This window comes from Dipodomys merriami, unplaced genomic scaffold (assembly GCF_024711535.1).
Source record: "Dipodomys merriami isolate MVZ:Mamm:240054 unplaced genomic scaffold, mDipMer1.0.p SCAF_6, whole genome shotgun sequence".
NCBI lineage: Eukaryota > Metazoa > Chordata > Mammalia > Rodentia > Heteromyidae > Dipodomys > Dipodomys merriami.
Window position 1 is genome coordinate 9,490,260 of NW_027206179.1, and position 60,948 is coordinate 9,551,207.

The 60,948-nt window shown below is 38.5% G+C and overlaps 2 protein-coding genes and 2 pseudogenes across 2 annotated transcripts; 3 read left to right on the forward strand and 1 right to left on the reverse strand.

Annotated features, from left to right (window-relative positions):
- The first annotated feature begins 10,466 nt into the window (after window positions 1-10,466).
- On the forward strand, window positions 10,467-27,153 carry LOC138814275 (vomeronasal type-2 receptor 116-like). Its single transcript, XM_070003280.1, has 7 exons — window positions 10,467-10,666; window positions 12,558-12,846; window positions 13,933-14,736; window positions 17,247-17,474; window positions 18,418-18,541; window positions 19,450-20,346; window positions 26,996-27,153. Exons 1-7 carry the CDS (start codon window positions 10,467-10,469, stop codon window positions 27,151-27,153), a joined length of 2,700 nt encoding a protein of 899 aa, XP_069859381.1.
- A 2,195-nt stretch (window positions 27,154-29,348) lies between these two features.
- Window positions 29,349-59,015, forward strand: LOC138814276 (vomeronasal type-2 receptor 116-like). Its single transcript, XM_070003281.1, has 7 exons — window positions 29,349-29,560; window positions 38,403-38,549; window positions 47,200-47,488; window positions 48,857-49,660; window positions 51,229-51,456; window positions 57,190-57,313; window positions 58,093-59,015. Exons 1-7 carry the CDS (start codon window positions 29,349-29,351, stop codon window positions 59,013-59,015), a joined length of 2,727 nt encoding a protein of 908 aa, XP_069859382.1.
- LOC138813459 (small ribosomal subunit protein eS24 pseudogene) lies at window positions 40,241-40,679 on the reverse strand (annotated as a pseudogene).
- LOC138813587 (protein-L-histidine N-pros-methyltransferase pseudogene) lies at window positions 52,859-53,544 on the forward strand (annotated as a pseudogene).
- Window positions 59,016-60,948: the final 1,933 nt, after the last annotated feature.

The window sequence follows — 60,948 nt, forward strand, 5'->3', positions numbered from 1 at the left end:
TAAAAAATATATTGAAATGTACTATATCCCATATTCTTAAGTGATTCTTTCTATTACTATAAGCTTTAACCTGTTTACAATAAACTTAAGCCTTTGAAAGCAAACAAAAATGACCCTCAGATCTCACCCTCCTGAGTACTTAAGAATACAGGCAGCAGGGCAACTTTGGCTCATGCTTATAATCATATCCTCTCAGGAGGCTGAGATCAGTTCAAAGCCATCCTGGGCCAGAAAGTCTGTGAGACTCTTATCTCCACCAGAAGTGTCACTGGGGCTCAAGTGGTAGAGTGCTAGTCTTGAGCTTAAGAGCTCAGGGACAGTGCCCAGGCCCAGAGTTCAAGTTCCGCAACTGACAAAAAAAAGTAGACTACAGGCATGAATTACTAATGCCTGGATTAGCTTATTATTAGTATCCTCCATTTTTACCCATGTTCAGCTGATTTCCATTCCCGTAATTTCCCAAATTACATTTCAGTACTTTGGTTACGGTCCTAATATAGACATATTGAGTACTCTGGTTTCAGCTGACGGATGTTTCTTAAATACCCACAGATGCAATATAATGTCTGGACTAGGTTAGTAACATTTTATGTATTCTGTTGACTACAGATAGCAATATTTATCCACCAACCTGTGTTTGCAGATAAATAGAGCACTGCAATTCGACATGAGTAGGTAAGAGACTTGACTCAAGTTTACTCCCAATGATGTTACAGTGATGTTTACCGATTTTTATACACTATATTCTTGTGCCAAGTTTCTAGTTCATATTGTAGTTCCACACTGCAGGTTATATCCTTTGATTATATGCAAAAACACTTTTATGAGATGTTTTACATCTTGTCATACATCCTTTTTTCTCTCCCATATCTCTAATTTCTTGTGCTCATTTTCACCTTTTGAGGTATCTACAATTGAGCTACTGGTGATTGGCTTGTTTTGCATTCTTGCTTGACTTTTTCTCTCAAAGATGACACTCTACCACTTGAACTTCATGTCCATTTCTAGCTTTTTGGCTAGAAGGCTTTGATCCAAGATCCTTAGCTCTCAGCTTCCTGTTAAGCTAAGATTACAACCATAAGCTGCCAGAAGTAGTTTTAATTTCTTGAGTAATCTCCAATCTTTCTTTTTTATATACCATCACCCATCTGTGTTGATAGGAAACTATTGGGTGACTTGATTGCACAAATTGTTGTACATTTTGGGGGGGGGTACTGATTTGTATTTGTACCTTTTTATTTTTTGGTCTGTCGTGGAGCTTGAACTGTGGGTCTGGGTGTTGTCCTTCAGCTCTTCAGCTCAAGGCAAGTGTTCTACCACTTAAGTCACAAGACCACTTCCGGTTCTCTGGTAGTTTATTGAAGATAAAGAATCTCACTGACTTTCTTGCCCAGGCTGGCTTTGAACTGCAATCCTCATATCTCAGCCTCCATAGTAGCTAGGATGACAGGTTTAAGTCACCAACACCCATCTCTACAGTATAATGTCATCTGTGAAAAGGGATAGTTTTACTTCTTGCTTCCCTATTTGGTTTCCCTAAATGTTTTTTCTCTTGCTTACCACTCTTGCTGGGAATTCCAATACTGTGTTGAAGAGGAATGGAGAGAATAGAGATCCTTATTCTGTTCCTGATTTTAGGGAAAAATGGCTTTACTTGTTCACCAGTGATCATAATGCTGGGTGTATATTGAGAATTCCTAGCTTCTCCAGAGTTTTTATCAAGAAGAAGTGTTGGATCTTATCAAAGGCATTTTCTGCATTGATCAAGATGATCATGTGGTTCTTGGCCTTGCTGCTGTTGATATGTTGTAATATGTTAATTGACTTACATATTTTAAACTAGTATTTATCCCTGGGATAAATCCAGTTTGACCATAGCTTATGGATTTTCTCATCTCTGTTTGGATTTGATTTGCCAGTATTTTGTTGAGAACTGGTACATTAATGTTCATCAAGGAGATAGAGCTGAAGTTCACTTTTCTCAATGTGTCCTTATCTGGTTTGAAGATAGTTAAATGCTTGCTTTGTAGAATGAATAGTGTTTCCTTGCTTTCTATTTCATTGAAGAATTTGAAAATAATTGATAATTCTGCTTTATAGGTCTTTTAGAATTTGGCTGTGGGTCATCAATTCCTGGACTTTTTCAGGAAGGGAAGGTTTTAATGATAATTCAAACTCATTGTTAGTGATGAGTCGGTTCATTTATTTTATTATATACATTTGGTTTTATTTTTTATTCTTATTGTAGAGTTGATATACAAGAGGGTTACACTTACATGAGATACGTGATCAGAAATCAAGACAATTCTTTTTGTCTCCCCTTCCATAGCTCTCTCCTAGTTTTTCCATTCTGTCCTCACTCACAACTGACCAGTTCATTTTCCACATTGTGTCTTGTAGCATTGTTGTACTTGTTCATCCTTGCTCCATCTTTACAAGCCCTCCCAAAAAACAAGAGAAAAGGTAAAGAGAACAAGATACAGAAACAATGTCAAATAAAAATATCTTCTATTTCCATTACTTGAAGTTTATTTTTTGGGGGTCGGGGTAAATTTTAAGCTTTATGTATAATTTAGGTATGAGGCCTTTGTCTGATGTATAGTGAATGAATAACAACAGATGCTGGAGGGGATGTGGACAGAAGGGAACCTTACTGCATTGTTGGTGGGAGTGTAAACTTGTTCAACCACTTTGGAAAGCAGTATGTAGGTTCCTCAAAAGTCTCCACATAGAGCTCTCCTATGACCCAGCAATCCCACTTTTGGGCATTTACCCAAATAATCACAAACAAGGGCATACTAAAGCTACCAACACAACTATGTTTATCGCAGCATTATTCTCCATAGCTAAGATATGGGACCAACCCAGATGCCCCTCAGTAGATGAATGGATCAAAAACATATGATATAAATATATAATACACACACCGTGGAATTCTATGCCTCCATCAGAAAGAATGACATCGCCCCATTTGTTAGGAAATGGAAAGACTTGGAAAAAATCATATTAAGTGAAGTAAGCCAAGCCCAAAGAAACATGGGTCCCATGGTTTCCCATCTGTGCAATAAGTAGTACATGTGCAGGACAAGCAGAAAAGGTCAAAAGCTATGTGCATAGGACCTTATAAGATGATGCTAAGCAAAATTAATGCCAAGATAGGGACACAGAGGTTTTATCTTCTGTTGCTGTTGTTTTTAATGTACGTATAATGTAGTATATGATTTTTTTGTTTCTTTTGTATGTTCTTCCTCCATGATAAAACCCCTGTTTTCACTGTGTTTGGTTCCAGTGCCCTGCATCTTGTATATACAAATTTCTAATTTAGGGAGGGGGAGGGAAATAACAAAATGCTGAAATAAGTGTACAGGATGACCCATTGTAACAGTGAGATCTACAAAATAATATGCCATCAAGTTTCTTTTAATTTTTTTTATTGTAAAGATACTATACAGAGGGTTACAGTTACATGAGCAAAGTAATGAGTACACTTCCTATTGAGCATTGTTACCCCTTCCATTGTTTTCCCTCTACCTTCTCTTCCCTCCCTACCTTCCCCGAGGTTCTTTTTTTTTAATTGTGATTAAGTGATTACATAATTTCCCAAATTTCACAGTATTGTGGAATAATGATGCTCATTTATAGTCACAAGTTCATTCTAACTTTCCTGGAGCAATGTGTCTATCACGGTCTATAACATATAATGGTGTACACATATACACCATAAGCAGCATGGGGATATTTAGTAGTTCGACCAGATGAGTGGAAGTTCTTTGTTTCTTAAGTCCTATTAATTTTGTCATAACACCTAACATTTTGGATTTAGCATCCACTTATCAGGAAGACCATGTACCATTTGTCTCTTTGCTCTTGGCTTACCTCGCTCAACATGATTCCTTCTAGCTCCATCCATTTCCCTGCGAATGTCATTATTTTGTCTTTTCTAATGGCTGCATAACATTCCATTGTGTATAGATACCACAATTTTTGGGTCCATTCATCTGTGGTGGGGCATCTGGGTTGTTTCCATATCCTAGCTATTGTGAACAGTGCTGCAATAAACATGGAGGTGCACATGTCCTTGTATATTGGTTCCTGTTGTTCAGGGTAGATGCCTAGAAGTGGTATGACTGGGTTGTAAGGGAGGTCAATCTTTAGCTTTCTAAGGACCCTCCAGACTGCTTTCCAAAGTGATTGTATAAGTGTACATTCCCACCAGCAGTGTAATAGGATTCCTCCTCCCCCCCCCCCCCAGCATTTGTCATTGGCTAATTTGTGGATGTGGGACATTCTGACTGGGGTGAGGTGGTATCTCTGGGTTGTCTTTATTTGCATTTCCTTCGCCACCAGGGATGATGAACATTTCCTCATGTGTTTCTTTGCCATTTTTATTTCTTCATCTGAGAAGTCCCTCTTTAGTTCCCTTGCCCATTTAGTAATTGGTTTGTTAGGTTTGGGAGGGATTAGTTTCTTGAGTTCCCTGTATATACAGGATGTTAACCCCTTGTCTGATATATTGCTGGTAAATATTTTTTCCCAATTAGTTGGTTGTCTTTCTAGCTTGGTTGCAATAGATTTAGCTGCGCAGCTTTTTATTTTAAGGTAGTCCCATTTGTCGAGTCTCTCTCCAATTTGTTGTGACCCTGGGACTCTGTTCAGGAAGTTCCTTCCTGTGCCTATTAGTTCAAGTGTCTCTCCTACTCTGTCCTGCAGTAGTTTCAGAGATTCAGGTTTAATGTTAAGGTCTTTAATCCATTTTGAGTTGATGTTGGTGCATGGTGATAGGCTGGGTCCACTTTTAGTTTTCTGCATGTGGCCACCCAGTTTTCCCAGCTCCAGTGGTTGAAGAGGCTGTGTTTCTTTCATTGTATGTCTTTGGCTCCTTTGTCGAATATCAGCTGGCTGTAGGCCTGTGGATTTATTTCTGGATCTTCTATTCTGTTCCATTGGTCTTCAGGTCTGTTTTTGTGCTGTCTTTGTTATTATAGCTCTGTAGCAGAGTTTGAAGTTCGGCATGGATATCCCTCCCATGTTGTTTTTGTTCCCTAGAATTGTTTTGACTATTCGAGGTCTTTTGTTGTTCCATATGAATTTTTGGACTGTTTTCAGTGATGTACGTCATTGGGATTTTAATAGGAATTGCATTGATTTGTATATTAATTTTGGCAGTATTACCATCTTCACTATATTAAGTCGGCCTATCCAAGAGCATGGGAGGTCTTTCCATTTCCTAGTGTCTTCTGCAATTTTTTTCTTTAACTTTTTATAGTTTTCATTAAATAGTTCTTTTACATCTTTGGTTAGGTTAATTCCTAAATATTTTATTTTTGGGGAGGTTATTGTGAATGGGGTTGCTCCCTTTATTTCCCTCTCTTCTTGTACATTGTCAGTGTACAGGAAGGCAACTGATTTTTGTGGGTTTATTTTGTATCCTGCTACTTTGCCAAAGTGATTTATGATTTCTAAGAGTTTGGGGATGGAGTTTTTGGAATCGTGAAGGTATAGTATAATGTCATCTGCAAAAAGGAATAGTTTAACTTCTTCTTTCCCTATGCGGATCCTTTTAATGTCTTTTTCTTGCCTTATTGACCTGGCTAAGGTTCCAGGACTATATTGAAGAGGAGTGGAGACAGTGGGCATCCTTGCCTTGTTCCTGATTTTAGGAGAATTGGTTGTAGCTTTTCCTCATTAAGTATAATATTGGCTATTGGTCTGTCATAAATGGCTTTTATTGTTTTTAGAAATGTTCCTTCTATTCCTATTTTCTCCAGAGCTTTTAGCATGTCTGAATGTTGAATTTTATCAAAGGCCTTTGCTGCATCTGTGGTGATAATAATGTGATTCTTGACCTTGGCTCTGTTGATGTGTTGGATTACATTTATTGACTTACATATGTTAAACCATTCCTGCATCTCTGGGATGAAGCCTACCTGGTCATAGTATATGATTTTTTTTATGTGTTTCTGGATTCTGTTAGCTAGAATCTTGTTAAGGATCTTTGCATCTGTGTTCATCAAGGAAATTGGCCTGTAATTCTCTTTTTTGGTTGGGTCTTTACCTGGTTTTGGGATGAGTGTGATATTGGCTTCATAGAATGAGTTTGGGATAGCTCCCTCCTTCTGTGTTTCTCTGAAGAGTTTGAGGAGTATGGGTATTAGTTCTTCTTTAAAGGTCTTATAGAATTCTGCTGTGAATCCATCTGGTCCTGGGCTTTTTTTGTTGGAAGACTTTTGATACTTCCTGTATCTCGTTGTAGGATATTGGCTTATTTAATTGACTTACTTCTTCTTTGCTCAGTTTGGGCAATTTCTCTAAAAATGCATCCATTTCTGCCAGGTTTTCTTCCTTTAGAGAGTATAACTTTTGAAAGCAGTACATTAGGATTGTTTGGATATCTTGGGTACGTGTTGTGATTTTTCCGGTGGCATCCCTAATCCTGTTAATAAGGGTTTCCTCTCTTTTTTTTTTTTTAATCTTGCCAACGGTCCATCAATTTTATTTATTTTTTCAAAGAACCAGCTTTTTTTTGGTTAATTTTGGCTATAATTCTCTGATTTTCTAATTGGTTAATCTCTGCTCTTAATTTGGTTATCTGGGTCCATCTAGTAACTTTAGGTTCCATTTTTCCTTGTTTTTCTAGCTTTTTTAATTGCAAAATGAGATTATATACTTGGTCTGTTTCCATTTTCTTGATGTGGGCACTGAGGGCAATAGATTTGCCCCTAGGGACTGCTTTTGCTGTGTCCCACAAGTTTCTTTGCGAGGTGTTTTCATTTTCATTTAGTTGTAGGAAATGTTTTATTTCTTCTCTGATCTCTTCCATTACCCAGGCATTGCTAAGAAGTGTGCTGTTCAATTTCCATGTATTAGAGAAATTTCTGTGGTATGCTTTGTTATTGAGAACTAGCTTGATTCCACTGTGGTCAGGTAGGATACAGGGGATTATGTCGATCCCTTTGAATTTGCTTAAGTTCCTTGAATGAGCTATGATATGGTCTATTTTGGAGAACGTTCCATGAGCTGCTGAGAAGAATATGTACTGTGTTGTTTTAGGGTGAAATACTCGGTAGATGACAGTTAATTCCGCTTGAAGTACGGCCTCACTTAATTAGGTAGCTTCTTTCCCAATCCTCTGGTTGGTAGACCTGTCCTTTGGTGAGAGTGGTGTGTTAAAGTCTCCTAGTATTATCGTATTGGAATCTATTTTATTCTGTAAGTTTGAGAGCATTTGTTTAACATATCTGGGTGCACCAATATTTGGGGCATATAAGTTGATGATGGTAATATCCTCCTCCTGGATTGTTCCCTGTATTAATATGTAGTGTCCATCCTTGTCTTTCTGTACTGATTTTAATGAAAAGTTTATTTTGTCAGATATCAGGATAGCTATACCTGCTTTCTTACTGGGGGAATTTGATTGGTAGATCCTTTTCCAACCCTTTACTTTGAATTTGTTTGTATGTTTGGCTGAGAAGTGGGTCTCCTGAAGGCAACAGATGGTTGGGTCATGTTTTCTGATCCAGTCTGCAGTTCTTTTTCTTTTGATTGGCAAATTAAGTTCATTAATATTAAGAGAAAGCATAGAGAGATGCATTGTTGTCCCTGTCAATCCCTGTTTTCCTAAGTTTTTCTTCTTTCCTTTCCTCCTGTGCTTGCTCAGTTAGACTGATTAATGCCTGTCTGGGTGCAGGTCCCAGTTCCTGGCTGCTTTCTTCAGGTTGTGTCCCCCCTCTTAGTATTATTTGTAATGCTGGCTTAATGTTAATATATTCATTTAGTTTTTCTTTGCTATTAGAATTTTTCAGTTCTCCATCGAATGTGAATGCTAGCTTTGCCAGGTATATCACTCTGGGTTGGCAGTTATTGGCTCTCAGGGATCATATGGTACTTTCCCAGGCCTTTCTTGCATTCAGTGTTTGTGTAGAGAGATCTGCAGTGATTCTAATTTTTTTTCCCATTATAGTATAGCTCCTTCACTTTTGCTGCATACAAGATTGTTTCTTTATTATTCAGATCTATCATTTTTACTATAATGTGTCTAGAAGTGTTTCTCCTGGGATCTTGCTTTTTGGGTGTTCTATATGCTTCTGTTATGTAGGTAAGATGTTCTTTTTTGAGGTGGGGAAAATTTTCACCGATTATCTTGTTGAATAGGTGTTGCATTCCCTTACTTTGAGATTCCTCACCTTCGTCCACTCCAATTATATGAAGGTTAAATTTTTTGGCATTATCGGCTTGCTCTTGAATTTCCCTTTGGCTTAATTTGAGTGATTTTTCCATATCTGTCACTTTTTGGTCCAGTTGGTGTATTCTGTCTTCTTTATCTGACACTCTACATTCCATTTTGTTCACTCTGTTAACCGTGGCTTCTATTGTGGTTTGCATGGAGGAAATGGACTCCTTTGTGGATTCGATGTTGGTTCTCAAAGTACTGAGCTCACCTCTTAATGAGGTATGTACTGCCTCTAATTTGGCATTTATCTCACTTCTTACTGAGGTTTGTGCTTCCTCTAGTTTTGCATGCATCTCCTGTTTGATATCCTGTATCTCTTTTGATAGTTCATCCTTCTGCTCTTTCAATTTCTGGTCTATTTCTCGCTTTATTTCTTGAGTCATTGCTTCCAGTATCCCTTGGATGTAGCTTTTGTCTTCTATTCCTGCTTTGCTCCCACTGGGGCTCTCCCCTGCGTGGCTACTGGCTATTGAGGATAGCTTGCTATCCTTGGTGTTGATAAACCTTGTAATTTTTCTCTGTGATTTTCACATGGGGGTTCGGGAATTATTGGAGATTAATCTGTTATTTTGTTTTGGTGTGTCTGACTTTGCTTGGTTGCTGATTCTGTATTGGTAGAGAGAGTCTGTGCCTGATCTGGGTTCTGTTGTGGGCCTACCTCCAGCTGCTGGTCTGACCTTCATAAGATTCTCGGCTCTCTGCTGTAGATCGCTGGCAATTCCCACCTTTGGAAGGGTTGAGCAGCCTAGACTGCTTGTGTTTGCTCCTATGGGTACTCTTGGCAAGATCGGATGCTCTGGATTCACTCTCCTAGATGCTGGAGTCTTCTATGGGCTCCTGGTGTTTTTGTTTTTGTTGTTTGGGCCGGTTGAGGGCTTGAACTCTAGGTTTGGGTGCTGTCCCTCAGTTCTTCAGCTCAAGGATGGCACCCTACCATTTGAGCCACAGCACCACTTCTGACCCTTTCTGCTTATGTGATTCTGAGGAATCAGATCCAGGGCCTCATGCACTCAAGACTATCACTCTACTGCTGAGCCACCTTACCAGCCTGAGCTCCTGCCTACTATCAGGTGCTGGCGGTCTGTGTTGCCCAATTCCCAGAGTAGAGTATATGGGTCAGCTTTTGGTGGGGTTTGGGCTTCTCTTGTCCTGAGCCTCCAGGTCTTTTGTTGTCACAGGCGTGCTTCCCAGGGGGTGCTGTTCCCTGTTTTTCTCCCCTCTGCTGAGGCGTATGCTCAGCTTTTGACTTCAGTTGGGAGGAGTTGGTTGTGTTGTTCAGGCGCCGGATCTCCAGGCATGGTCCCGGCTCCCCACCTGGGGCACGCCAGTTGGGCCTGTGCTGCTGTGTATACCACCTAGGTTATGCAGCCTGGGGTACACAGTTCAAATTTCTTCTACTGTTGGTTGTCTTGACCCAGGGGCGCTGTTCCTGGCTTGGGCATTTAAGCTCCCTTCCAGGGGCACTCTTGCTCTAGCCTGGTCAGCGGAGTGTGCTCCACGGGCTGGTGGAGCTCTCGAACAGTTCCCAGTTTTAGTGGGTCCTGGGGTCCGGGTGTTGGGGTAGGGAGTCTGGGTCAGGGTCTGGGGATTCCTTCCAGCTCTGGTCTCCCTTGAGGGATACACTGTCCCCTGTGGAGTACTCACCCTGGAGCTAGTTATTTCTGTGTGGTGTAGGTCATCAGTTGCTGTTGCAATCCAAGTTCAGTTGGGGTGGTTGCGGGCTGGGCTGCGCGCTGGTGGCTCTGTGTGATTCTCTTCTGTCTCTGCCTCTAGTGTCCATGCCGCAGGCGAGGGGTGGGGGCTGGGCCTCCGTACAGGTTCTGAGTGTTGGGGTTTTCACTCTCCATATCAGCACCAGTTCCTTATAGGTCTTTTGCTTTGCTGTTCTGTGGGTGTCCTATGTAGCTCTGGAGTCCCATCATGGGGCTGAGTTCCGGGCTTGGGGGTTTCTCCATTTATCGCAATCGGTGGGTCTGTCACCGGTACCTCAGGCAGCTTCTGAGCGAGTTATCTGCAGACAGCTCCCTGTGTCTCTGGGACCCCGGCAGCCCCCGCTGGGTCATTGTCACAATCAGCGGGTCTGACACCAGTACCTCAGGCGGCTTCTGCCCAGGTTATCTGCAGACAGCTCCCTGTGTTTCTGGGACTCCGGCTGCCCTGCACTGAGCTGGCTGGCAGTGGCTTGACGCGCTGCTGGTGATGGGTGGCTTTGGTGGGACGGAGCCTCTCTGCTCGGATGGATCATGAGGGGTGGGGGTGGGATCTTTGTGGAGACTCCCGGCTGGTAGGTTTCTCTGTTTGTGGTGATCAGTGGGTCTGCAAATCGGTACCTCAGGCGGCTTCTGTGCGGGTGATCTGCGGGCAGCCCCCTGTATCTCTGGGACTCCACCAGCCCCCGCCGGGCCCGCTGGCCGTGGTTTGGCTCGCGGCAGCACGGCCAGTGAAGGTTGGGGGAGGGGTCTTCACTCTTCTCTGTTCTGAAATTCTTCTTTTCCTCTCTTTCTTTTCTTGTTATTTTCCACCTCCTGTTTTTCTCTGAGTGTTCATCTTTTTGTTGTTGTCGGTCTCTTGGGGAGATCAAGCGTTGGAACTCAAATTCTCTTTTTGGTTGGGGAGAGCTGTGGCATTTCCCTACTGCCCCGTCGCCATCTTGGTCCCTCTGTCATCAACTTTTAACAAATCTTTTTCACACATTTTCATTCTTACTTCTTACTCATGCATTATTCCTCTGTATGTGTTTGTTCAATTACATCTTCCTCAGGCTCACTATTTTCTTCCATTTAGAAGACTTCACAAATACTCTAGGTTTTCATTATGATCATTTCACATATATCAACAGTATATGCTGAACAAGTTAATCCTTTCATTAGTATTTCCAACGTGACTTTATTGTTTACTGTTAAAAAATGCCAGTTGTTTTCATTACATTAATTTCTTTAGCATATACACACGTGCACATGTACTACACACACACACACACACACACACACACACACACACGAACACACAGACAAGACACAGAGAAAGAAAGAAAAACAGTACTTTGATCTTCTTTATTTTGTTCTATTGGTTCCTTTTCAGTTTCTCAATCTAAATATAATGGGAAGAGATGGAGTCATTGGAACTGGGATTTGAATGTAAAGCTTGCTTACAATTCTCCCTCAACCCTCATGTTATGGGTTCCTCTCTCCATAAAGGATTCCTTGGAATTGGATTTAGCCCTTTCATTTGGGTGTGTAAAAAATGCAATTCTCAGTAAGCCAGGCCCAAAGAAACATAGGTCCCATGATTTCCCTTATTTGCAATAACTAGTATATGTCTGAGACAAGCAGAAAAGGTCAGATAAGTTGATGTTAGGTGAAATGAACCCCAAGATAAGGACTCAAAATGTTTTTTCTTTCTTTCTATTGTTTCTAGCATGTTTATAAGATGATTTCTTTGTTGCTTTGTATGTCCCTCCCCCACAGTATAACCCCTGTTTTCACTGTATTTGATGTTGGTATAATTTGTGGAGAGGAAGGGAAAAAAATCGTTTAAATAGGGATACAGGTTGATCCATTGCAACAATGAGATGTACAAGATGTTATGCCGAAAAAATGAACTTTACAACTTTGGTATCGGGGGGTGGGGGGAAGCGCTGGGGAGGGGGGAGATGGGAAGGGATGGGAAGGGGAAAAAAGGAGGAGGCAACAATGCTTGATCAGAAATGTACTCATTACCTTGCTCATGTAATTGTAACCCTTCTGTATGGTATTTTCACAATTAAAAAAATTGAAAAATAATACTATTCCCTCACCTGATACTTGAGCTTTTATTCTGGTTGTTCTTGAAGTAAGAACTTTTTCATATGTTGGATTTGTGAGCACAGCTTACAATGGAATCTTCCATAAATAAGATTTTGCTTCTGAAAGTTGTTCTTAATTTGAACATTTATTAGTTAGGCTGACCTTCCATATATAGATATAACAAAAACTAGATGATTCAAAACACAAGATTTATTTTTTGCACATGTATAGCTAGTTGCCCTTAGATAAATGCAAAGGAATATTTCCTGTCTTATTAAAACCTAATCCAACAGACAACAGTTCTCTGTTCTGGTGCATGTAGAAGAGGGGAAAAGCAAAGTCTTTCATGGCTTAAATAAGTTTCTGAATCTCATTCATGACATGTTCCCTTCATATCCTTACCTAATCCTATATACAAGCATAGGAAAATAAAACCCAACTGAGAGTAATGGTTTAACATATTCAAAGGCAAGAAGCAAGGATTTATTGCATCAAACTCATAAGTTTTGAAATACTCTTCAATTTCTATGATCATTATGCAGGTCTATCTTCAAGAACTACCAGCTTGTTTTGGCCTTGGCTTTTGCTATTGAGGAGGTCAACCAAAACTCTGATCTTTTACACAACTTGACTCTGGGATTTGATGTCTATGATGTTCAATTCAGTGGTTGGACCATGTATAAGAATCCCTTCATTTGGCTCTTCGGGAAGTACAACATTCCAAACTACTCCTGTATGAGAGACAACAGGTCTATAGCAGTACTTACAGGACCATTAGGAATGACATCTGACCAAATTGGAACATTGCTGGGACTCTATAGGTTTCCACAGGTGAGAATAGAGGTGTTAAAGGATATAAAAATGTCTAATATTTCATGTGTTAGAAGAGGATGATAGGAAGAGACTGGATTTATGAACCTATCAAATTTTGTGGTATCAAAGAGTAAGTATTCAATGATGGTGGGATATATAGATATGTGGATATAGATATATTTCACCATTTGGCAAAGGAGACCGAAGAAATAGAGATGACAAATAGATGATATATTGTTACAAGCCTTTTCAATAATTTTCTTTAAAACAATCAGGAAATGGAAAATGACTTTGCAGTATGAAGCTATGTTGAGCAGGGAACTGATGAGCTACTCCTGTAATTTAGAGTGTTCAGGGAAACTTGTATCTGCAATTAACCAGCAACAAGCAGAAAGTGAATGAATGCTCAAAGTGGTAGATGTGTCATGAGAGAAAAATCCACCAAAGTAGATGAGGACATGCGTTTGTGCCCCTCTACTGGCATGTATGTGCACTCCCACAAGATATTATATTAAATGAAGTAAGTGAGGCTCTGATTAAGAAAGGAGAAATGTGTTCTCTTTTATGTGAGAGGTAGACCTAAAATATGAACATGAAAATGAAATAAATATGGAACACACACATAGCCTCTTATATATGTATATATGATCAACCGGACTAAAGCATGGTATACACATGGGTGGAACTCCATGCTGTGACTCTTCTATCTAATGGCAGTACAAAAAAGAAACATGAGAAAGCTGATGCATATGTTGCCTGAGACAGATAGATATTGAGGAAAAATGTGAGAGGAATAGGGAATGGATGGTTGGGAAAAACAAAATAATATTCAATGTACATATGTGAAAATGCAATTAGATAAGTCAAGGAGTGGGTGAGGTTGACATGGATGGGGAGAACTGATGAAATTTGTGACAAAAATCAAGAGACATTTAAAAAATATTGATATGTTGTACAACTACTCAAAAAAACAAACTATTTTTTAAAAAATAAAATAAAACATATTCCATAAACTTCAACTATTTCTTCACATACATCAAGATTCAAATTTTGATGAATGGCAATCCTCTAATTCATGAAGCATCCAATTTTGTTTCCCTTCAGCTTACCTTTGGGTCATTTGTTCATGCCCTGAGTGACCATCACAAGTTTCCTGCTCTCTATCAGATGGCCCCAAAGGACACATCAATAGCCACAGCTATCGTCTCCTTACTGCTTCACTTCAGCTGGAGCTGGGTGGGACTGTTGAATTTACAAGATGAGAATGATTTGTGGGTTCTTGCTGAATTGAAAGAAGAGATGGCCAAGAACAGAGTTTGTGTAGCCTATGAGCTAGTGATCTCAAACAAATCAATATCACATATAGGTAAAGCCATGTCAGTTTATAATGAGGCAAATAAATCATCAAATGTCCTCATCATACATGGTAATAATGATTCACTAATAATTTTAATAATGGGCATTGAGCAACTTTTAATAAAAGGCAACATTTGTATAATGAACGCACAGTGGGAATTTACCCTGAAAAGGAGATATTTCATATTAGGCTCACTGCATGTTCCTCTTATTTTTTCACACCACCATGCAGATGTTTCTGGATTCACAGATTTTATCAAGGCAGCTAACCCTTCCAAATACCCAGAAGACATTTTTCTTGCTAGGATGTGGTTTCACTTTTTTAATTGCTCAAATGCTGAGTCTGACTGTGTGACATGGGACAACTGTCCTCATGACGCTTCTTTGGATTGGTTGCCTGGGCATGTTTTTGACATGACTATGTCTGGACACAGTTACAATATATACAACGCTGTGTATGCTGTGGCCCAGGCTCTCCATGAGAAGCTTCTTCATCAAGTAGAAGTTCAAACAATGGAAAATAGAAAAGGAACAGTGCCTTCCCATGCACAGGTAATTTCATCTATATTGGATGGCATGTACCATTAGCAAAGGCACTTCCTGAAATATGTCTTATTCTATGAAATTAAATATTTCAGATGCTTTTGACAAACCCAGGAATTTGTTTACATTTAAATGTCTATGAGGTACTCTAAACCTGGGATCATATGCTCATAAGAAAAAACTGTATAAAGAATAAAATGTATTCCATGATTCTGTAAATTGATTTTTTATTGCTGTTCCTGGGCTTGAATTCAGGGTCGAGTGCTGTCTCTGGGTCTCTTTGTGCTCAAGGATAGTACTCTGCCACTTGAGGTACACCAGTACATCTGTCTTTTTTCAGAGTAGTTTATTGGAGACAACTCTCATGGACTTTTAAGCCCAGTCTGGATTTGAACTGTGATCCTCAAATCTCAGTCTCCTGAGTAGCTGAGATTAAGTCCTCATGAGCTTCTGGCAGCCAACTTATGAATTTGATTAGTTACAAATAACTTCAACATTCGCATCGCTAATGTTTAAAAAACTATAAATTCAAGTTTCCCCTATACATTTCCTTAGTACTAGCAAAGGATGACCTGCCGAATGGAATTTTCTATATTTTTCATATGTGATCTAGTTTCACTCAACTTTGGAAATAAAAATTTAGCAAGCTCTGCCTAGCAATGGCAAGTGGGAGACCCTGAGTTCAAACCCTAGTCTTGCCATCCCCTATAAGAAGGTCCCCTCTTTTTCCAAGTGCTGATTTTCACCAGGTCAAAAACACCAAGAACTCTATCAACACTGTTTTAAAGGAGGCATCTGTTCTGCAGGCCTCGATCCTTTTGCCCTACTCTGTACCATTTTTCCTCTGTGACTTTGTCATCACTATCATCCTGTGTTTCCACCTGTCTGTCTGTGATGAATCTCCTATGTCCTGCATGCCAAATGTTTTTCTCTGCAAGTATTTCCTCTAGTGACTTCTCCAAAAAGAGTAGTTAGGAGGTGAATAAATACATTTGCAGATGTTCTGTAAATGCAATCTACTTTAATTTTGATGAATACCTTTGCTAAATATAAAATTCTTATTTAAAAATAATGTTCTCAGCTGGGACATAGTGGTAAATGCCTGAAATCCCAGTATTTGGTAGACAGAGGAAAAAGGATCATGAGTTCAATACCATCTTGAGATATATATTGAGATTATCTCAAAAGTAGATAAATTAATTTCTCCTTAAATTTTTGAAAACATTCCCCCTTGTTTTCCACCTGCCAATGGGGCAGTCAGAAATTCTGAAAATATTTTAATTTCTGAATCCTTTTCATGTGATGTTTTCCCCCTCCTGAAAATGTAATATCTTTTACTCATCCCCTTTGTTTTGAGTTTTCAAGATGATTCTCAGTAGGATAAGCCAATTTTTCACTAACTGAAATGGGTGCTTACTTGACCTTAATGATCTGGATGCTTGTGCCCTCCATTTCTGAGAATTTCATATGATTTATTATATAATCACTAATGACACATTTTCCCTCTATTCATCTCTTAGAAATCCTTTAGATTACACTTTGTCTTTTGAATTGATTCTCTACGTTTTCATTTCTTTATGTGTAATTTCCCAAGCCTGTCTTGCTCTTTTTGCTTTCTTTTCTTAGTCATTATCCTAAAACTCTTCCAGTGATATTTTACAACACCATACAGGATTGGGGAGTTAGCTCAATGGAACAGCACTTGCCTGGCAAATGCAAAGCCCTGAGTTTAGTCCTCAGCTCTGAAAATAAAGGAATAAAATAACTCAATTTTTAAAAATCCACCATGTGGGTTTGGGGTCATGTGGAGAGGGATAGACTAATGAAGAGGAGAAGATGGGAGAAATGCAGACAAGAATCCAATGTATATCCTGCAAAATTAAGAGTGATGGAAGGGATTGTAAGGGGAGGGATCGGTGTGAATGTTGACAGGAGTGACATTGATCGAGATACAGTATTCATAAACAACTTTGTAAAATGACTTCTCCTATGTACAATATCTAAAGATAATTTTAAAAAGAAATAAAAAATCCACTATACCGTTAAAAATTAGCAAGCTCAAACTATACACATTTATACAAAAAGTGCTGTGTTAAACTGGAGCTAGGCAACTGAGAATGGTCTCATTCATGACTATGCTATATTGGTTTGTCTTTTTTAAAAAAAGGCTTGTACTCCTTTTCAGAGTGACCTGGATTCAGAAAGATTATTTTTATACCTCCATAGATTATTTTGTGGATCCTGCAGTAGTTGGTGCTATTCTTGAATTCAGAATAAGAGATTAAAGGCAATCAGGAGCTTTTCTTTTTAAAAAAGTATTTTCTTATAAACATGCTGTACAGAGAGGTTACAGTTACATCAGTAAGAAATGAGTACATTTCTTGTCGAGCATTGTCACTCCCTCCTTTGTTTTTCTCCTACTATCCCTTCCTTCCCCATCTCCCCAGGAGCTTTCCTTCATTCAAATTTTCTGCCTATGTCTGGGATGTACTTCCTCATAACCTGATGTATCTCTTCAGCTGCTCCATGTTCTGAGGAACATCCAGTTTTACAATCCTGTTGGAGAGCAAGTGATTTTAGATGAGAAAAGGAAATTGGAGCCAGAGTATGACATTCTGAACATTTGGAATTTTCCAGAAGGTCTTCAACTGGAGGTGAAAATAGGAAAGTTTTCTCCATATGCTTTCCATGGTAATCAACTGTCTTTATCTGAAGATATGTTAGAGTGGGCCATAGGATCTACAGAGGTGGGTTGGCTCTAATCATAATGATTTTAAGAACATATCTTGAAGCAAAAGTCATCCTTTCAATTTATACCTGGCTGGGTGCCAACAACATTCTCATAAAATCCTAGCTACTCAGAGACCAGAGATATAAATATCACAGTTTATATCTGGACAAGCAGGAAAGTCTGTAAGACACTTATCTCCAATTAACCACCAAAAATCTGGAAGTGGAACTGTGAATCAAGTAGTATAATGATAGCCTTGGGCAAAAAATGCCCAAAGCCAGTGGCTAGATCCTGAGCTCAAGCCTCAAGATCCAAACTAAAAACAAAATTAAATATCTTCCTACTTCTAGATTCAGAATATTGTCATAAATTATAGACAGGAGGCTTCTACTAGGTTTCCTACATTGTTGTAAAGTACCTGAAAAATAATTTTATGTGGTGGAAAGCTTTGTTGGGTTTACTTATGTAGAGGTTTCATTCAGTGGTTAGTTAACCTGCTACTTATTCATCTTTGCTGAAAAGAATCATTGAAGGAGTCTTTATCAAGATTCATCTTCATGGCCACTGGAAACCTAAGAGGAAAATATGTTGGGCCTTTAAAATGGAAGTCTTCATCCGGGCTTTTGCCCATGTCACAGATGAGTAGGAGACAACATAGAATGACATGAATTTAAGAAAGTTCCGTAGGGGTGTAAACTGGGACTTACTTCCTCACCATAAGTTTCACCCTTTTAAAGATCCCATAAGGTTCTGTAGTATAACAGGCTAGAAATCAAAGTTGAAACACATAATTCCTTAGGAAATATGGGATATGGAATCAATAACACAATTCAATTGATTGACTCACTTAGCTACATAGAATAATTATGTGTAATAATTTGATTCTTTAAAACAATGGACTTTTTGGAGTGTTAGCTATGTAAGTTTGAGTAGTTACTGGCATACTTGATTTTTCTTAGACTCCTCACTCTGTCTGCAGTGAGAGTTGTGGTCCTGGATTCAGGAAATCTCCTCAGGAGGGACAAGCTGCCTGTTGCTTTGATTGTATCCCTTGCCCAAAGAATGAGATTGCTAATGACACAGGTAAGTCTGTGACTTACAAAGTAATTTTTCATCTCCCCTCAGTTTACCTCAGCCAGCCAAGTCAATGCAAAACTTCTGCTTTATGATTGCAGAGTCCTTTTTCCTTCTCTCTATTAATAACAATTTTGACAAGTGGTAGTATTGCTAGTTGAAATGTAATAGATCATGGCCTTGAATTACATATTTAGTAATATTTTCTACTCTATGACAGGAAAATTTAACTCCAGAAATCCCTCTTATCACTAATAATTCAGACAAGTGTAAACTCTAACATGAAAGTAAACACAACTCTTATTAGGACAGTGCTTACATTAAAATGCATAAATTTTCACACAGGAAATAAAGATATAGGAAACATCTTTATATCTCTTAACCTAGAACTGTTTGTGACATAGGATAAGGATTGAGAAAGGTAGATTCACCTTAAGAAATGAACATGACTCTAAAGTGCCCAAGAGTGGTTTCTCTGATACACAGATGAGGTGGAGAGAAAAACAGAATGAGATGAATTCAAGGATACGCCACAGGGATAAATTAATGTCGTGCAAAGATATGTAGAAAGCTGTATTATTTACCATTTTAAATAGAATTGCAACACAGGGCACACAGTTCTAACTGTTACTGTGTTAGCACAAAGTGTAGGAAATTGTTGTTAGGAGATAAGAATGCAACAAATGGCACATTACCACACATGTGATAACCACTGAAGGAAAAAAAAGTTGAAGAAAAGAGCCAGAATAAAGAAGGATATGGAAGTGGGAGGAGGTTATGGATTAGAAAAGAATAAAAGTGTGTTTATGATACTTAATGATGACATGCTATGATTACATCTAAGGAAACAATTGCCTAATATTTTTAAGTAAAAGAAGTTCACAACAAAACTAATGGTAGCTTACACTTCCCACCAGATATGGGCCAGTGTGTGAGATGTGCAGATCATCAGTATGCCAATACAAAGAGAAATCAGTGCCTCAGGAGAGATGAAAGTTTCCTGGCCTTAGGAGATCCCCTGGGCATAGCTCTGGCCTGCATGGCTCTCTGCTTCTCTGTGCTCACTGCTGCTGTTCTTGGGATGTTTGTTAAACATCAAGACACTGCCATTGTCAAGGCCAATAACCGGACCCTTAGTTACATCTTGCTCATCTCCCTCATCTTCTGTTTCCTCTGTTCCTTGCTCTTCATTGGCCGTCCCAACACAGCCACCTGCATCCTGCAGCAGATCACATTTGGAGTTCTCTTCACTGTGGCTGTTTCCACAGTGCTGGCCAAAACAGTGACTGTGGTCCTGGCCTTCAAGGCCACTTCCCCAGGGAGATGGATGAGGTGGCTGCTGGTATCAGGAGCTCCTAACCTCATCATCCCCATCTGCACCCTCATCCAGGTGACTCTCTGTGGACTCTGGCTGGGAACCTCTCCTCCCTTTGTGGATACAGATGCACACTCTGAACATGGCCACATCATCATCCTGTGCAACAAGGGCTCCCTCACTGCCTTCTACTGTGTCCTGGGATACCTGGGCTTCCTGGCTCTGGCCAGCTTCACTGTGGCTTTTCTGGCCAGGAACCTGCCTGACACTTTCAATGAAGCCAAGTTCCTGACCTTCAGCATGCTGGTGTTCTGCAGTGTTTGGGTCACTTTCCTGCCTGTCTATCACAGTGCCAAGGGGAAGGTCATGATGGCTGTGGAGGTCTTCTCCATCTTGGCCTCTGGAGCAGGACTCCTAGGCTGCATTTTTGTTCCAAAGTGTTACATCTTGTTAATGTCAAATAGAAATACTCTGCATGGTTTCAGGGATAAAAGTCATGGTAGGATAAATTAGCTTTCTTATGATTAAAGTCATATATTTGATTAGCATACAATTTGTCTGATCAAATTTACAATAATTTTGCATTGTTATACTAGTTTGTATCATGGAATTTTTACTTCAATGAATAAGAAGATATTGCTCATTTTTCTACTAGTAGTGGTAACAAGTGGCTGATAGCCATTTAAATTTGAATTTTCTTGCATAGTTTTGGTTCCTCTATTTATTTTGAACTTAATCTTATTATTCCTCTTCTCCATTTCCTTTTGCTGTTGTCTTTCTCAATCATTTTTCTCAATTTTCAAGTATAAGAACTTCCTGCCTGCCTACGCTCATATTGCACAGTCCTCTAACACATTTATTAGTATTTTCCTCTTCACAGAGTTTCACCTTTTAATATGATCTTTAGAGACCATTTTGTTCAATACTTGTGTATGTCTCCTCACACGTTCACCTTTTGCAATAATCCTGAATCTCTTTTGCAGAACTTTTCTCTATGTGTCTGCCTCTGTCTCTGTCTCTCTCTCTGTCTCTCTGTCTCTCTCTCATTCTCCATCTCCTCTCTCTCTGCCTTTTCCCTCTCACTCTGCTTTCCTCATATGGCTTTAGTAATAACCTGAATAAGCTATATAAAAATACTCTTCAATTTAAGATTACAATGAAAAACATTTTTTGACATTTCTCTCAAGTTTAAAGTAATGCATCACAGTTTCACCCACCTTGGCTTCATATAACTTTCAATTTATTCTTTTTTTAATAACTCTTTATTAATTTGGTACACAGAAATTTCTATTTCTGCATTAAATACACATAAGAAAGTTTTTTTCTGCCAGTTGTGGGTCCTGAACTCTGGGTCTGGGTCCTGCCCCTGAGCTCTTCAGCTCACGGCAAGCACTCTACCCCTAAGACACTTTCCCAGCCCCATAAGAAAGAAAGTTTTTTAATGGTATCATTTCTTACAATCTGTTGACACATGAACATTTTTATCTGCCACACTTCAAAACTCTTAATTTGGTAAGGAAATATCACTTACTGTTTCAAACAGGTTAACTTGGTGGCTTCTATAATATTTCTACAGAATAACATATTTAAGACATATAGAAAATAGCACTCCTTTCTTGTCTGTTCCAGTGATCATTATATGTTTCTTCTGAAATTAATTAAATTTATTTATACATTCTTGAACTCAGGGCATAGACTGTCCTTTACATTTTTCACACAAGGCTGCTTTATCATTTAAACCACAGCTTCATTTCTAGCTTTTTCATATGTAATTGGAAATGAAAGTCTCATGGATTTTCCTGCTCAGGATGACTTTGAACCTCTTCTTATTATTTCATTTCAAATAAAGAAATGGCTATGAAACTGACTATTACTTTGTACTAATTAAATTTAGTTGACAAAAAAACAATGTATTGGCAATAAATATTGTGTGCATGTTCTATTTTGGGGTGCATGCTGCTTAACCATTGTTAATGTAAATATACTGTATTCAGAGCTTTATCAGTATGGTAATCAAGATATAATCAAAATACTCATCCGTTTCTATTGAACTTTTGTCTGTCTTTCTTGTTTTACCCTTCCATTATTAGAGTTGTGGTTATATTGTGTAAAATACTGAGTTCTCATTGTATGATGTTAAATTGTGAAAATATTTGACTTTAGGGCTTTCACATAATGTATGTATTTCTTGCTAATTTATTCTTAGTTAAGGGCATTTACCCAAATGTTTACAAACAAGACCACACTAAAGCTACCAGCACAACCATGTTTATTGCAGCATTATTTACCATAGCTAAGATATGGAACCAACCCAGATGCCCTCAGTAGATGAATGGATCAAGAAAATGTGGTATATATACACAATGGAATTCTATGCCTCCATCAGAAAGAATGACATTTCCCCATTTGTTAGGAAATGGAAAGGTTTGGAAAAAATTATATTAAGTGAAGTAAGCCAGGCCCAAAGAAGCATAGGTCCCATGGTTTCCCTTATTTGCAATATCTAGTATAGGTATGAGTCAAGCGGAAAAGGTCAGATAATGTGATGTTAGGAAAATGAACCCTTAAATATGTATTTTAATGTTTTCGTTTCTTTCATGCATGTGTTTCTAACGCACTTATAAGATTATTTCTTTGTTGCTTTGTATGTCCCTCCCCCACAGTATAACCCCCGCTTTCACTATATTTGATGTCAGTATAACATGTGGAGGAGATGGGGACAAACAAGTCGTTTAAGGATTCAGGTGGACCTGTTGCAACAATGAGAAGTACAAAATGTCATGTCAAAACCAACTTTACAATGTCGGTGTGGGGGGAGGGAGGGGGGTATAATTGGGTGGGGGGAGGGGGGAGGCTGGGAAGGGAGGTGAAGGGTAAACAAAGGAGGAGGCTGCAATGCTTGGTAAGAAATGTATGCATTATCCTGCCCATGTAATTGTAGCCCCTCTGTACAGTATGTTCTCAAATAAAATAAAATAAAATTAAAAAAAAAAAAGATCTCAGTAAAGTTACCCAATGCCCTCAGCACTCTTTTGTCTTAAATGAAGGAATGAAAAGAATGTATAAATGTATGGATTGATGAGTTGAAGCAAGTGTGTATGGATGGAAGGCATAGAGAGAGTAATGGCACATAATAGATAATTTCACAGACAAATAGAAACACAGAACTATGAAAAATGGAAGAAGGAAAATGTAGACATATAAAATTATTTTTATTTTGTATTATAATAAAACTTTATTCATACAACACAGGCTGGATTTAGTCCCTAAGTCATGGTTTGCCTATCTTTGGTGTGTGTGTGTGTGTGTGTGTGTGTGTGTGTGTGTGTGTGTCTGTGTCTGTCTGTCCGTCTGTCTGTCTGTCTGTCTGTCTTTCTATGTCTATGCCTGTGTCAGGTGGTATTGGGAATAGAATGCCAAATGAAAATTTTATCTGATTTGTTGTGGCTTTCAAAAGATTAGATAAATACTATAAAAACATTGGGGATTTTTTATGAGTGAATGAAAATAAAATACTTCAGGTCATTAGGATAATTTAATTTTTAGAAGAAATAAAAAGTAATGGATAAAGATGCATCCAATCAAAAGAATTCATGTGACCATATAAATCTATCATAATGAAATACATTTTTACCATACGCACTAGAAAATTTAAAGTAATACAAAAATTAAATTTAAAAGTCAGTCTACTTATAGTTGGGAAAAATAACTTCTCTTTTGTCTGTTTGGCCTAAACTTATTTTTTTTCTTTTGTTGGTCAAGGGGCTTGAACTGTGGGCCTAGGCACTGTAGCATAGTTCTTCAGCTCAAGGGGAGCACTCTACCATTTGAGTCATAGCACCACTTCTGGTTTTCTGGTGGTTTATTGGAGATAAGAGCCTCACAGACTCTTTGAACAGTGATCTTCTGATCTCAGCCTCCTGAGTAGATAGGATTACAGGTGTGATCCAACAGCTCCTGGCTAAACGTAATTTTTGACCCATTAAGGTAAACTAAACACAAACTAATGATTGATTTCATATATACCTTGAAATGTCAGCTTTACAGAAGAAAAATCTAGGATTCAAAACCTAATGGAGGACCTGAAAAACATCTCTAACTAAAAGTTAAAGCTTTAAAGTAAGAAACTGGAAAACCAGAAAACAGAAAGAATTCCTGTGTGCACAGACTGGCAGGATTAAAACTGTGAATGTTGCTACATTGTCAGTAGTGCCCTATAGAATTAATGCTATTTCCCTGAGAATTGCAGGGCATTTTTTGCAGGAACAGAAAAAACTCTTAAACTAAAGGCAATGATAACACCTGTAATCGTAGTTGAGAATATGAAGAACCTTGTCTGAACCCAGGAGGCACTAAAAGTTTATGGGTGAGATGGCAGATACTTGTAATCCCAGCTCTGTAAGAAGTAGAGATGGAGGGAATTAGAGATCCAGTCAGGCTTTTTCAGATGTTACTGTTCACAGTGGTACATGCCTGTAATCACAGCTATGATGGGAATGTACAAAAACATTGAAATTCTGGGCTATGTTCAGGCTAGATGGTGTGTTTGTGTTATGTGGCACACAGCAGACTAGTGATTTGGTCTGGTATGTGTCTGGGGTAGGCTGATGCCTATTGGGGAGGACCCTCAGTATGCCCCTGAACGTGAATTGGCATCTATTTCCTGAAGGGTCAGGAGCAGCCTTCCAGCACCCAGATATCATATGATATGTGGGAAGGAAGGCACTAGTCTCCACTATGCTTTAATGGGAGGTTGTCTGCACAAGTCCTGGCTTGGCCGATGTCGGCCTCAGAGAGGACAACCTCCCACAAGCTGATGCAGGAGATTGTCTTCACTTGTATACTGGGCTGGCATCTTACTTGTCCCCAGCTGGTTTCTACTTCACATGGAGGTAGGGTGTGTGGCCCTGCACTGGAAAGCTCTTAGTCTAGACCTGGATTATTTGCACCTGGTTGGTGGCAAATGATTGGGCCCAGCCTGGTTCATGCCTGACAAGTGGCCGGTGCTTGGCCCTAGGCTAACTCACACTGGGTGAACTAGCCTGGGCTCTGCCCCCCGGCTGGCAAGCTCTTCTCTGATGGGTGAGTACTTTGTATGGCATGAGGTTGAGGCTATAGGGATTAAATTCAGGTGTCAGGAGTGGGCATGAGATTTGGAAGGGACATGCTCCCATCATTTGAGAGAAAGATTATCCACAGTGTCTTTTAGCAGATCAGAGTTTTCTACAGGCAGTGAGGGCTTGGAAGGTTGCTTGGTCCTAGTGCTAAACCAGTTTTAGCCTCGGTGGTCTCTTGCTGGAAGCAGACAATTAAGGGGGTTGAGGAAGGCTTCTGGCCTCTGTCCTCTTCAGCTATGTTGTCCTGAAAGGGAGGGGTGGGACCTACCACTCTGGCTCACCAGCAATGCTGGCAATCCCAGGGGATTGGTCCCTTGCAGGCTACTCACAGTTCCTGGCATTCATTCTGGGCTGACAGGAGCACTGTGAAGGTTTTCTGCCTCAAGATGCTGCAGTCCAATGTTATTGATCTGTGTCTCAGGGTACACTCGTCAGGATCTGAGTACTGTGAACATTTTCTGCATCTGGATGCTGTGGACTCACATTGATCTGGGTCAATGTGTGTGTTGGTTGGGATCCTGGCATTGGGTAAATTTTCTGCCTGTTGATACTGTGATCTCACATTGCTGATCTGTGCTACTGTGTGCACTGGTCAGGGTCCTGGACAGCTTTGGGGACACTATTTGTGATAAAATCATAACTTGTAGTCGTCATCATCTATATTACAATTTTACCCTTAGACTGCATTTAATAACAAGAATGGTGCTTGCAAGTAAAGGGTAATAGGTATTAAGGAAAGACAAGAGATGTTAATGAAAGGGATAGGGAATATACTTAACAAAATTCTATCAGAGACATTCCTGAACATCAAAAGTGATAGACCCATTTAGATAGAACCCCAAACAGACTGGACCAGAACAGAACATGTCACTGCTACATTGCTATCTGAACAGAATCAATAGATACCAAGGAAAGGATCCATAAACTGTCAGGGACAAAAGATCAATGACCTCCCTATAAAGCAAAAACCAATCCCAGTAAATACAGATTTCTCAGCCAAGATCAGAAAACTGAAGTTAGATCCTTATATATCACCTTTCACTAGAATCAATTCCAAATGGATCAAAGACCTCAATGCCAGATTAGATACTTGTACAATATTATCAGAAGTGCTAGGGGAAACAGTAGGGCTCCTTTGCACAGGTCAAAACTTAAGTAAAGATCCAGAAACACAACAAATCATAGAAAGGCCAGATAAATGGGATTGCCTTAAACTGGTGAGTTTCTGCAAAGGATATACCTAGCAGAATAAATAGAAAGAATGGGAGAAGATATTTACTAGCTACACAACAGAGAAGGGCTTCATCTCCACAATATACTTAGTAATCGGGTGAAAGACTGAAAGAAAAACTTCTTTGAAGAAGAAATAAGAATGGCTATTAGATACATGAAAAAATGTTCAACTTCTTCTGGCCATAAAAGAAATGGAAATCTAAACCACCTTGAGAGTCTGCCTCACTCCAGTTAGAATGGCCATTATCAAGCAAACAAATAATAACAGATGCTGGCAGAGATGTGGCCAAAAGGGAATGCTTTAAAATTGTTGGTGGGAGTGTAAACTTGTTCAACCACTCTGGAAAGCACTATGGAGTTTCCTCAAAAAGGAGGAGGCTGCAATGCTTGGTAAGAAATGTATGCATTATCCTGCCCATGTAATTGTAGCCCCTCTGTACAGTATGTTCTCAAATAAAATAAAATACAATTAAAAAAAAGTGTAAACATAGAGCTTCCATAGGACCTAGCAATCCCACTCCTGGGCATTTATCCAAATGACCATAAATAAGTCCACACTAAAGCTACCAGCACAACCATGTTCATTGCAGCACTGCTAACCATAACTAAAATTTGGAATCAGCCCAGATGGTTCTCAGTACATGAATGGATTGATCAAGAAAATATTGTATATGGTCAGAGGAAGATGGCAGAGGAGAAGCTAGAAGCTAAACAAGCTCTCGCATAGAAAGCAGTTTTAGTGTTCCAGTGAACAGTCTTAGGCTAGAGAATCACACCAATTGTGCCAAAACAGAACAGAGAGTTTGGCCAAAGAGGGAAAATCCAGGCAAGGAGACGGATCTGAACACTTGCCAGTAGCCGCAGTTGCAGTGGCAGTGACAGCAGTGGCAGCGGCCGTAGCCGCCAAACCTACAACAGAGAGAGTGCAAGACAAAGGCACCAGACACACTGGGTGAGCAGATTCTACTCAACACCAGTAAGAACTGACAAGGACTAGATATCTTCATCCTGCAGATCGCAGACCAGAGACGGTCCAGGAACCAAGACTTTGGCATAAGTAGAACTCTGACAACCTCAGTCTTTCTCAGGCAGCAGAGGAGGGAAAGCCGTTCCTCCCCCACCACTGGAGCAGATCTCCATCTTTGATACTGACAAGGGCCAGGCTGAGCAGCTAGCTCCATCTCAGGCCTTGGAAGAAAACAAAAGAGTCATTTAACAGGTCACAGGAATTGCCCTTTCCTGTCAGGCTCAGCTCCACCCAGGGGAAAGGCACACAGCCCAGGCAGAGGAAAATACATTCCCAGTAATGGTTTTCTTCACTGGGTAAACAGAGCCAGAGGCTGCCACTCCCTACAGAAGCCTAGTGGAATTCAGTACCATAAACCCTGAGAATGGCTCCAGACTGGCCTCTCAGAGTGTCTCGGGAGCTACCCCTCAGGGAAAGGCTACTGTTTGCTGAAAGGTCTCAAACCTACCCAGAACCTAGCCTCATCACAGCATCTCTAAACTAGAGGAAACAGCTATCACCCTCTTTTGTGATACTCAAAGCAGATTTCCCTCCCACTGAACTAGCCTGGGTAATATAGAGCATTTTTCAGCCTGCTCAAACAAACTGACAAGAAACCAATCAAGCCACAGGAGAAACAAACACCACCAAGAGAGTCCAAGAGACTGGTTAGGAACACAGGGGAGAAACAGTATCTTCCCATCTCCCCCCTCAAAAATATCAAACTCTTTTTTTTGGGGGGGAGGTCCAGTCGTGGGGCCTGAACTCTGGGCCTGGGTGCTGTCCCTCAGCTGTCAGCTCAAGGCTAGCACTCTACAACTTGAGCCACAGTGCCACTTCCGGCTTTTTTATCTGCTTATGTGGTACTGAGGAATCGAACCCAGAGCCTCAAGCATGCAAGGCAAGCACTCTACCACCGAGCCACCTTCCCAGCGCAAAGAGTTCTTTTTTGTACCTTAAAAAAATGTTTAAAATTTGTTTTATATTAATCTCTTAGTTTCCTCTCATAATTTTTATTTTAGGTGTTTATGTGCATGTGCTTTATGTTTTTATCTATTCAGAACTTTTGGTCCTTTTTTTTTACTCCTTTCATTTCTTTTCTCTTTCCTTCTTTTTGGCATGATTTAATTGCTGTTCTGGTCATCCTCAGATATGTACCTATCACCAATTATTAGACCTTACCTCACATTGTGTACATACTTAATCCAGAAATTTATTACTCAATCCACAACCTCTTAGGAATAACTTCTTTTTTGGGGGGGGGGTCCAGTCGTGGGGCCTGAACTCTGGGCCTGGGCGCTGTCCCTCAGCTCTTCAGCTCAAGGCTAGTGCTCTACCACTTGAGCCACAGTGCCACTTCTGGCTTTTTTCTTTTTGCTTATGTGGTGCTGAGGAATCGAACCCAGGGCCTTGAGCATGCAAGGCAAGCGCTTTACCACTGAGCCACCTTCCCAGCCCCAGGAATAACTTCTTTAATAGCAGTATTATCTCTTAATACCTATATAATTTTCAAGTAACTAATTTTAAGAATTTATGTTTTTTAGTTTTTCATGTCACCTTCCTATCTTTCCCCTCCTCTCATCTTATTTCTTCTCTCAATATCATTTCTTTAAACTTACATAATTTTTGAGTGTTTCACTTTTTAAATTTAAATTTTGGTTTTTACATTTTTTCTTTTTTTTAATCACTCTCCTATCATTCTGTCCAATCCATTTCCCTCTCTGAGATTAGGTCTTGGTTAAATTCCTTCTCCTTTTACCTTTCCACATTCCTCTAATCCTATTTTTCCCCACATTTCTCCCTAAATCTAATCATTTCTGGTTTGCCAAATTCTTCTTTGTTGTTCTTAGCCCATTAATCCATAGTTCTTTGATGTTGAGTAGATTGTATTTGTTGACCTAGATTGTATCTGCAGCCATTTTGACTGCAACTACAGAACTTTGGTTGATGCTTGCCTTAAAATCAGATTCTAGCACAAAATTGGAGATACTTTCATACCAAATGGGCAGAACAAGCCAGAAAAACACAAGAAAAATGACAAGTGCAGGTGTCTGAATTCCCACTCATGGAAATCAGGTGACAGAACACTTAATGAATAATCCAGAAGAAAGTTCCCAAAAGGCTCTATAAACACTACTGGTAAACATGGTGAATGAAACCATTGAAAACCTGGAAAGGATTCAGTGTGAGCATGATAGGATGAGAGAGGAGGCAAACCAAAAATTAATACAGGAATCTCATGAGCATGAGGAAGCTAGTCAAAGATTGATACAGGAATTGCGTGATCAGGTTGAGAACAGTCAAAGAGAAAGATGGGAATTGCATGAATATGAGGAAGCTAATCAAAGAGTAATACAGTAATTGTGAGAGTGGGATGAGAATAGACAAAGACCAATAGAGGCATTCATGGAATCAATAAACAGACAGCTGAAAGAATTCAGAGAGACCACAAAGGGAATGCTGAATGGAGCCCAACAGAAGGAAGGGGAGTCCAAGGAAACCATAACCAATCAACTAAGTGATTTAATAATAAACACTGAACACTAAATTAAGGAAGTAAAGAAGTTCATACAAGATCTAAAACAAAGCTCCAACAAAGAATTTGAAGATACCAGAGCCGACCGATTAGAAGGAAAACAATGAAAAACAAAGTAGAAAGTCCTGACAGTAGGTTAGACAATGCAGTAGAACGAATCTCAGAGATTGAAGACAGCCTAGATATTATAGAGAAAGAACATACAACTATCCAAGACAAATCCAAGAAATATGATAGATCTATTCAATTTTTGGAAGATACCATCAGAAGGCCTAATCTGATGATAATGGATGTACAGGAGCACCTAGAAAGAGAAGTAAATGGTCTAGGAAATTTGTTTAACAGGATCCTAGCAGAGAATTTCCCAAACATGCAAAAAGATAGGCCTATTCAGATACAAGAAGCTTTTAGAACCCCAAATAGACCAGACCAGAATAAGACATCTTACCATCACATTATAATCTGCACAGGATCAATTCAGACCAAGGAAAAGATCCTTAAAGCTGTTAAGGAGAAAAGATCAATCACCTATAAAGGGAAACCAATTAGAATCACCTCAAATTTCTCAGCAGAGACAAAGCAAGAAGAGCCTGGAATGGTGTATGCCATGCCCTAAAGACAAACAATTATTAACCAAGAATACTGTACCCAGCTAAATTCTGCTTCATAACCAGAGGTCAAATAAAAACCTTCCATGGCAAAGAAAAACGGAAACAATATATCTCCACCAAACCAGCCCTACAAAAGATACTTAAAGACCACAACAAAGGCCAAGAAACAGCACCCAAACTGAGAATCCAAGAACCATAGGAAGAAACCAGTTGTCCCAGCACCCAAGAAGGTGTATAACAAGGCAAGAACTACCAAACACCTCTCAATCCTAACTCTCAACATTAATGGACTTAACTCTCCAATTAAGCAACATAGATTGTCTAGCTGGATTAAAAAGCAAGACCCTTTTATCTGCTGCCTTCAGGAGTCACACCTTGCCCATCAAAAAAAAAACACATTTTGAAAAAGAAAGGCTGGAACAAAATCTACCATGCAAATGGTCTCCATAAACAGGCGGAAGTTGCAATCCTAATATCAGATAAAATAAACTTCAAATTAAAATTAGTGAGAAGAGATAAAGAAAGTAGCTACATACTAATTAAGGGATCTCTCCTACAGGAGGATATTACAAATCTAAATATCTATTCACCAAACAACAGAGCACCCAAAGTTATCCAAGAAACTCTACTTTCTCTCAAAGTTCACATAGATCCAAAGACATTAATTGTTGGGGACATTAGCACACCAATATCCCCACTACATAGATCAAATTGGCAAAAACTCAACAGAGAAACTGCCGAATATTTCACCCAGCAGCATTAGAATACAGATTTTCTCAACAGCACACGGAACTTCCACAATAGACCACATTTTAAGTCACAAAGCAAACTTGTGCAAATTCAGAAACATTGAAGTTATAGTTCCATTCTCTCAGACCACAAGGGAATAAAATACGAACTCAATACCAAAAGCCATCAAAGAAAGTCCTGTAACAAATGGAGACTGAACAACACACTGTTGAATCATGAATCATGGATGAGATTAAAAATGAAATTCAAATGTTCATGATATTCAACAAAAATTAACACACAAAATACCAGCTCCCCTGGGACACAGCAAAGGCAGTATCAGAGGCAAGTTTATAGCTCTGAGTTCCTACATCAACAAATTGGACATATCTGAAACCAAAAATTTTTAATGAGATATTTGAATCTCCTTGAAAAAGCAGAGCAAGAAAACTCCAATACATTAGATGGAAAGAAATAATATTAAATCAGAATTAAATGATTTAGAATAAAATAAATAGAAAGAATCAACAAAACAAAAAGTTGGTTCTTCGAAAAAATTAACTAAATTGACAGACCCTTAACAAATCTTATCAGAAAAAGAAGAGAACACACACGGACAAATAAACTCAGAGATGAGAATGGAAATATCACCACAGAAACAACCAAGATTCAGAACATTATAAGGGAATACTTCTCAAAACTTTATGCTAATAAGTTTGAGAACTTGGCAGAAATTGACCTTTTCCTAGCAAATATCAACATGCCAAAACTAAACCAACATGAGTTAAACCATCATAACAGCCTCATATCAAGCATTGAAATAGAAACAGCAATAAGAGACCTCCCATCTAAGAAAAGCCCAGGACAAGATGGATTTACAGTAGAATTCTACAAGGGCTTCAAAGCAGAGTTCACACCAATAGTCCTCCAACTCTTCAATGAAATTGAAAGAGAAAGTTCACTACCGAACTCATTCTATGAAGCCATCATAACACTCATACCAAACCAGGTAGGGACTCATCAAAGAAAGAGAACTATAGACCCATTTCTTTGATGAACATCCATGCAAAACTTATCAAACAAGACCATACTAAAGTTACCAACACAACTATACTATGTTTATTAAAGCATTATTTATCATAGCTAAGATACGGAAGCAATCCTCAGTAGATGAATGGATCAAGAAAATGTGGTATATATATGCACAATGGAATTCTCTGCCTCCATTAGAAAGAATGACATTGCCCCATTTGTTAGGAAATGGAAAGATTTGGAAAAATTATATTAAGTGAAGTAAGCCAGGCCCAAAGAAACATAGGTCCCATGGTTTCCCTTATTTGCAATTACTAGTATATGTCTCAGACAGGCAGAAAAGTTGATATTAGGCAAAATGAACCCCAAGATAAGGACTCAAAATTTTTTCTTTCTTGCTATTGTTTCTAACATGTTTATAAGATGATTTTTTTTGCTTTCTTTGTCCATCCTCCACGGTATAATCCCTGTTTTCACTGTATTTTATGTTGGTATAATTTGTGGAGGGGAAGGGAAAAAAACAATTGTTTAAATAGCGATACAGGTTGACCCATTGCAACAATGAGATATACAAGACATTATGTTGAAAAATAAACTTTACAACTTTGGCCAGGGTGTGGGGAAGGGGGAGGGAGAAATGGGAAGCTATGGGTAGGAGAAACAAAGGAGGAGGCAACAATGCTTGATAAGAATGTACTCATTACCTTGCCCAGGTATTTGTAAATCCTCTATATGGTATTTTCACAATAGAAAAAATGACCTTAACAAAAGAAAAAGAAAAAGGAAATATGGTATATATCCACTATAGAATTCTATGCTTCCACCAGAAAGAATGACATTGCCCCATTTGTAAGGAAATGAAAAGGCTTGGGGAAAGCATATTAAGCTAAATAAGCCAGATGAGAAGAAACATGCTCTACATAGTTTTCCTCATTTGTAATAATTAAAATTTGTCTAGGATATTGTTAGCAGAAGATTACAATGGCTCAATAGCTGTGTCCATATGACTGTACAACACAATACATATTGAAATCAAATCAAAAGAGGGTTTTTTCTGTCTTTTTCTTCCTTTTTTATTCCCTGTTGTCATTTTCTGTACCTTTTCTCTTGTATATAAGTTCATCTGATTTGGGAAATGGAAGAGGAATCACAGAAAACATAGGACAAAAGTGAAACAAGGGGCTGGGAAGGTGGGACAGTGGTATAGTGCTTGCCTTCATGCATGAGGCCCTCATGCACCATATAAGCAAAAAAAAGCCAGAAGTGGCACTCTGGCTCAAATGGTAGAGCGCTAGCCTTGAGCTGAAGAGCTGAGGGACAGTGCCCAGGCCCAGAGTTCAGGCCCCACAACCGGACCCCCCCCCCAAAAAAAAGTGAAACAATTCAACAGTGGTACTCACAGACACTGTTGGAAATGAACTCTATAAACTGAGGGTAGGGAATCAAAGGCACTGTGGGAGAAAATGGAGTGGCTAATACTGTTCAAAACGAAATGTACTCATCTTACTTGTGCAACTGTATTCCTTGTACATTATCTTTACAATAAAACTTAAATTAAAAAATAGAATCCCAACAATGGTTGGTTATACTCTACAAAACTTCTAAATTTAGCCTCAGAATGAATTCAATTTATGTACTAATTTTTTTATTTTTATTTTTATTGTGAAAACACCATACAGAGGTATGAGCAAGGTAATGAATACATTTCTTATCAAGCATTGTTGTCTCCTCCTTTGTTTCTCCTTCCCATCTCCCCAACCATCCCTCCCCCCCCCCTCCCCCCTCCCCCCTACTCCAAAGTTGTATAGTTCGTTTTTTGACATAATGTATTTTACATCTCATTGTTGCAATGGGTCCACCTGTATCCCTATTTAACAATTGGTTTTTTCCCTTCCCCTCCACAAATTATACCAACATCAAATACAGTGAAAAAAGGGTTATACCATGGGGGAGGGACATACAAAGCAACAAATATCTTATATCTTATAAATACTTTAAAAATAATAACAAGAAAGAAAAACCATTTGAGTCCTTATCTTGGGTTTCATTTCACCTAATATCAACTTATCTGACCGTTTCAGTACTAATATTTGATGAAAGGTATAGAGGCAAAATAGTGCTACTTTGCTCAAACATGATTGGAAGTACTTTTCAATTAATACTTCCTTAATTACCCTTTATTACATTATAAACATTACTTTTATGAAATATAACTATATAGCAGTTCCTTGTTATATTATCAATTAATGTTTTTAGGATGGGCTCATAGACTGAAAACATTTATCTCAAACAATTCAAGTAACTCATTATGGAAAATATTATTTCATACAAATTTATTGAATTCTGCTTTATAGATTCATATGACTATCACACATGGTCACATAATGGCAACTCTTTCTATTCTCTTTTTTAAAATTCTATTTTCTTGTGAAGATGTTGAATAGAGAGGCTACTGTTACATCAGTAAGGTAATGAGTACATTTCTTGTCAGGCATTGTTACCCCTCCTTTGTTTTTTTCCCACTATCCCTTCCCTCTTCTACTTCCCCCACTCTATCTCTTCTTTTATTTTATAAAATTATTGTAAAGGTGATGTACAGGTGGCTTTCTCTTCTATTCATCACTTCCTCTTTCTTATCTTTCATATTGTTAATACTATGATTGATTAAATATCCAGTGTGGAATTCTATTATTTTTACTGCTGTTGCAATTTACAATGCTTTAGCCAAAATGTGTGAATGTTGCCTTTTGAGGTGGCATTATTTAGGACATGCAAATGTATTCTAATATTTGTAACATCTTCAATATATTTATCCAGTTATGGTTGTTAAGATATTTGTTTCTAATTAACTTATTTTTCATATTCCTTGTGATGTAAGAAATTTTATTAATGGAGTTTAACATTTACTACTGTGTAAAACACTAAATCCAGATTTTTATGATGTGCTTTATGAGGCTACTGGGAGAATATTTTATTTAAGTCCTTTGTATAATTTTTGTTAGTCTAGCAGCTTGAACATTGGGCCTTTGCACTGTCCCTGATCATTTGCACTAAAGGTTAGTGCTCTACCATTTCAGCCACAGCTCTACTTCCAAACTTTTAGTGGTTAATTGCAGATGAGGGTATCATGGATTTTCCTGCTCAACTTTTACTGTGAACCATGAACCTTAGATCCAGCCACCTGAGTAGCTAGACTTAGGCATGAATCACTGGTCTCAAGCTCTTGTGTAATATTCCTTTTCTTGAACTCTGGGCCTGGGCTGTCCCTGAGCTCAAGGCCAGTGCTCTACCACTTGAGCTGCAACACCACTTCTGATTTTTTGAGTGGTTTATTGGAGATCAGAGTCTCATGGCCTTTTCTGCCCAAACTGGCTTTGAACCGTGATCCTCAGATCTCAGCCTTGTGAGTAGCTAGGATGACAGGCTTGAGCCACCAAAGCCCTGCTCTGATTCTTGTTTTTATGACAAGGCACTATATCTTCCTAACTCATCCTAGAAGTTTCTAGATTTACAGACTCCCCTGCCCTTTTCTGATTCCCTCTGAGGGAAATGGGCTCAGATATTTTTGTGGTTGCTTTGGGCAGCAGTCACACATTGTGGTTCCTCACTTCGCACTAGGGAAATGACCACTCCCCTGCTTCTGTATATGGCAATTCCCCACCTGAATTCTGTGGAACACTTTGAGATGCTGGGTAGAACATTTTGAACAATTCAGAAACTCTGGCAAGTCTTGTAAAAGGCTCACCTGTACCCAGGTCAAAATGCCAATATTTTGCACTCAAATGGCATTGGGAATGACAAAATCAACACACAATGATTCTAAGGAGATAGAGAAACTGCACTTACAACTTATGTAAGTTAAGGGTAAAACCTTTCATGTTATCTGCAATATGATTATGAGCAAAAGTGCAGTAGGTTTCCTCGTAGAATACCTGGAAAATTTGAAAACATTAGTTTTATCTGATACAGTGTAATTCTTAAAAATACTAAGTGGAAAAATGATTCATTGTAGAAGATTCCTTTCTCAGCATCTTGGAAGCATCTTCTAGCTGCAAGGAGAGTTCTAGTCTAAGATCCAGCCAGGTTACCCATGGTTGCAAAGGTCTCATGTGTGTAGACACAAAGAAAGTACATGGACTGATTAAATAGTTCCATTAACAGAGCTTCTACCTCTATGCCACATTACAGCCATCTTCTAGACACTGTGGCCAGGTAGCTCGTGATCACCTAATTTGTGAACGATCTTTGTTTTCTTTTTCTTGCGTGGGTGGGGGGGTAGCAGGGATCCGGTCGTGGGTCTGAACTCTGGACCTGGGTGCTGTCTCTCATCTCTTCAGCTCAAGGCTAGCCCTCTACTATTTGAGCCACAGTACCACTTCCGGCATTTTTTTCTGCTTATGTGGTGCTGAGAAATCGAACCCAGGGCCTCATGCATGCAAGGCAAGCGCTCTACCACTGAGCCACCTTCCCAGCCTGATCCTTGTTTTCTTAGACTCTGGAAATTCAGAAGCTAAAACTTAAGATAAAGCTCTACTGTATAGATCACAAAAAAATGAGACATTTTGTATAGGCTGTCACTTCCTAATTAAAACCTTAAATAGCACAGTAAATGAAAACAAGAATTTACAGATGGGATTACATCAAACTAAAAGCCTTTGGCAAAACAAAGCAGTAACTAGACGAAGAGATGTCCTACACAATTGACCAATTAAATATCTATCTGGCAAGTGATTCATAACCAAAATATACAAGAAGCTCAGAAAATAAACTCCTAAAGCATCAACAAGCCAATGCACTAATTGGAAAACAAACTTAAGGACACTTCTCAAAACCAGAAGTATAAATGGCTAGTAAAGGAAATGCAAAGCCAAACAACAGTTAATTATGTTTCATTCCACTGACAATGCTGGTAAGAAAATGTTGGTAATTTTTTGAAATGTTGGTAAGAATGGAGGGAAAGGGGACACTTACACACTATTCATGGGAATGTAATTTCATGTGACCATTGTGAAAATCAGTATGTAGGTTTCTCAAGAAACTATAGATGTATGATATGAATGATATGAATGAGTGTCCCACCTTATGAAACTAAAGCATATATGTACATGTGAAAATAATCTGTATGTCCAGCTAACATAAGCTACTAAGAATTTAAAAGTAAGGATTCAAATCCTATATAATGTAATAAATATACAAGTGTAAAATGCCCTTGGAAATATCATTAGAGTAGTTTTCATTTTCCTCCTGCAGTTTTAAAGTACATATATGATGTATATTTTCTGAGACCCAGTGCATGATGATGGGTAAGTGTATCACAATGCGCATCCAATACTACAGCCTTGTACAGACTGTTCACTCTCCTGAAGTAGCACTGTTCTCCAGAGCCACTGAAGTCTCTGCATGGAATTTGGACCTAACATATGCTGGCAAGTTGAAAACATAGAGTTGCTTTTGATATTGACTTAGGTTTGTGATAGAGAAGAATTTCTTCTATTATTACAAGTTCTCAGACCACTGCATCATGAACATGTCTTCATCTATGTTAACGTATTAATAATGATCTCTTTGAAGGGGAAAGTTTAGAATGCAAAAGTGGAACTCAATCTCAGCACTGACTTTGAATTATTCACATGTAATTGTTAGTTTCAGCAGCATCATTGCTTCCTCAGGCAATAATAAATAGGCACATTTTTGGAGGCCTCTGCATATGGAATTCTTGTGGAAATCTCCCTGTATCAACCACCATGTTCTGTGGCTGTTATGGACATTGTGTGTGTGAACTGACCCTCTGGATGTGATACTCTCAGAACTTTAGTTGATCTCACAGGCATAGACTTTGTCTGGACATTTCACCATGCACAACACATGGCATCCTCTGAGGCGATCCAGTTGCATCATCCCAAATGGCTTTCATGAAAATATCTCCAAGATAACTCCATCTTTCAGGCCTCACTCTCTGCGGTCTTGGATGAAATAATAATAACTCCTGGGGTGAAGAAGGCATATGCACAAACATGTTTTCCAACTCATGTTTTTCTCTTGAATGAAGGCCACAGATGTAGAGCTGCAGGGTATACTTTTACACATGACTTCTGGGGCTTTGATGAATGGGAAGCTATAGTGTAGAGCTCTATCAATAAAAAGATACATATGCACATATAAAATGTATATAAATATACATACCTGACAAGAGGTCCTCACTTCTAGTCAGAATTTCAGTGTGGCAGAGGCTTCAGGGATGTATCTTTTGTCTTTCACACTCCTACTTCTCCAGCTTCCCCTCCCTGTCAGGTCCTTGGCTGGCACTAGTTGCTTCTCTACTATGAAGCACCGAGCACACATGGATGGAGATGTGATGATCGCTGGGTTTTTCCCTCTCTACGCTTTGGGAATCGATCGTAGTAATAGCGATTCTTCCAGGCAAGAAGACCACACACCGTAAGTAACTCATCATTTTATTCCCATTTACTGTTCTGAGGATGGGCAGTGGCTGAGGGAGCCCTGGGTGCACACATCAATGTTCCGTCTCCTCTCCACTGACCTCCTGTCCCTATTGCACCAGGAACAGCTCAACTTCATAATTTAGTCTTTTATCCACTGCTAGTAGGAGAGGTTTCTATCTTGTTCCATGTATCTTCTACTTTCCAGGTTGGTAGGGTCTTCACTTTAGTCTAGAAACTCTGTATCTTCTCCATCTCAGGTGCCATCACAGAAAATGAAGGAATGTTATTATAATCAAGCTGAGTCCCTGGAATGAGTTGGGTCTAAAAGGCTGCAGCTACATTTTCTGTCAGTAATCTGAGAACTTTTCCTTATTAACACCTATATTTTGAAGACATGGATACAAATTCTTATGGAAGGTTGGTGGCTCATGCCTGTAATCCTAACTACTAATGGGGCTGATATCTGAGGATGGAGATTTGAAGCCAGCCCAGGCACACAAAAAAAATATCTGTGAGACTTTAATCTCCAATTAACAAGCCAAAAGCTGTCAGTGGAGATATTTCTCAAGTGACAGAGTGCTAGCTTTGAGGAAAAAAAACTCAAGGGCAGTGTCTGATGCACTAATTTCAAGCCCTAGGATTACCACAAACAAAGACACACACATACATTATTACTATAGACAAGTAGATACTGTTGCAAACAAAGCCTTGTGTCATTATTTTGTATCAGAAATGTTTCACAATCCAAGTGTTACCAGACAGATCAGCATTATCAAATATCCCTTAAGGGAGAATTTTATCTGCCCTACTGAATTCTCCTGTACTTGTGCACATGCATATTCTTGGCTTTTACTTGGTACCAGAGAGTTTCACTAATAAATAGCCAATAAAGAGAACAGAAAAATGACTGTGAAAAACTTCAAGAAATTCTAGCAAGCTATCTGGTTCCTACTATAAGGGAAACTGTCATTCTTTTTATCATTTGCACTTCTCAAGTGCTACTACGACAAGTATAGGCTAATGTAGCTGCCCAAAGATGAGAGCAGAGATCACAGGACAGGAATTAATCTCTTCCCTGCTATAGAAGATAAATATATATGTATTATACATTCATATGTATAATACATATATATTTATCTTCTTATATATATCATATATATATATATATATATATATATATATATATATATATATATATATATATATATATATACCCTTGTCTTATATGTCACTGGTGTGTTTTTCTTTCTTTCTTTCTTTCTTTTGTGTTGGTCCTGGGAACTGTCACTAATCTGTTTTGCTGAAGGCTAGTGCCCTAGCATTTGAGCCACATCTCCACTTCTGGCACTTTCTGGTGATTAATGAAGATAAGAGACATACAGACATCCCTGCCCAAGCTGGCTTCAAAACACTACCCTCAGATCTTAGTCTCCTAAGTATCTAAGAATACATATGTGAATCACTAATGCCTGGCTTAGTTTATTCTTTTTATTCTCCGCTATTTAACCATGTTTAGCTGATTTTCATTCTTTTAATTTCCCAAAATGTTTGAGTACTTTTGTTACTGTGCTAGTATAAACACATTGAGTATTATGCTTTCAGCCAATGGATGTTTCTTTTTCTTTTTTTGGAAGACTTTTACAGTTTATTAATCCCTTTCTGAAAATTTCGTCATCACCACAGGTCTAGTCATTGCAGGATCTTTATTCCTTTGGCTGTTATCCAATCTCCAGCTCACTTCTTGCCAGCTCCAACATTGGCTTTTGCAGTCGCTCTAACTTTCTAAGTTCTGTTTTTGCATTCCTTTCGCTGTTTCCTCAAGGTCTTTTCTTTTCATACAGGCCATGTCTTGCAAGTCTGTGTTTGGGCTCATTTTCCTTTACATAATCCAAAGAATCTAAATCATGCCAAATCCAGTTGTTTTGCCACCACCAAAATGGGTTCTGAATCCAAATACAAAGATGACATTGGGTGTGGTCTTGTACATTTTGGCAAGTTTTCGACGAATTTCTGTCTTAGGTACTGTTGCCTTTCCAGGGTGAAGGATATCAATGACAATCTGCTTTCTCTAAAGTAGTCGGTTGGTCATGTACTTCCTGGTCCAGATAGTTACTGTCTCATTCATGATGGCAGCAGATCTTCCGACAGCCAAGGAGGAAAAGAGTTGATGGATGTTTCTTATTTACCCACAGATATGAAATGAAGCCTGGTTTAGGATAGTAAAATTTTATGCATGTTATTGGCTATGTATAGCAATATTTGTCCACTAAGACTTTCTTGTAGACAAATGGAGCATGGCAATTAGATATCAGTAGGTGAGAGATCTGACTGAACTCTGCAACCACTGATGTTACAGCAATGTTTCTCAATTGTTACACAATATGGTGCTTGTGTCAATTCTCTGGTTCATATTGAAGTTCCACCATGCATGTCTCATACTGTGAGTAGTGTTCACTCACTATATTTATGACCATTTTTATATCTTATCCCTCATCCATTTTCACTCTGCCATCTCTGTCTTCTGCTCATTTTCAGAGTCCTGAAAGAGCTAGGATTAGAGGCAGTAGCCATGGTGACTAGCTTGCTTTGCACTCTGGATTGGCTTTTTTTCTCAAGGCTGATGCTCTATCACTTATCTACACATCCACTTCTAGTTTATTGTTGATTAACTGGAGATAAAGTGTCATGGACTGCTCTGCTGCAGCTGGCTTTGACTCAAGATCCTTGCCTCTCAGCCTCCTGTTCAGCTAGGATTGCAGGCATGAGCCTCCAGTACAGGTAGTTTCAATTTCTTGAGGAATCTCCAATCTTTTTTATACATTTTTTATTGTAAAAATACTGAACAAAGGGGTTACAGTTACATGAGCAAGGTAATGAGTACATTTCCTATCAAGCATTTTTACTTCCTCCTTTGTTTTTCCCGGACCATCCCTTCCCTCCCATCTCCACAAGTACATTCCCTCTCCCACCTAAATTGTAAAGTTTGCTTTTCAATATAATATCTTGTGCATCTCATTATTACAATGGGTCAACCTGTATCCCTATTTAAGCATTTTGTGTTTTCCCTTCCCCTCCCCAAATTAGAGAAGTGTATATACAAGATGCAGGGCACTGACATCAAATACAGTGAAAACAGGGGTTATGCCACAGAGGAGGAACATACAAAGAAACAAACATTGCACATTTTTAATGTACAAACATTGTACATTATAAACACGTTAGCAACAATAGCAAGAAGGGAAAAAAGCACGTGTGTCCCTATCTTGGGGTTCATTTCATTTAACATCATCTTATATGGTCATATGTACATAGCTTTTGAATATCCAATCTTTAAGTTTCATATAACATCACCAAAACTGCAATCTGTGTCTGGGTTGGTAGGCAACCCATTTATAACTGATTTGTATTTTCCTGATTGCTCAAATGATTGAACCTTTCATTCTTTATTGATTTTCCATTTATACTTTTTCATTTTTAAATTGTCTATTCCTTGATTAGATTATCCTACTGGTGATTAAGTTGTTTTCCACTATGCTATTATTCCTCTGTGTGATGAATAGCTAGCAAGATATTTAACAATGCATTTGGCTATTCCACCATTTCTTTCATTGTGCCAAAGCTTTGTAATTGGATAAAACCACAACTACTTTACATTTCCAGTGCTGGGAGTGCAATCTAGTGCCTTGGGAATGAGACAAAGTATTCTACAACTTAGTCAAATCCAGAGCCTAATTCTTGCTATCATTTTATGAGCTATTTGAGTTCTATTTGTTACCTATGTATGTAGGTTTCCTTCCATTTTCTCCATTACTTGTAAAGTTCCAGGCTCTTTTAAGAACTGACCAATTTTAAGTTAAAAAAATTCAAGTTGAAAGATAGAGCTTAGTCTCAGTGTGCAAATGGAAACCCAGTTTCACAGTGCCACTCCATTCTAAGGGTGCCATCTTTAGGCTCTGTATTGTTTGGCAACTTCTCCAAGAATCAGATATCTATAGTTGTTTGTAATTACTTCTTGTTCTTATATTTCTTTGATCCATGTGTCTGTTTTATCATTTTTTTCTGCTATTATGGCACCACAGTATAGAAAAACAGATACAATGATACTTTAGTATTATTCTTGTGCCTAATTATAGCTCTGGCTAATGGAGGATTTACTTTCTTTTTTTTTTTATAAAATTTAGTCTTCCCTGGTCTATTTCTGTAAAGAAAGTGATGGGGAATTTTGATGGAGACTGCACTGAATCTGTAGATGGTTTTTCAGTAAAAATGATTATTTTCACCATGCTGATTCTTACATCCAGAATTATGGGAGGTTTGTGTTGATATGTGTACTTTTGTTGCTTTACCCTCTGATTGTTAATTATTTTGATTCAGTCTGATCACCATGTCATTTATGTAGAACCTCCTCTTTGCCTTATTGAATACTATTGTGTTTTTTTTCTCTGATACTTTTTCTTCTACTGATTATTTCAACTCCTTCTACTGAGTTGGGATTTATTTTCCTAGTTTCTTGAGATGCAATGTAAGGCCTTTAGTACAGTATCTGCATTCTTGATTTAAGCAAAGAGCCTTACAATTTCATTTTTTCCTCTTTTTTCTGTATCAACGGATTCTGATAGTCTGTGTTTTTGCAAGGAAATTTGCCTCAAAAAACAATTCATTTAATCATGTGCTGATCATTTAATTAACTTGAATAATTTATTTATACATGGTTGAAAAATAATTCATTTCTAAGATTATGTGCATATTTTCTGTTTTTTCTTATGTTATCTGCATATGTGCATGAGAGACTCAATATTTTAAAAAATATGGTTAGTTTTGTTTCCCATCCCATGCTCTTTCCTGGAAAATTCTCAGTAGGTTCACAAAAGATGATTTATTCAGACTTTGGGTGAAACTGCTATGTAGGTGTATGCGAAGCACATCTTGTCAAGGGTGAAACTAAATTCCAGTACCTCCCTGTTGATCTTCTCGATGATCTCTCCATAAAATCTTCAGCTTTTATTGTGTCGAGGACTATTTTAAAGTTTGCCTAAGTATAGTTAAATGTTTGGATAGTCTGTCAATATTCATTAAGAATTGCTATGTCATCTTGTTGATTTGGTCCCTTCATCATTGCATTGCAAACTTGTCACATTTTGCTGCTTTGATTGAAGCCTATTTTGAGTGATTTGTGATGGATACTTCTGATTTCTTTTGTCTTTCATTTGCATGGACTAATTTATTGCATTCCTTTTTACACACATTGTATATTATTAGAAAGGCGATGTACAGCCTGATTACAGTTATGTAAATTAGATAAAGGGTAATTTGCTTTTTGACCATTGTCACTCTTTCCTCATTCTATTTTTCCCTCCCATTCTCACCCACAAGTTGTATAGTACATTTTGCATATAGTGTCTAATGAGAACTGCTGTTGCACTTGTTCCTCCTTTCACCCATTTTGTGTCCTCATTCTTTCCCCCAAACAAATGAATGAACAAAAAAAAAAGATAAACCAAAACAGCAACAAAGAAAAAGAATCCCTAGTTTCCATTTCCTGGAGTTTATTTCAATGAATATTATTTTATATGATCAGATGCACATAGATATTGTGCCTTTGCATTCTCCCTTGTTCTCATTTTGCAGAATGGCTAGACATGTGTAAAATATACCATGTCCCAGTGGGGTTTTTATTCACATTCTACTACAATGAGGGAAAACATGTTTCTCTGCATCTGGCTTACATTCCTTTCTTCCAGTCATTGAGAAACATTGATGGAGAATTGAGTTTCTTGGAATCAATAAATCATTTGGCCTCGAGTTTTCATTCATTATTGACAGATTTTCCTGCATTTCCATCACAGTCATTATTGACAGATCACATCTCACAACTGCCTTTATGTAACTTGTTTTCCAGGTTTTTTGGAGCTTCTCCCACACTTTCTTTCCTTTTAGAGACTTCAGTGGCTATTGAGTTCAATAGTGGAGAACATGGATTTCTGGATTAGGAATTTCCATTAGTCTGTTATGGATTTTGTGGTACTTGGAGGGTTTAAAACAGATTACAACAAGCTCTTTTGGAAGGATGAAAACAATTCATGTTGGGGAGGATGAAAGAAAAAGAGAAAATATGCACAAATAGTGGAGGGTTATGATCAAATCTGTAAGTGAATATACAGAAATGCTATAATGAAATCTTTTCATTGTATTTTTGTGCTTTTTTATTTTTTATTTTTAATATATTTTTATTGTGAAAATACTGTACAGAGGGGTTACAATTATGTGGGTAAGATAATAAGCACATTTCTTATCAAGCATTGTAGCCTTCTGCTTTGTTTCCCCTTCCCTTCCCTGTATCCTCCTCACCCCCCCCATCTTCCCCCACCAAAGTTGTAAAGTTCGTTTTTTGACATAACGACTTGTACATCTCATTGTTGCAATGGGTCCTCCTGTATCCTGTTTTTACAATTTGTTTTTTCCCTTCCCCTCCACATATACCAACATCATATATAGTGAAAACAGGGGTTGTACCATGGGGGAGGGACATACAAGGCAACAAAGACATAATCTTATAAATATGTTAGAAACAATTGCATGAAAGATCTCTCTCTTCTCTCTCTCTCTCTCTCTCTCTCTCTCTCTCTCTCTCTCTCTCTCTCTCTCTCTCTCCCCCTCTCTCTCTCTCTCTCTCTCTCTCTCTCTCTCTCTCTCTCTCTCTCTCTCTCTCTCTCTCTCTCTCTCTCTCTCTCTCTCTCTCTCTCTCTCTCTCTCTCTCTCTCTCTCTTTTGTCAGTCGTGGGGCTTGAGCTCTAGGCCTGGGAGCTGTCCTTGAACAATTCACCTCAAGGCTCATGCTCTACCACTTGAGCCATCGCATCACTTCTAGTTTTCTGGTGCTTTTTTTTTAAATTGTGATTAAGTGATTACATAATTTCCCAAATTTCACAGTATTTTGGAATAATGATGCTCATTTAAAGTCACAAGCTCATTCTAACTTTCCTGGAGCAAATTATCTATCACAGTCTATAACATATAATGGTGTACACATATACACCATACATGTGATCAGCAGCATGGGGATATTTAGTAGTGGTTCGACCAGATGAGTGGAAGTTCTTTGTTTCTTAAGTCCTGTTAATTTTGTCGTACCACCTAAAATTTTTTTCATTATATTTTAAAGAAAGTATTCCCTTTAATATTTTAAGATACAATATTAAATCATACACATAAAAACTGTAACTGCTTTGTATTATTCCTCCCCTCATTTATAATATTAGATATCCAACTTTACATTTTTCCTATAGTAATCACTACATTTATTAATAATTTTTCCCCTCAGAAGAATTATCCTTACAATTTGTATAGCATATTTACTAGATTAGAATATTTTCAGATCAGTTGTATGGCCACTCTTACCAATAGGTTTTATACATATTTTAAATCTAATTTTCTTTAGATACTAGTATAATAGAATTGATATTCAACATAAGAGTTTATTAATACATTGCCTCTTGACCAATGTATCCCTTTTAACATTCTTACCAACTCCTCCCACACCACCTCTTCCTTCACTTTTCTTACTTTTAGATTATGTGTTGAATTTTTGTCATTTAACAAAGAAATTTATTTATATATATATATATATATATATATATATATATCCTTGTCATACATTTAATATGCCCTCCTTTACCCATCCCTTCTCAGTTTTCTCAGTACTGTGGCCTACACAATGCATTCTTTTTACATTCTTCTCATTTCCCCATTCATACTTCTATCCCTCTTCTTTTTTCTTACCCCCCCCAACACATTCCTAGTACACATTTTGTTGGGCTTTGACTTTATATTTCTAAAGAATTACACTAATTGTGTCCTCCATTGAGTCTCTTATACTTCAATAAATTCATTTATAACTTATTTGATGCTTACTTCCACTGTCACCCAGTTACTGAATCCCCAAAACACATTTGCTTTTCTAAAATACTGTTGTCAAAATTTAACAAAACATTTTTGTTTTTTTGGTGTTGTTGTTGTTGTTTTGGTCAGTCCTGGGGCTTGAACTCTAGGCCTGTGCACTGTCCCTCAGCTCTTCAGTTTAAGGCTAGTGCTCTACCACTTGAGCTACAGTGCAACTACTGGTTTTCTGGTGGTTTATTGGAGATAAGAGTCACATGGTTTTCCTGCCCTGGCTGTTCAATATGTTGGGTCTGTAATCACAGCTTGGTATAGAATCTTCCTTAAAGGACACTTTGCTTCTGAAACGTGCTCTTAAATTGAACACTAGCTAGCCTATCTTGCCATATAAAGACATAACATAAATTGGGTGCTTAAAAGCACAAGATTTATTTTTCAAACAGTTGAAGCTATTGTCTTATAACAAAGGAAACAGAATATTTGATGTTTCATGAAAGCCTAATTCATGTTTAAGAGACATCACCTTTTTGTTGTGTATGTGGCAGTGGGGAAAAAGTCATTCTCTCTCTTGGCTTAAATACATTTCTGAATCTCATTCATGACATACTCCCTTCATGTCCTTACACTACATTCATATTCCATCTCAACTGAGGCTAATATTTTAACACGTTCATTAGCAAAGAAGCAAGCATTCAATGCAGCAAAGTCATAAGTTTTGAAATACTCCTAATTTCTATGCTCATTATGCAGGTTTGTCTTCAAGAACTATCAGTTTGTGTTGGCTTTGGCTTTTGCTATTGAAGAGATCAACAAAGACCCTCATATTTTACATAACTTGACACTGGGATTTGATGTCTATGATGTTCAATTTGGAGCTTGGAGAGTATTTAAGAATCCCTTCATTTGTCTCTTTGGGAAGCATAAGATTCCAAATTACTCCTGCATGAGAGACAGCAGGTCTACAGCAGTGCTTACAGGACCATTAGGAGTAACATCTGCTCATATTGGGACATTGCTGCAACTCTACAGATTTCCACAGGTGAGGGATACAAATATGGATAATTTGGTGCCATTTTAAATGTTAGAAGAGAATGATAGGAAGAGCCTGGATTTATGAGCCTATCAAATTTTATGGTATCAAAAATAACTACTCCAAGATAGTGGGTTATGTATATTCCTACAGTTTGGGAAAAGAGATAGAAGAATTAGACTAACAAATGTATTATTTATTATTTCAAGTCTTACCAATAATTTTCTTTTTAAAAATGAGGAAATGGAAAATGACTTTGGGGTGTGATCTGAGGAGCAGAGAACTGGTAACTCACACCTGAAATCCTAGCTACTCAAGAAACATCTCCAATTAACCAACAAAAAGCAGGATGTGAATGTGTGGCCCAAGTGGTAGAGTACAAGCCTTGAGGTAAAAAGCCAAGCAAGTTGACCTTAAGTTTGTGCCCCTATACCAGCATGCACATGCACACAAACATAAGCACACGTGCACGCGTGTGCATACACACACACACACACAAGATATTATGTTGAGTATAACAAGTCTAGCTCAGAATGAGAAGTGGAAATGTTTACTCTCATATGCGAAAAAGTTAGATCTAAAATGTGAGCATGTAGTATAAAAAATATAGGACACACACATGGCCATTTACATATATATATATGTATGTGTGTGTATGTATATATATATATATATATATATATATATATATAAAATATCAATCTGACTAAAGTATGGTATACATAGGGGTAGAAAACCATGGTGAAATTTCTAGAATTCCAGAAAGATGAAGCATATCTTGTGTAAGAAGCTAAATATTAAGTGAAAAAGGTAGAGAATAGGTAATGGATGGGAGGGAAAAAACAACACAATATTCAATGTACATATTTGAAAATGGAATGAGGAAAAACAGGGCATGGGTGGGGTTGACATAGATGGAAAGAGTTGATACAAATAGTGACAAAGATCAAGAGGCATTTTATAAGTAATGGGATAGGTTGTAAAACCATTAAATAATTCAAGTAGTTCTTTAAAAAAATATATAACAAAACCCTAAGCCGGGTGCTTGTGGAACACACCTATAATCCTAACTACTCAGGAGGCTGAGAGCTGAGGCTCTCAGTTCAATGCCAGCCCTGGCAGGAAAGTCCATGAAACTTTTATATCTAATAAACCACCAGGAAACTGGAAGTGGCACTGAAGCTCAAGTGATAGAGTGCTAGCCTTGAGCTGAAGAGCTGAGGGACAGTGCTCAGGCCCAGAGTTCAAGTCCCATGACAGACATAAAAGAAACTAATTTTCACCTTCTTCAATTGCTTCTTAACATATTGCAAGATTGAAATTATGATGGATGGAAATCTTCTCATTCATGGATCATCCAATTTTCTTTCCCTTTAGTTTACCTTTGGGCCTTTTGATCCTGCCCTCTGTGACCATCACAAGTTTCCTTCTCTCTATCAGATGGCCCCAAAGGACACATCAATAGCCACTGCCATGGTCTCCTTACTGCTTCACTTCAGCTGGAACTGGGTAGGAATTTTAACCTCACAAGATCAGGATGATTTGTGGATTCTTCCTGAATTGAAAGAAGAAATGACCAAGAATAGAGTTTGTGTAGCCTATGAGCTACTGATATCAAGCAATGGCATGTTACATATCATCAAAATCATGGCAGTTTATAACAAGATAAATAAATCCTCAGCAAATGTCCTCATCATATATGGTGACAATGAATCACTATTAGATTTAATGATGTTTATTGAGCAACTTTTAATCAAAGGCAAAGTTTGGATCATGAACTCACAGTGGGATTTAAAAACAAGGAGATATTTCATGCTAGGCTCATTCCATGTTCCTCTTATTTTCTCACACCATCATGCAGATGTTTCTGGATTCACAGATTTTGTCAAGGCAGTTCATCCTTCCAAATACCCAGAAGACTTTTTTCTTGCAAAGCTGTGGTTTCTCTCTTTTAATTGTTCAGATGCTGATCCTGACTGTATAGTATGGGACAGCTGTTCTCATGATGCCTCCTTGGATTGGTTGCCTAGGCACATTTTTGACATCACCATGTCTGGAGATAGTTACAATATATACAATACTGTGTATGCAGTGGCTCAGGTTCTCCATGAGATGCTTCTTCATCAAACAGAAGTTCAAACAATAGGAAATAGAAAGTGGGCAGTGCCTTCCCCTGCACAGGTAATTTCTTGTATATTTGATGACACACATCATGAGCAAAGGCACTTCCTGGAGAGTTTACTGTATGAAATTAACTATTTTGGGTGATTTTCCAAAACCCAGGAATTTTTTAAATATTTTTATTGTAATGATACTGTACAGAGTGGTGACAGTTACATGAGTAAGCTATTGAGTACATTTCCTATCAATCATTGTTACTCTTTCCTTTGGTTTTCCCCTATGGTCCAGAATTTTTTTATTGGTGATGGGGCTTGAACTCTGGGCCTGGGCACTGCCTCTGAGCTCATCAGCTCAAGGCTAGTGCTCTACCTCTTGAGCCACAGCACCATTTCCTGTTTTCTAATGATTTATTGGAGATAAAAGTCTCACAGACTTTCCTGCCCAGGCTGGCTTAGAACTGTGATCCTCAGATCTCAGCCTCCTGAAAAACTAGTGTTATATGCATGAGCTACCAGCACCCAGCCAGGAAATTATTTTTGTCTCAATGTCTGTGAGGTACTCTTGACATGTGTGCAAATGGTCTTATGAATAAACAGGCAAATAACAAGAATAAAATACAATCCATATTTCTATAATGCATTTTTGTTGGTTTGTTGGTTTTTTAATGTTCATTGGTTTATTGCTGATCCTGAACCTTGACATGAAGGACTGGTTGCTGTCCTTGGATCACGTTGTACTCAAAGCACTTGAGCCACAGCACTACTTTCAGCTATTCCTGAGTAGTATTTTTTTAAGATATTATAGACTTTACTGCCCAGGATGGTTTCAAACCATAATCCTCATACCTCAGCCTCCTGAGAAGCTAGAATTATAGGCATGAACCACCAGATCCTGGCTTATGAATTCATTTCATTACACATAACCTCAACATGCTCAAAGCTAATGTTTTGATAACTGTAAATTCAGCTTTTCCCTTTGAGTTTCTTGAGTAATAGCAAAAGATAATCTGTTCAACAGAATTATTCATATTTTTCTTGAATGATATAGTTTCATTCAACTTCCACATTAAAAGTTGAGCAAGCTCAAAGTATAGGCATTCATAAAAATTGATAGTTGGGGGGCTGGAAATGTGGCTCAGAGGTAGAGTGCTTGCTTTGCATGCATGAGGCCCTAGGTTTGATTACTCAGCACCACATAAACAGAAAAAGCCAGAAGTGGTGCTGTGGCTCTAGTGGTAGAGCACTAGCCTTGACCTGAAGAGGTAAGGGAGAGTGCCCAGGCTGAGTTTAGGGCCCATGACCAAAAGAAGTGAGATAAAAATTGATAGTTGGGAAAAACTGTAGCTAAGCAACTGAGTATTCTCTCACTCCTGGCTTTTTGTGTGGTAGTGGTTTCTCTTATTTAAAAAAGAAAAGAAAAAGGACATCTGATCCTTTTCTGAAAGACCAGGATACAGAAAGATTATTTCCATTCCTCCATATAATTTCTTCTGCAATACTTCATTAGGTGGCTGTGCTATTCTTAGATTCAGAAACAGAGTTTGAAGGCAATCAGGAGCTTTTCTTACTTCAGGTTTTCTACCTTAAATATGGGATGTACTTCAACATAAGATAATGTATCTCTTTTAGCTGCACCCTTTTCTGAAAAACATCCAATTTTACAATCCTGCTGGAGACCAAGTAATTTTGGATGAGAAAAGAAAATTGGAGCCAGAGTATGACATTCTGAACATTTGGAATTTTCCAGAAGGTCTTCAACTGGAAGTGAAAGTAGGAAAGTTTTCTCCATATGCTCTCCATGGTAATCAACTGTCTTTATCTGAAGATATGGTAGAGTGGGCCATAGGAACTACAGAGGTGGGTTGGATCTAATCATAATAATTTTAAATACATATATATAAGTAAAACTTGCCCTTTAAATTTATACCTTCCTGACTTGCCAGCAACTTTCTCCCATAACCTAGCTATTCATAGAGCTGAGATCTGAATATCTCCATTTAAAAGTAGCCCACACATGAAGGTCTGTGAGACTCTTCTCTCTAATTACCACCAAAAATCTGGAAGTGGAGCTTTGACTCAAGTAGTAGAGTGCTAAACTTGAGCAAAAATTCTCATGTTCACTGCTTAGACCATGAGTTCAAGCTCAGGACTGACTACCACTAAAAAAAATTAAATGTATTCCTACATGTTGACTTCAAATATTATCATAAAAATAAATAATATCTTTCTTAGTAAGTTTCTAATATAATGATAAAGTGCCTGATGAATCATTGTATTTGGTTGAAAGGCTGATTTTGCTCCTTTCTGTGGCATTTCCATTCAATGGATACTTGACCTGCTACTTAGGCATCTTTGGTGAGAGGAGTCATTGAAGGCACCTGGGAAAAAAGTCTCACCTCATGGCCACTGGAGAACAAAGAGAAAGATATGATTGGTCTGGGGTTCACAAACTCCTATAAAAAGGATGTTTTTCTTCCAGGCTCTTCTCCATTTTACACATGAGGACAAGACAACACACACTGACGTGAACTGAAGCCAGTTCATTAGGGCTCCCCACCGGTACTTGCTTTCTCACCATGAGTTTCCACCTTTGATCCCAGACTTTTCAGTAGTTCAATAGGCTACAAATCAAGATGGTAGTTCATCAGTCTTTGTGAATCATGGAATATAGAATCTATAACAGGGTTCCACCGGTGGAAGCCTAGGGGAACGTAGAAGGCCTGGTGCTGGCCACGCCCCTTTCCATGACCCCCCAACCCGCCTCAATATGCCTGGATACTGGATGGGTGGCTAGTCAGGCACCATGGCAACAGCCTCCATGGCAGGGCCTGAGGTGGCCAGAGGTGGTGGTACCCCCTCCTCCTCCTCCTCAGAGAAGTGATTGGCCTTGTCCCAACGCCATCCCCCTGGCATAGATGTAGTTAATGAGAAGGATGTGGATTCTGAAGAGCTTGCTCAGCAGCAACCTCCTCTGGGAAGGCCCAGACAGGCCCGGGCAGGCCCAGGAGGTGGACCCATGCGAGCCAAGGAGGCAGGGCCAAGCGGACTCAGGAGGTGGGCACAGGCAAGGTGCACTTGGAAGGAGACCCACCCCATGCTATGTGGGCAACAGACAGACATTCTCCAAAGCACTTCTGGCCGTCTTTGTTCAGAGTCACCTCGATCGAGGGACACAGCTCCTCCTACACAGCAGCATTGATAAAGCCAGATGTCAATCCAGTTCTGTCACTCTATCGTGTCATCCATCCTTAGCCTGTTGATGTCTAGAACGTCTTCTATCTATGGCTTGCTAGGAAGAGGCTCAACGTTTGTGTTTCACCAGGTCAGTTCTAGAGACTATTGGAAATTCATCCACATGGGGAAACCCACAGACTTCTTGACTTGAGGTGCTGGCGATGGAGAAGGGATAATGATCTTGAGTCCCCATATTGAAGAAAGGTATGCCACCGAACTTTCACTAAACCGTGACCTGGCAGCTGCAGAAGAAGCAGCACAGAGCCCTTGGTAGAAAGGAGTGGCGGGTACAGGCCTCCAGTATGACTACAGCAGCTGCTTGAATTTGCCGGACTTCTGCGATCAGCCCCTGAGTTGTTTGAATTTTTAAAAAGTAAAGAAAAAAATGGAATGAAAGGTAGCTGAATTGTCTTGGAGCCAACTGGAGGTAGGGTCCTCTGAGCTCTGGTTCTGCCTTCCGTGGAGAACAGTGACGAGTGGGAGAAACCATCAAAAATTTCACAAATCCGGGGACTTCATGGGGAGGAACAATTGAACAGTCTTCAGGAAGTGTTCAGGAAAGCTGGCTCTCACCACACTGCCCTACGGTGTGAGGGTGATGTAGAAAATGACTACTATGTCTGGACGATGCTGTCTTTGGGATGCCCCAAAACCTGCCTTTCGGAAGACAGTGTAGGACCTTCAGATGCGGCCCTTTTCCATAACATGTAGGAAGTCTAAAAGCAAAAATACTAATTATTTTGTTGTAGTGTCACAAAGAAATGCTGGTTTTGTTTTAAAAAAAAACACAAAAACAAGAAAACCCATCTTGGTTTAGTTTTGGCATGTCGATATTTCCTAGGAAAACATCCATTTCTGCCAAGTTCTCAAACTTGTTAAACCATATTAACAGGCCCATATCAAACATTGAAATAGAAACAACAATAAGAGACCTCCCATCTAAGAAAAGACCAGGACCAGATGGTTTTACAGAAATTCTACAAGGCCTTCATAGCAGAGCTCACACCAATACTCCTCCAACTCTTCAATGAAATTGAAAGAGAAAGTTCACTACCAAACACATTCTATGAAGCCATCATACTGCTCAGCCCCAAAACAGGCAGAGACTCATCAAAGAAAGAGAACTAAAGACCCGTTTCTTTGATGAACATCAATACAAAACTTCTCAACAAAATTTTGGAGAATCGACCTCAACAATTCATCCAAAAAAATCGTATATCACAATCAAACAGGATTCATTCCAGGGATGCAAAGCTGGTTCAATACATGCACATCAATTAACATAATTCATCACATCAACAGGAGCAAGGATAAGAACCACATGGTTATCTCAATAGATGCAGAAAAAGCATTTGACAAGATCCAACACCCCTTTATGAGGAAGGTTCTGGAAAAATTGGGAATCCATGGAACATTCCTCAATACAATAAAGGCTGTATATGACAAACCTACAGCCAGCATTATACTTAATGGTGAAAAACTAAACCTATTTCCTCATAACTCAGGAATGGTAAAAGGATGTCCACTATCTCCACTTCTCGTCAATCTAGTATTAGAATGCCTAGCTACAGCAATAAGACAAGATGCAAATATAAAGGGGATCCAAATAAGGAAAGCTGAAGTAAAACTGTCCCTCTTTGAAGATGATATGATCTTGTATTTAAAGAATCCCCTAGACTCCACTCCCAAACTACTCAAGCTGATTCAAAACTTTGGCAAAGTAGCAGGGTATAAAATTAACCCTCAAAAATCAAGGGCTTTTCTGTATGCCAACCATGAGAAAAGTGTGGCTGAATTTAGGAAAGCAACTCCATTCGTAATAGTTCCACAAAAAGTAAAATACCTAGGAATTAACTTAACCAAAGAGGTGAAGGACATCTATGATGAAAACTTTAAAAACCTGAAAAAGGAAATCAAAACAGAACGTAGTGGCAAGACCTCCCATGCTCCTGGATTGGAAGGAACAACATCATGAAAATGGCAATACTTCCCAAGGCTATCTACAATTCAATGTGATACCTATCAATATTCCAACCCTATTCTTCAAGGAAATAGAAGAGGCAATCCAAAAATTCATAGGGAACAATAAAAGACCCTGAATAGGAAAAACGATCCTCAACAGAAAGAACAGTACTGGAGGAATATCAATACCAAATTTCAAACTCTACTACAAAGCCATAGTAATCAAAACAGCTTCATACTGACACAAGAATAAACCTCAGGAAAAATGGAATAGAAAACCCAGAAAGGAACCTACAGACCTATAGCCGTCTAATCTTTGATAAGGGAGCTAAAAAAATAAAATGGAAGAAAAGAGAGCCTCTTCAGTAAATGGTGCTGCAAAAATTGGTTAACTACTTGTAGAAAGCTAAACAGAGATCCTTATATATCACCCTGCACCAGAATCAACTCCAAATGGATTAAAGACCTAACAGTCAAAGCACACGCTCTGAAAATATTATAGGATGGAATAGGAGAAACCCTAGTCTTCTTGGCACAGGCCAAAATTTTCTTCATAGAGACCCAGAAACACAACAAATCAAATAAAGGTTAGACAAATGGAATTGCATGAAATTGCAGTTTCTGCATGGCAAAAGACATAACTAGCAAGATCAATAGAAAGCCCACGGATTGGGAGATCTTCACTAGCCATACAACAGACAAGGGTCTCATATCTAAAATATACCTGGAATTCAAAAATTAAACCTCCCAACAACAAATCCTCAAAGGAACAACAGCCCAATAAATAAGTGGGCTAAAGACTTAAAGAGAAACTTCTCTGAAGTGGAAAGAAGGATGGCCAATAGACACATGAAGAAATGCTGAATGTCTCTAGCCATGAAAGAAATGTAAATCAAAACAACATTGAGATACCACCTCACCCAGTTAGAATGGCTATAATCAAGAACTCTAATAACAACAGATGCTGGAGGGGATGTGGACAGAAGGGAACCTTACTGCATTGTTGGTGGGAGTGTAAACTTGTTCAACCACTTTAGAAAGTAGTATGGAGGTTCCTCAAAAGAATCCACATAGATTTCCCCTATGACACAGCAATCTCACTTTTGGGCATTAACCCAAATGTTCACAAACAAGACCACACTAATACTACCAGCAGAACTATGTTTATTGCAGCATTATTTACCATAGCTAAGATATAGAACCAACCCAGATGCCCCTCAGTAGATGAATGGATCAAGAAAATGTGGTATATATACACAAAGGAATTCTATTCCTCCATCAGAAAGAATGACATTCCCCCATTTGTTAGGAAATGGAAGGACTTGGAAAAAATTATATTAAGTGAAGTAAGCCAGGCCCAAGAAACATAGGTCCCATGATTTCCCCTATTTGCAATGACTAGTATATGTCTGAGACAAGCAGAAAAGGTCAGATAAGTTGATGTTTGGTGAAATGAATCCCAAGATTAGTATTCAAATGTTTTTTGCTTTCATGCAATTGTTTCTAACATATTTATAAGATGATTTCTTTGTTGCTTTGTATGTCCCTCCCCCACAGTATAACACTGCTTTCATTGTATTTGATGTTGGTATAATTTGTGGAGGGGAAGGGCAAAAACAAATCGTTCAAATAGGGATACAGGTGGACCCATTGTAACAATGAGATGTACAAATCATTGTGTCGAAAAACAAACTTTAAAACTTTAACGGGGTGGAGGAGTGGTAGAAGGGGGGGAGGGAGATGGGAAGGTGTGGAAAGGGGAAACAAAGGAGGAGGCAACAATGCTTGATAAGAAATGTACTCAATATCTTGCCCATGTAATTGTAACCCCTCTGTATGGTATTTTCACAATTAATTAAATAAATAAATAAATAAACAACAAAACCTAATATTCTGTGGATTTTTATCAGCTCTTTATTTAATTAGGGCCGTAATCCAATGCAGGCCACACTCCAATGATGATGAAGACAGATAGATAGATACCTAGATAGATTGATTTATTGATTGATTCATTTATATTTATATAAAATTGCTGTAGGGACTCACTCCAAACAGAAGCAATATTCATTACTTCATGGAGATGGATTGTTTTTTTAAAAAGGAAGACTTGTAACAAAGCTGTGCATTCTGTTCTAAATGCTGGTTATAAGGTATACCCTCTTATAACTCTTACATGTTTAGAAACAGTTATTATTCAAGAAAACGTCTTTAAATCATGATAATAAACATTTCTTGATATGAATATTTAAAAATCTGTAACAAAATTCAATTAATCACCTACATTTATCCGTAGAGAAACATTATCCTTAATAATCTGATTTTTTTAAACAATTGACATTTTGTAGCATGGGTATGAGTCTAAAGAGTTACTAACATACCTCTGACTTTCATCAGACTCCCCGCTCTCTCTGCAGTGAGAGTTGTGGTCCTGGATTCAGAAAATCTCCTCAGGAGGGAACGGCTGCCTGTTGCTTTGATTGTAACCCTTGCCAACAGAATGAGATTGCTAATGGGACAGGTAAGTCCATGTCTTAGGAAGAAATTCTTCATTTCTCCCTAGTTTTCCTCAACTCAATGTGTATTAGTATTACAGTTCCCATTTGCCTCCTCACTGTTACGGTGAATGAAATATGATAGATCATAATTTTGAATTACATATTTAGTAACATTTTCTGGTATATTGCAGGCAAAGTTATTACCTGGAATGCCTCTTATCATGAATGATTAGGACAAGGGTAAACTCTGAAATGAAATTAAGCATAAGTCTTATTAAGGACAGTTATCATCTTAAAAGTTACATTTTTGTCCACACAGAAAAGATGAATCTTACATTTTATTATTTTCAGTGCCCACAACGGTTCTTGGCACAGGACAAGTGTTCAGATAGGTGGATTCAGTTGAAGAAGTGAGCGTGACTATAGAATGTTCAAGAGTGTTTTTTCTATTCCCACTATTTCCCAGACAAACATAATTAGATGAATTCAAACATGTGCCATAGGATTAAAACTGTTTTACAGAAACATGCAGGAAACTGTAACATGTGCAATTACAATTTTCAATAGGATTTCAGAATAGGATACAGTCCTGTTAATAAGAGTGAGGAAAAGTGTAGAAAATTATTGTTAGTACATTAGAATACCCAACTGTCACATTGTTAATATATGTGATAATCCCTGAAGGAAAAAATGTGAATGTAAAAGCCTGAATAAAGAAGAATATGGAAATGAGAACGGGTTATGATCTAGAAAAGAAAAAAGAAGTTCACGAGAACTAATGATAGTTTACACTTCTTATCAGATATGGAGCAATGTGTGAAGTGTGCTGATCATCAGTATGCCAACACACACAGAAATCGGTGCCTCCTGAGAGATGCAACTTTCCTAGCTTTGGAAGATCCATTGGGCATGGCTCTGGCCTGCATGGCTCTCTGCTTCTCCTTGCTAACTGCTGCTGTTCTGGGGATATTTGTGAAACACCAAGACACTGCCATTGTCAAGGCCAATAACCAGACTCTCAGCTACATCTTGCTCATCTCTCTCATCTTCTGTTTCCTTTGTTCCTTGCTCTTCGTTGGCCGTCCCAACACAGTCACCTGCATCCTGCAGCAGATCACATTTGGGGTTGTCTTCACTGTGGCTGTTTCTGCAGTGCTGGCCAAAACGGTGACTGTGGTTCTGGCCTTCACTGCCATTTCTCCAGGGAGAAGGATGAGGTGGCTGCTGATATCAGGGGCTCCTAACTTCATCATTCCCATCTGCACCCTCATCCAGGTGACTCTCTGTGGACTCTGGCTGGGAACCTCTCCTCCCTTTGTGGACACAGATGCACACTCTGAACATGGCCACATCATCATCCTGTGCAATAAGGGCTCCCTCACTGCCTTCTATTGTGTCCTGGGATACCTGGGCTCCCTGGCCATGGCCAGCTTCACCCTGGCTTTTCTGGCCAGGAACCTGCCTGACACCTTCAATGAAGCCAAGTTCCTGACCTTCAGCATGCTGGTGTTCTGCAGTGTGTGGCTCACCTTCCTGCCTGTCTATCACAGTGCCAAGGGGAAGGTCATGGTGGCTGTGGAGGTCTTCTCGATCTTGGCCTCTGGGGCAGGGCTCCTAGGCTGCATTTTTGCCCCAAAGTGTTACAACATCTTGTTAATGTCAAATAAAAATTATCTGCATGGTTTCAGGGATAAAAGACTTAGTAGGAGAAATAAACATTCTTAAGATTATACTTATATGTTTCATTACTATCATGTCTGTACTGTCTACAGTAATTTTTTTTTTGGTCCGGTCGTGGGGCCTGAACTCTGGGCCTGGGTGCTGTTCCTCAGCTCTTCAGCTGAAGGCTAGTACTCTACCACTTGAGCTACAGCGCCACTTCTGGCTTTTTTCTTTTTGCTTATGTGGTGCTGAGAAATCGAACCCAGGGCCTCAGGCATGCAAGGGAAGTGCTCTACCACTGAGCTACCTTCACAGCCCTACAGTAATTTTATATTCTTGTACTTCTTAGTATTAGGAAACTTTTACTTCAATAAATAAGGATCTATTTTGCATTTTTGTAGTAGTGGTTTTCACAAGTGATCACCATTTAAAGAATTTTGCTTCTAAATTTTTATTCCTCCTATTTAATCTACATATGATTCTATCATAAATTTTCTTAGTATCTTTTCACTGTTGTCTTTCTAAATCACTTTTCTTAATTTTTCAATATATTAACTTTCCTCTCTGCACACCACCATGTTGCAGCAGCCTCTAATACATTTCATTAATATTTTACTCTTGTCAAATTTTCATCTTTTAATATTATCCTTAGAGATTGTTTTGGTACTACTTGCATATTTCTACTCACACATTCACCTTTTGAAATATCCTGAGTCTCTTTTGTGGCACCTTTCTTGATGTGTCTGTCACTGTCTCTCTTTCTCTTTGCCATTCTCCATCTCCTTCTCTCTCATCAGTCCTCCCTCTCATGCTGCTTTCCTCATATGGCTTTAGGAATGACTTGGATGAGCTCCAAAAATATTCTTCACTTTAAGATTACAATTTACAAGATCTTTTGATTTTTCTTCTAAGATTAACGCCTATAATACATCATAGTTTGCTCCTCCATGCCTAGATGAACTCTGGGACTGTGTGCTGTCCCTGAGCTCTTCTGCTCAAGGCAAGCACTCTACCATTGAACCACAGCACCACTTCCAGTTTTCTGTTGGTTAGTTGGAGATAAGAGTCCCACAGACTTTACTGCCCAGGCTGGTTTTGAACCACAATCCTCAGATCTCAGCCTTCTGAATAGCTAGGGTTACAGGCATAAACCACCAGTGCCTGGCTGAAACATGAACATTTCAAAACTCTCAGTTTGGTAAGGAAAGTATGACTTATTGTTTAAAATAGGTTGACTTAGTGGATTCTATACTATTTCTACTGAATCCCATATTTAAGATATATAGACACAATTGTACTCATTTCTCGTCTCTTCTAGTGTTCATTATATGTTTCTTCTTACATTACTTAAATTCATTACATTAATTAAAATTTGCATGCTTGGACTATACTGTGCCTTTCCCTTTTCAATCATGTCTTTGTTACCACTTGAACCACAACTCCATTTATAGCTTTTTTGGTCTTTCATTGACTTTCCTGCTCACATAGACTTTCCTGCCCAAACTGACTGCCAAACTCTTCTCACAGTTACATTTCATGTAAAGAAATGACTGTGTAATAGACTTTAGTTTCTATAAATTAAATTTTTGTTGAAAATATAACAATGTTTTAGCAAAAATTGTGTCCATGTTCTTTTGTTGAGGACATACTGTTTAACAAATGAAAATGTAATTAATTTCCAACTTCTTCAGTATGTTAATTAGATATAATCAAAATACTCATCAGTTTCTATTGAGTTTTTTAATATTCCTTTTTTGTGTTAGGAATTTCATAAATAGGGCTGAGTTTATATTATTGAGTAAAACAGTGAATCTTCATTGTGTGATGTGGAATTGTTTGGAGAACATGTGATTTCAGTTTTTTTTTTTGCACAATATTTTGTAGTCCTTGCTAACTTTTTTTCACATTTTTATATGTTTTCATTATAAAAATACTGAACAGAGAGGTTATTACAGTTAAACGAGTAGGGTAATGAGTACATTTCCTATTGGGCATT

What these genes read in the sequence shown, in the direction of transcription:
- LOC138814275 (XM_070003280.1), top strand. Translation starts at nt 10,467, where the DNA reads ATGGATCATGAGGGGTGGGGGTGGGATCTTTGTGGAGACTCCCGGCTG. An exon ending in GACTCTATAGGTTTCCACAG is followed by an intron (nt 12,847 to 13,932) that starts GTGAGAATAGAG and finishes GTTTCCCTTCAG; the next exon opens with CTTACCTTTGGGTCATTTGT. An exon ending in CAGTGCCTTCCCATGCACAG is followed by an intron (nt 14,737 to 17,246) that starts GTAATTTCATCT and finishes GTATCTCTTCAG; the next exon opens with CTGCTCCATGTTCTGAGGAA.
- LOC138814276 (XM_070003281.1), top strand. Translation starts at nt 29,349, where the DNA reads ATGGTGAATGAAACCATTGAAAACCTGGAAAGGATTCAGTGTGAGCAT. An exon ending in AGGCAAGAAGACCACACACC is followed by an intron (nt 38,550 to 47,199) that starts GTAAGTAACTCA and finishes CTCATTATGCAG; the next exon opens with GTTTGTCTTCAAGAACTATC. An exon ending in AACTCTACAGATTTCCACAG is followed by an intron (nt 47,489 to 48,856) that starts GTGAGGGATACA and finishes CTTTCCCTTTAG; the next exon opens with TTTACCTTTGGGCCTTTTGA.